This window comes from Bos indicus x Bos taurus, chromosome 29, assembly GCF_003369695.1.
Source record: "Bos indicus x Bos taurus breed Angus x Brahman F1 hybrid chromosome 29, Bos_hybrid_MaternalHap_v2.0, whole genome shotgun sequence".
NCBI lineage: Eukaryota > Metazoa > Chordata > Mammalia > Artiodactyla > Bovidae > Bos > Bos indicus x Bos taurus.
The window spans coordinates 7,485,869-7,547,673 of record NC_040104.1 but is presented as its reverse complement, the minus strand read 5'-3'; the positions used below and the strand labels follow the sequence as shown (position 1 = coordinate 7,547,673).

The window sequence follows — 61,805 nt, the reverse complement described above, 5'->3', positions numbered from 1 at the left end:
CAGACTGGACACCCTGGGAACTGTGGAAATGGCCTGTGTTACAGAAGGGGTTCCTCACCCCCACTTCACTCTCTTGGCTGCCCCTGGTTTGTCTTACTGGTTGTGGCCATGAAGGGACTCCTTGAACCTCTTATGCCAGGGCTAACCTCTTGTGTACTTAAGTTTCTGGAGGAAATGTTAACCTCTGGCCTTGAGCAGTACTTGCTATTGTGCAGTGCTGATGTTAAATGAAACGGCAAGACAGCTTTGGATATTTGTGGTAAGTTTTAAATGGTTAACATGCAAAAATACACAGATGCAGTCTGGAAATGACAAGAGGGAGATAGAAAAATAACCAGAAATAAGAAAGCTGTATTTGGGGAGGGTGGCCTTGACCTTTGGGTGAAGGCAGCTGCTTCTACCCTTGGTCTCCCAAGTAGGATGCCTTCTGCTGAAGGCTCCACCTTCCAGGGCCCCTCAGCGTTGCACCAAGTAAGTGTTAGTTCTCATGTTGTAAAGGGCTTTATTGTAAAGTTTACAAATAAGAAAATTGATAAAAAAAAAAACTCAGTAATCTTACTGACAATTGTTATTGGCCTCTTTGCTTCTAGAGGTTTGGTTTTTTTTCCTATGCATAGGATATTTATACCTTTTTACACAAAATTGGAATTATACTGTAGATTCTGTTGTGCAACTCTTTTCACTTAGGCATCTTTGTGGTGACATAATGTGCATTGTGTGACTTTATCAATTTAAAATATCTTCATTTAGACAACATGTAAGTTATTTTCCACTTTTTTTTAGTAAGTAATGCTGTGATAACCCTCCTTCTAGCTCAAACTTTATCATACCTGATAGTATTTCTTTGGGGTACATGAATGTATTTCAGCACATGAATTGCCTTTGTCAGACTTCTTACGTCTGAGTTCATGTTGCTAAGTTGCCCTCCTGGGAGGGGTTTTGTAAATAGCATCCTCAATCTTAAGGTAAACCTTGTTGGCCCCGCTTTTTCTCGAACGAGGTAGTTTCACACTAAAAACCTTTGCTTCCGTTTTGGATCCAGCAGCGTTTTTTGTGTGTGAGCCCTGCTAGTGACGCTGAAATCCATGTGTTTCGACATCTGCAGTGTTGTATGTGCGTCCATGTGTGACTTCGTACTTCGAAATGGCTCATTTTTCTATTTTGTAAAAGCACTTATGTATTAATAATGCTTCATTCTGTTTGATGCAAATATTTTCCCAGTTTGTAGATTGCCTTTTCATTTTTCAGTCATACAAAAGTTAGTGTTTCTGAGTCCGTCATTCTTCATGTGGTTTCTGTACTTGTGTTATGTCTAGATCTCTCCCAACCCCAAAGTATGTATCAATCTCTTATTTTGTGACAATTGTATGGTTTCATTTTTTTACATTTAAACGTTCAATCCAACTGGGTTTTATTAGCAGTCGGGGCTGGGGGTGTGTGTGTATGTATACAAGAGGAGGCCTGGTGCCCGCCCAGAGCCCCCGGGCTTGCTCCTTCCCTGTGGCTGGATGATGGAGTGGCAGAGAGTGCTGTCAGCTGGGAGACTTGTCACAACTGGACAGTTCACTGAAGACGTGGGGGCAGGTGGCTATTGTGTTAACTGAGCCCACCTGGCACCCCTGGGTGGGGCGGTTCTGGTGCAGACAGACGTGCGGATCTACTCCTGACTGGGAGCAGTTTCTGAGCCTCACGGGGCTGGTTTTCCTCCAGTGTGAGGTGGGAGAATGGATGTCTGTATTTGGCACGTGGCCGCTCCCCACTGAGTGGTGATGGTGATTCCTTCGCCTCCTTTGTGGCCAGCCTAGGTCCAGCCTCTTCCTTCTGGTTCCCACTAGTTCCCCGCCTTCTCTGGGCCTTTCATGTCGTGTAATCCATGTGCGTGTTCTGGGCTGTTCTGGTTTTCCACCTTAAGTTTGTTTCCATGCAGATTTCCCTGTATCAGCAGAGTCCACAAATAAATGTGTTGGAAGTGCTTTTTCTCAGGAATATTAATAATTCTCCCACAGAAATCCCATGGAGGACTCTTCTAGAAGCCTGTGAGTGCTCTGAAACTGTTTTTCCACGGAAGGCATAAGCTTGCTGAAGGGGTTCATGACCTCAAGAAAATACCATAATGAACAGTTGCAGTACTTTATCCTATTGTGCGTATGCTATAAGACATTGAGCCGGTTTCTTAAGTTGTAAACAGCGTTTTAACTGTTTTCAGTTGTGCTAGTATGAGCATCTCTTAAGTTTTGTGAAAATATGTAAATATGTATTGGTAGAAATATATGTATATCCATATCTGTTTTCTAGGGTGGCACAGCCTGGGCACTGAGCATGCATGGTTTTCTAGCTTTTGTCACAGACTCTCAGATACTCTCCAGATACCTTACACTTCCTCTTGTGAGAATATCCATTTCCCTTCATAATTGCTAGCATCAGGTTTTTCTGTTTTATTTATTGCTACTTTCTAAAAAACGAGTGGTAAAATATGCATAACATGAATTTCACCATCTTAACCATTCTACTGTACAGTTCAGTAGCGTTCAGATAATCTCCAGAACTTTCTCATTTAGTAAAATTGAAACTCTGTACCCATTAAACTCATCCTCTTCTCCCTAACCCTGGGCAACCACCATTCTGCTTCTCTGTTTCTATGAGTTTGAGAACTCTGGGTACCTCGTATTAAGTGGAATCATGTGATATTTGTGTTTTGTGACTGGCTTATTTTATGTAGCATAATGTCCCCTAGGTTCATGCATATTGTACCATGAGTCAAGGTTTTTTTCCTTTTTAGAAGAAGATTCCATTGTACGTATACATCACAACTTGTTTATATTGGACATAGCTATTGACCAGCTCATCCTTGAACATTGGGTTGCTTCTACTTGTAAGTTGTGAACGATCCTGTTATGAACATGGGTGTACAATGTCTTCTTGAGACATTGCTTTCGATTCTTTTGGATATAGAGAACAGTACTCAGAAGGGTATTGTTGCCTCATAGGATATTGCTATTTTAAATTTGGGGCGAACTTTCATGCTATCTTCTGTAGCAGCTGCACCATTTTATACTCCTGTGGACAATTTACAAGGTCTCGTATCCTCAGCAACACTTGTTTTTAGTATAGCCATCTTAACGGGTGTGAAGAGATATTTCGTTGTGATCTGATTTACACTTCCCTAGTAGTGGTGTTGCATCTTTTCGTATGCTGTCTGCCCAATTCTGTATCTTTGGAGAAATGTCCTTTCACCTTTGCCCATTGAAAAAATGGTTTATTTTTTGTTGTTGATTTATGGGAGTTATTTACATATTCTGAATATTGACCTCTTATCAGATACATGGTTTCAAACATGTTTTTCCATTCCATAGGTTGCCTTTTCACTGTTGATTGTGTCTGTTGATGCACAGAAGGTTCTAATTTTGATGTAATTCAATTTATCTGTTTTTACTTTTGTTTCCCCTGCTTTTGGTGTCATGTCCAAGAAACTGTTGCCATGTTGAATGTTATAAAGTATTTATTGTTACTTTATTTTAAAACTACTTACATGGTCAGCCTGTATTTATGTAATAACTTTTTAGTCTATTTTACCACTTGATTTACCATTTGTATTTTTTCTTTGACCATTTACCATTTAAAATTTCTATATTGATTTTTATAAAGATCATGAATTCCTTCTATAGTTGGGAAGGGAAGCTTTTGCCAGTGATTATCAAACTTACTCTCATTTTTTCCTTTTATTGTTGTGCTTAGAAAGTATTATACAAAGACATTTTAAAGATTGATGTAACAAGACTAATAATAACAATGAATTAAGACTGTTGGGTTTGCTTCTGATTACTTTTTCTTTAGCAGCTAAACATGTGTGTACTCCCACCTTACAGTAAATGCTGTCCTCCATTTAAGGAGTTATGTATCCAGCCTACTTGATGTCTCTAAACTAATTACACTGATAAAGTTGAATTATCAGAGTTGAATTATCAGACTTCAAGTAAATACTGTCATCACTCTTTTGTTCCAGGTCTGTCAGTATTAGCTTCTTGTCATTATCTGCCTGAATCTGCTTCTCAAATTTTTAGTCTCTAGTTTTTGTTGTTTCTAATCAAATGCTTTGGATTGTAATGACTTAGTGTTCATTATAAAATCTAGTAAGTGGAAGATATGATACCCCTTAAGACAAGACTATTCCTTCTCTTTGTTGGAACTTGAGCAGACAGAACTGGGCTAATCTTTGGTTCGAGACATAAAACATGGCTGTCGTTTTTTTGGTTCCATGATGTTTTAATGCTGTGGCAAACATTTCTGAATCTTCTAGTATATAACTAGGACTTGTAGACACTGACTTTGGCCACCTGTGTGGTTCTGCTCGTTCCCCTTCCTGCCTCCCTCTAAGCCAAAGTGGTTATGATCCTGAATACTAAGTTTTTCTTTTACTTATTCTTTTCTCATCTAAGTTTGGAAAAAGGAAAAAACTTACCTAAATGAACTATAATTTTCATTTTAGTAGTTTTTAACTTTATAGAAAAAGTATATAAGTTTCTGGAATTTTCTCATTTAATGATGTTACCATTCATCCTTTACCTTAGTGTGTAGTTGTTTTGGAGCCTCTCATGTGACTATATGGACATAGTTAATGATTCCATTTTTCCCATTGTTTTTTATTATGGTCAGTGTCATTGGATAAGTGGTAGGTGGATGCTCTCTTATACAGAATTAAAGTTTGACTAGGTTGTCATTTCCAAACACCACCCCCTGACCCCAGCCCCTACCACCTTGAGTGCTGTTTCCTGCTAGACGTTTTTCTGTACACTTTTATCCACATCTAATATTAAAAAATCTATGTAAGTGGTAAAATACTGTTTTATAGCATATATCATTACTGACTTGCTTTTTTCACTTGGCAGTAGGGAGATTCCCATGAGTACGTGTTGAACTGCCAGCCTTGTATTAAGCTGCTGGGCACTAGTCCTTCACTTGGACGTTCCGTGGGTTATTTAGAGCTTCTGCTGCTGATGGATATTTACACTCTTTCCAGTCCTTTTGGATGCTGTGTGATCATTGTCAGACACACCCTGTGTGCATACACATGAATGTTTCTCAGAGTCGGTACCAAAATGTCAGACGTTGTATACTCAATTCTGCCCCATTCTCCAGAGTGGGCGTACAAATGTGCTTGCCAGAGTGTAGTGCGTATGTCCATGTCCTCTTAGACAGTCTGAAGAGCAAGCTCTGAAATTCCTGCCAGATGCTGTCTTTGATCTGTCGTGTTCACAGTGACCCACTGAGACTCTAATGGGTACAGTGGACTCCTGTCATCTGTGGGTTTACATTTGTGGGCTTGAAGCTGATGGAGGTGCCAGATCCAAGGCATATCATCATTGGTAATCTTCTTGAGGTATAATTTTGTAAATTATTCATGTCATGAGGCTGCTGAGAGTACCCAGCCAAACACTCTCCATCCACGTCACCCTGTGGCTTTGTTCTCCACTTGTCTGCATTGCAGCAACTCTCGAAGGGACCAAAACCTGGAAGATTTAGGTAAGTTCGTGGCTAATGTCACTATACTGTGTACTGTATAATGGATGGGACTGTGGAATGTATGTTTGTGGCAGAATTTATATTAATCCCTTTATAAATCACTGGTTTTGCATTTAAATTTTAAACACTGTGTAAAAAAACATAGAAGATGTTTCTCTGTAGTTCTTCTCCCAAGAATAGTTACTAATAGAAACTTCATTTATTGTCCTTCAGAGATTTCCCCTCTGTGGACATACAACAGTTTTATCCTATTATCTGCTCAATCGCAAACATGTGGTGTGACTGTTCTGCAACATCTTTATTATTTTCATGATTCTATAATATTTACTTAATCTTTAGTCATCTTAACCATTTTCCTGTTGATGAGTTTTTAAGGTGGTTTCCAGGGTTTTCTGGCCTACAAACAGTGCTGCAGTGAGCGTCTGACAAATACTTTTCTGTGCATGTGCTATGCCAGCCCTCGGGTCATGATGCTGCAGGAAGCGTGAGTTCCAGGCACACCTGCTCCAAACGCCCTGCGCCCAGCTCGCCTGCCCTGGTGCTGTCCAGGTCTGGGGCTCACAGTCTTGTGCGGTGGGTTGAGAGTTTCTGCTGCCCAAGTAGAATAATGCTGGTCTTCTCCTAATGTGCTGTGGAGTTCAGTTGAAACTGCTTGTTCATACCAGATTTTAACTGAAGATGGTATCCGACTTTTTAGCACAAAACAAGGACAGGCCTAACAAACCTCAGTCTTTTCCAGTGTTCTTCCCCTAAGGTTGAAAAACAAACTTCTAGAAAAGCAGTTGTGACATTTGCAAAATTACCTTATGCGTTTGGTCTGTTGAAACCTGACTGGCCGCTGTCTGTAGGCATTTCTCTCCTCATGGGAAAGAGGTGTGTCCAGGTGAGGCACAGTGTGCTCCCTGTCTTCTCAGCGCTGCCTTGGCTGCTTTCTGGTTTAGGTGCATGCTCGCTCTCCTCTGAGAGGCCACCCGATGGCGGGAACACAGGTGTGAATCCCTCTGTCTCTCACTCTCCTTGTAGGGTCACGAGGAGTTCGGGATCTGTCCCCCAGCCTTGTTCTCTCCTCGCAGCTTCTGGGGTGATTGCTGCAATGTCCCCCTTACTCTTCTTTCGATGTGACAACTGTGTGACCCGCCGTCTGGGTGTCAGATCCAGGCTCTGCCTCTGCCCTGAGCTGACCCTAAGGGCAAAGACTCCTCTAATTCAACTTAAAGGTGTAAAAAATGTTCAAAGTAAAACCTGCACATGTTAAAATCCAAACCCATGAGAGTTACTGTGATGTGTTTTCCTCTAACCCCGGCCTCCCGTCCCGTAGAGACTGCTATTGTGGCCAGGTAGTTGCTGGAGTTTTCTGGAGAGCTCTTGTATGCACTTTGCTGTGAGGCCCTGATAAACCACAGGCCCTGTGTTACTCCGCGTGGTTCAGATAACGGTGCACTGAGCTCACTGCGCACCTGTGCTCTTGTCTGCCTTGGGCACTCCAGTGTCTGCGTGCAGGTCCGTGTTTGAATTGCCCATTCCCCTTTTGAGGAACAACTAAGGTTGTTTCCAGCAACTTTTACTGTATGTAAATCTATGCTAAGTGTCAGTTTCTGTGTGTTTCTATGTACATGGCAGCTATATCTGTGTCGTATGCTTCTTTTGAGGGAAATTCTGGCCCGTAGTTCTTCCTTTCCAAACATGAGGGAGCCATCAGCTTACACTCCAGGAAGGCTGTTCTGGTTGACCATTTCCTACACCTTTACTGACACTGTTCTTGAACTTGGTTATTTGTCTATGTGAAAAGTAAAAACAGTTATTTCATTGCAGTTTTGATTTGCATTTCTATTGGGGTGTGTACTTAGGGAATTTTAAGAGCTCTTAGGGCTCCCCTTGTGGCTCAGCTGGTAAAGAAGAGCTCTTAACATATTAGTTAATAACCCTTTGTGATTTGTTTGTCATTTACCTTTAGATTTTATGCTTCTAGATTTTTTGGTGTTCAAGAGTTTTAAATATATTTAAGCTTTTTTATGAGTGTTTTCTTTTATGACTTCTGGATTTTATGAGAGGAAATGGCAACCCACTCCAGTACTCTTGCCTGAAAAATCCCAAGGATGGAGGATCCTGGTAGGCTACAGTCCATGGGATCGCAAAGAGGTGGACACGACTGAGCGGCTTCACTTTCTTTCTTTCAGAAAGACTAATCCAGCTCAAGATTATTTTTTGTTAAACCTTGTGTTTTACCCAGTTCTTTTAAGATTTTATTTTTATTTGAATCTTAGCTCCATCTGGACTTAATCTTGTCATAATGAGTGACTGGTAATCAGCCTATCATCCCTCCATGACTTACTGGTTTATGTACCTGTTCACCATTTATCTGTCCATGTTCCAGTTCCAGTTTTCAATACTGTAGTTCTGTGCCTCATTATACGGTGAAGATAGGCCCGCCTCATTATTTCACTCCCAGATTTTCCTGGGGGTTCTTGCCTGTTTCCTTTTCCTTCCGTATGATGTCTTCATGCTGTTGTCTCCCTGTGCGAGGATAAGGCATGTCCTCCTGTTTACCCCCGTTATTTTGATTTGGGTCCATAGGATGTGGAAAGCTGTGGTCCCTTAGACTGATCTTAATCTGTCTGTTATTAATATTTTCATGACTCTGTAATGGTTACTCTCACACATTTGTATGACTATTTTAGCCATTTTCTTCCTGTGTGTCTGGGCGTCCTAACCTGCTTCGAGAGAGCCCCCAGCAGCCACCCTCATGACCACCCCCATCACAGTACTTACATGTTTTTCTGCTGAGCCTAATGGGTACTTGTCACTATTGAACTGACGATGTCCTGTTCAGTGGACTTTACAGGTGAAATGCTCCAAAACATACTGCCAACAATGCCAATAGCTTTCTGCAGACCCAGCGTGAAGAATGAATTGGGCATATTCTAGGAGGTGACCTCCTAGGAAGGGAGTTCAGCGGGAGGGTTTGCATTCTGAACCTCTGTCCCTGTGTGGCTGACTCCTGTCAGCTAGGATGATCTGTGTACCCAGAATGTCAAGGGGAATCCTGTCCTGGAAAGCAGCGCCTGACCCTGAACTGCCTTTTTCTCCTGTCAACGCCTGACAGACTGTTTACAGAATGTCTTGCATGCTTTCCTGCCTTATCAGAGTGGTTATGCAAACTAGAATTTACCATTGCTTTAGCGTCTCAAGGCCGCCATCCACAGCCATGTTGTCCTGTCTGGCACACGGCAGTTGATTTGGGGTCTGCTTCAGTGGCCTGTTTGTCCCCTCGCTGACCACCCTCCCCAGCGCAGCCCTTCCTCAGGGTTGGCCCACCCCTCCTGTACCAGACTTGCGGTGTCTGTACTAGGGGCAGACTGGAGGTGAGACAGCCAGGCCTTCCCTTCAGTTATTTTACTGTTTCACCTGTGCGTCAGTGGTGGCCTGCGTCTCTTCAGAGGTAATGTGTATGGGTTTGTTTTTCAACCCAACACAATTCTGTTTTCTGATTATGATTTTTTTCTCATTTACTGTTGAAATACACCAGGATGCTTTTCTTTGTCTTGGAAGATGTCATTGTGCAGAAACCTGATTGTTTCCTTAGGGGAATTTCTTACTGGTGACATTACTGGCTCAGTGGGCATGGCCAGTGTGAAGGCTTTGGTCTCACGTTTCTGAGTGCCTTCTTGAAAGGCCAGCACACTTCAGCCCGGCCCTGCCCTTTTCTTGGCAGTTTAAGCCAAACTGATAGGCAGTTTAAGCAGTGTCTTAGTGTTTTAATTTGCACATATGACTCTGTAGGGCTGAATATACACTATCTGTGTTTGTTAGTTGGTCTCTGCATCTGCTTTGTGCTTCACTTTTATTTTCATCGCTTCCTGAGAATCCTTTTTTATGTTGAGGACATTTACTGTAGATAACTACAAAATGTTTTTCAAGTTTGTAATTTGCTTTTTAAGTTTACATCTTGGATCTTGCTGTTGGTTTTAAATTTTGTAACCAAATCTGATTTTATCATTAGGGTTATGTACTTCGGTGTCACTGCACAGCCTGTGAGATCTTAGTTCGAATCCAGACCCCTGCAGTGGAAACGCAGAGTCGTAACCACTGACCTACCAGGGAAGTCCTTTTTCTGGTTCTTTTTTGGTTTCATTTTTGACATTTAACGTTTTACTCCATCTAGAAGTTTTGGTGTACCGTATGAGGTAAGAATCTAATTTAGATCTTTTGAAATGGTTAACAAATTTTCCCACACCTTTACTAAATAATTGCTCTCTCTACTGATTTGTTAATTATGGGCTAAATACTCTGAATCTGTTCATGAACTCTTCAGTCTGCTCCACTGATGTCTTTCCTTGTGCCAACCCAATGTTTTAAGTATTTAGCTTTATAATATCTGCTTTAATATAAGTAATACAGGCCCCCACCATTCTTTTTTCAAGTATTTGGATTTTATTGGAGTTGAATTGCATTTATATATATATGTTACTGAAACTTCCCGTTTAGGAACTGGCCTCCCTGTTAATTCAGGATAGGATGATTTTCACCTCTCTTGGGAATTTTAGACTTCATTCAAATTAAGCACGTTTATAAAGTATGTTCCTAGAAGTATTCTGTATTGTGGTTGGATACATTTTCCTATTAAACTTTCTGACTATGGTAGCATATGGTAAGACTGGTTTTATGTATTTTATAAACAAACACATTGAACTTTATTACTAGAGCCGGTTGAGATGCAATATAGCATCTTGGCTAAAAGTGTGGACTTTTGAGTTGGGTGACCCTACTTTCATGCTGGGCCTGCCTCATTTCTGTGTGACCATCTCTCTGCCTCGGTTTTCCCATCTGTACAGGGAGGGGAGTGCTAATCGTATTATCTGTGAAGAAGTGGGATGAGGACTAACGGAGCAATGTAAGCTTTGTGCTTGGTGCTGGCCTGCCATGGCATGAGCACTGTTCAAAGTGGTTTCCAAGTAACTAACGTCATCTTTAATCATATTATCCATATGATTTATTCCGTTTTCATGCTTCTCTCCTGTCTTGTTTGCATTGGCTGTAATTACATTGTGATCCTGTTCCCTTCTGAGCCACCCATTAGCAAATGGAGGAGGCCACGCAGGCAGCCCACACCAGGTTGCCCAAGGGAGTGATTGTTCTGCTGGTGGTCCTCAAGGCGAGTTGGGGTGATCTGCTGATATACATTTTAAATTTCAATATTTATGTATTTTTTTAACATGTACTTGGAAATTCCTTGTTTTCCACTTGTGGTAATACAAAGTTTCCTTTTAACTAGATTTATTTTTCCTTTTTTAACTGAAATATTCACAGTACCGTAAAATTCATGCTTTCAAAGTGTATGATTAAGTGGGTTTTAGTATGTTCAGTGGAGAAGGCAGTGGCACCCCACTCCAGTACTTTTGCCTAGAAAATCCCATGGACGGAGGAGCCTGGTAGGCTGCAGTCCATGGGGTCAATAGAGTTGGACACGACTGAGCGGCTTCACTTTCACTTTTCACTTTCATGCATTGGAGAAGGAAATGGCAACCCACTCCACTGTTCTTGCCTGGAGAATCCCAGGGATGGGAAGCCTGGTGGGCTGCCGTCTATGGGGTTGCACAGTTGGACACGACTGAAGTGACGCAGCAGCAGTATGTTCAGTATGTTGTGAATGTGCTGTGTGTTCACATTAGTTCACATGCACTAATGTTCCATTTCCATTATCCATTTCCAGAACGTTTCATTATTTCAAACAGAAGTTCTCTACCCTTGCAGTTTCCCATCTTCCAACCCTACCCCCCCCCCCATCCCTGGTTCCTTTATTACACTCTCTGGCTCTGTGAATTTGCCTTTTCTTGATACCTTGTATAAGTGGAACCATACGATGTTTGTCCTTTTGTGTCTGTCTTATTTAGTGTGGTGTTTTCAAGGTTCATTCATGTTGTGGCAGGCAATAATATTTCTTTTTGTGACTGAGTAATATTTCATGGTATGGATATACCATATTTGTTTATCCATTCATCAGTTGGACATTTGAATTGTCCCACCATTTGTGCAATTAGAAGTAATTCTTCTGTGAACATTTGTCTACAAGTTCTTGTGAAAACACAAGTTTTAAGTTCTCGTGTATACCTAGGCGTGGAACTGCTGGTTCATACAACAACTCTGTTTAACTTTAACCAGAGTGTTTCTCAGTGGAGCTATGCTGTTTTACATTCCCATCAGTAATTTACGAGGGTTCCAGTTTTCCCACATTCTTGCCAACACTTGTTCTTACCTTTTGGTTGTAGCCATCTGAGTGAAAATGATGGTGGCATCTCATAATTTTGATTTGCCTTTCTGTGATGACTGATAACGTCAAGCACATTTTTAACGTGTTTGTTAGCCACGTGTGTATCTTCTTTAAGGAAGTGTCTATACTGATCCTTTGCCATCTTTTCAATTGGGTGTTTGTCTTCTCATCATTGAGCTGTGAGTTCTTTCTATATTCTGGATGCTATACCCTTATCTGATATATGATCTCCTCATGTTTTCTCCCATTCTGTAGGTTGCAACTCTACTTTCTTGATACTGTCTTTTGAAATAAGTTAATTTATATTTTAAAAGTTGATTTAAGTGGGGGAAATAGGACTGCTGTATTCAGATGTGGCAAAAAGATGTGTGAATTACGGTTTGGGAAAGTGTCTTCTGTGAAACCACAAGCGTTTGGGGAAAAAAAGAGTGTGAACCTTAAATGAGAAGTAAGTGAATGAGGAGCACCGTCCCTCCATACTGATGTCAGCGGGTTCACTGCTAGATGCACTGGGATCATTTGTTAGTAGATTATGAGGAAGCTTCTATTGTATTTTTTAAATCAGTGATAGGGATTTATTAATGTCTTTTCTGCATCTTTTGAGATGGAGCATCAGGGTTTTCTCCTTGCATTTTCTAATGATTAAGAATTAATGGGATGGTAAGCCCTCCTTTGACTTCTGAAACAAACTTTTCCAGGCCTGGAGCTCTATTTTGTTGACAGAAATGAACCAGAGGGTCGACTTTGACTTGGGGCCTTGCCAGGCAGGCAGGTGTGGGGATCTCAGGAAAGGCAGACATAACTTCAGGGCATTGGTTTGAGCTCAGCTCTGATAGCTGGTCCCTGTTCCCTGCTTTGGTGCTTATGGGCACATGCTTTTGGCCAAATTCCTTAAATTCTTAAAGCCAATTTCCTGAGAATGGGGGTAAAAACAGTGCATCGCTCTCCAAAGGTGTGAAGCTGAAGTGAGGGGTGCATGTGTGAAGCTGAAGTGAGGGGGCGGCGCCACCCTTCCTGTCCGTTATGACAGAAACACCTAAGGATGGAAAGTTCCCAGCCTTCTCTTCCCAGATCGCACACAGTGGGGTGTTTGCCACTTCTTTGTGGAGGTTGAGTGATTCTTTGAAAACTCAGTCCTGGACTAGTCAATATTTCTATCTGATCATACACTTTTTAAGTTTATTTTCTAAGAAAATCACGTCGTTCATATGTATTAGTGTGCAATATCCTTTTACATTTTATTTACATTTTAATATCCTTATGAGTAGTTTTCTTCACTTTGTTCTTTGTTTTAAATGAACTTATTGCTGACTGTGCTGAGTCCTCGTTGTCGTGCACGGGCTGTCTCTAGCTGCGGTAAGCTTGGGCTGCTCTCTAGTTGCCCGCGCAGAACCCTCACTGTCAGTGGTTTCCCCCGCTGTGGAGCCCCAGCTCCAGGGCAGGTGAGCTCAGCAGTTGTGGAGCACGGGCTTAGCTGTCCGGTGGCATGTGGAACCTTCCTGGACCAGGGATCACACCTGTGTCCCCTGCAGGTGGACTCCGAACCACTGGACCACCACCAAGTCCTTCACTATGTTCTTCCGACTGGTTTTTCTTTTTCTTGAATAGTCTTTTAAGAACTCTATTTTATTGACCTTTTCAAAGAAGCAGCTTTAGATAAAATAATCAGTTCTACTGCTTTCATTTTGTAATTCATAAATTTCTGCTTTTATTTCATTCTTCTCTCTGGCTTTCCTTGGACTTTGTTCTGTTACTCTCTTTCTAGAGTCTTGCATACCTCATTCACTCATGTTCAGACTCACACACTTTCAACAACGGAAGGAGGTGGAGAATGGCACAGGGTGGCTGTGGCCTGAGGTCCTGCTCCAGCCCTGTGGCTCTGTCATCCCTGTGACCTTGGACAGGGCCCTCAACTACTGGGCTGTGGGGCCTAAGAGAGGCTACTGATGCCACCCAGGAGGATGTACCAATGCCAGCTGGTGGCTGGGGCCTGGCAGACACACAGGGAATTCAGCAAAGAGAAGCAGTGAGCTGCTGTCGCCTCCTTCAAGCTTTGACTTCTAACGTTCATCTCCATGGCCAGACCCTGAGCTGGTCCCCAGGAACACAGGTAAACGTGACGACTGGCCCTGCCTTCATGGTACACGTTGTTTTTTAACTATGGTAATCAGGCTGTGGTTTACTGAATGGTTACTTGAAGAAGTGACGAGAAGTAGTTCTAAACACTACTGCTTTTTTGAATCTATGGCTCCCTTTGTTCATTGCTTAAAGTATTACTTTTATAAATGTTCCACGGCACTCAAGAAGGTATTCTCTGATACGTTCCACATTCTGGATCAGTCCTTCTGTGTGTTTTTTGGTCTGGTTCAAATCCAGTCTTTTTGTATGAGGAGTGTGGTTACACTCTCAGCACCTCTTCTGGTTCTCCCCACGTCCCCCAAGATGGTTCAGCAGCTCTGTTCTCTGTGTTTTGCTGCAGCATCATTGGAACAAGATCTGCCTGTTTGACTGCTGCCTGCTTGGAATTCCCTTTGTCTGATGTAGACAGGGCAGACCTTCACCCCACCCCACCCCCGGCCTGGCCATGTCTCATTTGCATTTGACTGAAGTACCTGTGGAGAGTATTTTCAACTGGAATTTGAAACTATTTTTACGCCTTTCTGCCTATGTATGTGTGTTCACTTTACATTGTTAAATTGGTGCTATTTTGCTTTTTCCACTTGAGGTCACGTTGTGAGCACAGTTACCCTCTGAAAGCATGCACCTGCTCTAGTTGAGGCCCCTGGGCATCCCAGGTGGGAGACTGTTACTGGTGCCTTGTGAGCCACAGCAGCTGGGGCCCAGCATTTTGTGATGACAGATGACTGTCACAGACGCCTTTGGGCAAATCCCTCATGGCCTTGCATTCCCCACTGGAACCCCAAAGGGAAGCAGCAGTTGCCTAGTGCTCCTTGCTCACTGCCCTGTGCCCCCCAGATGGCTCTCAGTGGCCAGTGATGCGCTTACATTTGCTCACTGACTATGAGTGTGTGGTGGTTTCTTGACACCACCTTAATTTCAACCCTTTAGTCGGTGGCATGTTTCCCTGTGTAGATCACCCCCTGGGTTTCCCAAAGTACAAACAGTGAGGGCCTTGTCACTAACGTGTCAAATTAACTCTTTGCTCATCTTGCAGAGTGTGTTTTGACTACCCCCATTTCTGGGGCCTTTTAAGGTCAGAGCTTTGTTGCTTCTTCATCAGGTTGGGACTTAGATGGCCATGCACGTCTCTCTCTCTCCTGCTGCAATAAGTAAGTGCTGCCTTTTGTTGTGTGTTTGGGGGGGGTGAGTTGAAGGAAGGCTGTGAGGGGAGATGGGCTAGAGAGAGGGAAAGGGACACAAGGGATGTGGGTGAGGGGATGGAGGCTCGGGTCACAGGCCTGGCTCTGAGCCCGCCTGGTGGGCCCCAGGCCTTGGGGTGTGGGGTGTGTGTGAACGGGGTCAGCTCCGCTCACACCTCTCAGCCTGATGTTTGTGGCCCCGAGCAGGTCTGGGTCCTCTCTGAGCCTCTCAGCCTTTCATCTGGACTTTGCAAAGGAAGGGGCTTCTGAGCTTCTCGGGGCTGACAGCAGGGGGCCAGGAGCCCTCTCCCTTTGAGAGGCCGGGGCAGAACTTCTGGATGAAGATTACGGAGCTGGGAGGGGTGCACCCACTGGACCAGTCGTGGGCCCAGGGGAGGCAGAGCCTGGCCTGGGAGCAGTGGGTGCTGCGGGCAGGGGGCTGAGAGGGAGAGCTGCGGGAGGTGCTGGCCAGGGTCCACAGTGAGCCCCTTGTACCTCTGGACCCTGGAACGCAGGCCCCACTGAGTCGGTGAGAGGAGAGACTGGTGGGGACCCTGTGCTTCCGACTTCGTCTTCCAGTCAAGGCAGTTCCCAGGAGGGATTCCACAGATGACGATGGCTGAGACGGAGGACAGCAGGCGAGGCAGGTGGGCATGTCTCTGACCCCAGGCAGCCGGGGCACAGCAGACCTGCAGGACCGTTGGCATTGGTGCTAGGCCTGAGTGCTCAAGTTTCCCTTGGCTCTTAGATTTCCTGTTGTGATGAAAGACTTAAGATTTTTGTCTTTCATCCTAAAAGTAATCTGCATAGAGTTAAAAAATCAAGCCATGGAAAAGCTAGAAAACAAAAGTAAAATTCCTTTCCCTCACCCATCCCAGCCCTACTACGCAGAAGTGACTTCTCAAGTGTCTCAGGGTCTCGGAGGTTTCTGCACCCATACACATCCTGTCACCGCTGGCCCTGTCCTAGAAGCATCAGGATTGTAACTCGTGGGTGGGTTTGCCCGTCGGATGTCACGTGCTCCCGGACGCTGTGCAGCGCAACACGACAGCAGACACATCTCTGTGAAGCTGAGGGGACGCGTGTCCCCTGGCTATGCCTGTGAAAGGGGTGTCCGGGGAGGACTGAGCCTGGGGGACGGGGAGCACGGAGCCGCCGCAGGTGTTTCTTTTCCTAGATGCGGCTCATGGCCGCATCCAGGTTTTGCTTTTCACCTTTGAGTCTGTGAGAAAATGAGCAGGAAAAAGCAAAAGGCGCTGGTGGTGGCACGCCTGGCACTGCTGGGCTGGGGTTCGAGTCCCTGCAGCGTCCCTGCTTCCTTCCGGCTCCCCACTCCAGGCCCTTCCCGCCTCATCAGGCATCATGGTCCCCAAGGAGAGAGGTGTGGGGGTGGGGCACCCAGGGCCTCTCCCAGGAGCCCTCCAGCCCCGCTCGGCCCCTCAACCCCTGGAGGGGCCTGGCCGAGACAGCAGACATGGAAGGTGGCTGGAGCTCAAGGGCTCTACAGGTTGCAGCCCCCCTCCCCCAGGCCACGTGTGGTGGGCGGACGTGGAAAGGGGAGGACAGCCAGGGTGTGCTCCCCACCTGGCCTTATCCACCCAGGGCTCCTGGGATCAACTCACCACTGCCCTCCTCTCTGCTTCTGAGGGCCAGGAAGGGCTGGGTGGACAAGGTAGGCCTGGCCGAAGTGGGCAGGTCGTGGAGTGGCCCTGGGGAGCGGGGCCTCAACAATAAGCAGGCCTCGGTGCAGAAAACGCAAGAGGGGCCTGAGTGGCCCTGAGCCTGCACTCTCCTGGCACCTGGGACTGGACGCAGGACCCCAGGAGACCCCAGCTCAGGACCCAACAGGGGTGGCTATGATCCTAGGCAAGCCCCAACACAAGCTGACATTGGGTGCCTCGTCTCTCAGCCTCAGAGTTTCCCTCTGCCCGTCCCCTAACTTTGACCAGCTTCCCTCATTCCCACCTTGCAAGAGGTCAAGAAGATCACAGCCCATTTTGCTGGACCTGATGCTGACAGTCTGCACCTCGGAGCAGGGCTGCCTGGGCTCCAGTCAAACCCTGCGATTCCCGAGGGAGCCCCTGCCCATCATTGCAATAATCTCTCCCTTTAACAACACGCATCCCATAAAGAACAGCTGGAAGCAGGAGGGGAGGTATGCCAAGTTGGCCTGGGACACAGGGCTCTCGGAGCCCAGTTTGAACACCAGGCCTCTGTAGGTCTTCTCAGCTCAAACTCCAGTCACATGATGGGACAGGTTCTCCCAGGAAGCCGGGCTCCCATACCTGGACAAGCCTGAGGCAGACACAGGCTGCAAGCCTGGAGTGGGGTCGGGGGAGGGATGGGGGGCAGAACTAGGAAAGAGAAGGGTGCGGGCCAGCCAGCCTTGGTTAAAGAATTCCTTAATAAGGGGCCTTGGCTTGGGCCTCCTGAATGAGAACAGTGGCTGCTTTGCCATCATCTGCAATGCCTCAGCCCCTTGGCAAGTTCTGGTGACAGAATCCCTCTTTGGAGATGGTGTTTCTTGAGGGTGGTAAGAGGAGACAGAGGAGGCTATGATCCCAACGAGCAGACTGTCCAGGCCTGGGTGGTGAGATCACCATGTCCACCAAGGTGCCCATCTATCTGAAGCTTGGCAGGCGCAAGGGCAAAAAGAAGCCGTGGGACCTGGCTGACAGGCTTATGCGCATGCATGAGCAAAGGCACAGAGGCACCAGAGTTAATGCCAGAGGGGAGCCAACACATGGCAAAAAGAACCTAGGTCTCTGAGTCCAACCTAGCCTGTGAGAGTCAGTTTCCCCATTTCCAAAATAGAGTCAGTGATACCTGCCTTGCAGGGTTGTTGAGAAAATCAGGGCTAACATTGCTTAATTTGCATGTGTGCGTGCATGGTCAGTCATGTCCGACCCTCTGTGACCCTATGGACTGTAGGCTGCCAAGCTCCTCTGTCCAGGGAATTCTCCAGGCAAGAATACTGCAGTGGGTTGCCATGCTCTTCTCCAGCAGATCTTCCCGACCCAGGGATCAAACCCATGTCTCCAGCATCTCCTGCAATGGCACATTTACCACTGAGCCACCAGGGAAAGTGTAGTGGGATTTAAACTCAGGTCTGTGAGAACCCAAAGCTGCCATGTCTGAGTGAAGAGAGGTTCTGAAGTGGAAGAGACTGGTGGGGGCATCACAGCTGGTCTACCACCCTAGAGTCCTACCACCCAAGGGCACTGTCCTTCAGGCCCATCTCTGGGCCAGCTCTGTAGGGCCCAACACCACCTGGCAGGGCACGGGGCAGGGGCTCAACCATTTTCACAGGGGACTGTAGGGACAGTTGGCCTAGGAGGAAAGCCCACCCCGTCTTGAGTACCACACCCACTTCCAGAGTTTAAGTTGCCTCCTGCTGGAGCTGGGTTAGGATACATGCTCCCACCAAGCAGAAGAGCCAGTGGCCCCACAAGTGAAGCGAGAAGGAAGTGGACACCAGCAGCTTTCCCACACACTGCCTGCCTACTCCTGGTGGGTCTCTATAAATACCCTTCCCTGAAGGTACTCAGAGCCTGTCTTCTGCTGCTGATCCCTCCGTGGGTTCCCACCTCCACCCCTTTCAGGGCAGAGCCTGGTTCCACGGATCCAGTCACTGTGCTCTCTCAGTCACAATTCCAGCATCTCTCCCCAGCTTAGAGGCCCCTTGAGCTTGTCTGTAATACAGGGGACACGAATGCTGGCTGCTTGGCCGAACTTCAGAAGCCCTTCCCTAGGGGCCAGGAGGGAGCCGCCCTTGGCCAGCATGGTCCCCTTTACCTCACTGATGTGGGTGATGGGCATCAAACCCAGCGGGGGAAGCCCTCCACGTCCTGCTGTGGGCCAGGGGTAAGGTCAGGCAGGCCTCGCCAGGGGCACCCTCCAGACAGCAGTCTAGCCTTCTCGGTTCCTAATCCCCTATCCCTGAAAAGGCGGAGACCAAGAAGTCTGACCCACCCACTGGCCGAATGTCTCTCCCTCTCCTCATCTAGAGCTGCTGTGGGAGGCTGCTGGGGGCAGCAGGAGCTCCATAAACTAGCCCTCAACCACAGATCACACCATGACAGCATGATTAGGCAGGCCTTGGGTCTGTGTCTGAAGCAAAGAAACAACCACCTTTCTCTCAGCCACTGGCCTCCAAGGATGGGAAGAAACCCAACATGTGAAAGGAGAGCATTCCAAGTAGGAAGCAAGGCGGCAGGGGCCTGGAGGTAGAAAAGCATTGGGTTCAATTTGCCAGGAGTCGGGGAGACTAGTGGGCTACAAACAAGGTTGGAAAAAGGGTTGGGCTCCGATGTGTCTGCTCCTCCGACCTGTGGGACTCGAGTAAGGAGATGCATTTGAAGAATTCTGAGGCAAGTTTTAATTACAGGTCTAACTCAAGAGGCTACTTATCTAGTCTGTGCCAAACACTGTTCTGAATATTTTATAAATACGTGAACTTGGGGACTTCCCTGGTGGTCCAGTGGTTAAGATTCCAGCATCTGCGACGTTCCACAGCCCGGCAGGGTGCCAATTTTCCAGCTCCTCAAGGCCGGACGAGAACTGAGGACGCCATCTTGGGCACGCCCTCCGAAAGCCGTTGTGCGCCCAGGAGGATGCCTGCGCCCCGCTGTGGATCGCAGGGGGCGTGGCGAAGAGGATGGGGGTGTGGCCTCAGTGGAAGGCGTGAGGCAGTGATGCAATGCGCCTCTAGTGGCGGCTGGGTTCGTGCTCCTGCTCTGCCTCCGTTGGATTCCGTTTCCACGGTTACGGCGGCCTTGCGAGACAGTGTCCCAGGTAAGATCTAGGTAGAACTGAAACATGAAACCTGAGAGACTGAAGTCTTCAGGGCTCCGAGGAATGGGAAAGCAGTGCCTCACCCTGGGTCTCAGGAGGCCTGGCTTGCCCGGCACATGCCCCTTCTGTGGCTCTCTAGGATGCTATCTGGTCCACAAACACCCATAAGAGCCACGAACTGTCCTGGATTCCCATACTCCTTCCCCTACCTTGCCCAGGTCCTGACTTCACTATTCTCTATCCTCCAGTCGCCAAGATGCAGCTGTTTGTCTGTGGCCGGGAGCTGCACACTCTTGAAGTGACCGGCCTGGAGACCGTTGTCCAGATCTAGACAAAGATAACAGAGTATCACCGAGCCATCCGCCCTTTGCCAATCCTGTGGCTCCCTAAGAGAATACTCTTGGCTCTCCCTTTCCTTCCTCGTCCCATGTAGCCTCCCTGGAGGGGCTCACTCCTGAGGCTAAGGGTGTGCTTCCGGCAGATTTCCCCTCAGAATGAAGCCCCCCTGGGCCAGTGTGGGTAGAAGCCCTGACTACCCTGGAAGTGGTGGGCCGCATGCTAGGAGGTGAGTGGAGCTACAGAGGCCCCAGACTGGTGCCCAGAGGGTGTTTTTGACCCTTAGGTTTATTTTGTTTGCCCTGCACAGCGTCTAACATTTTTTGTTTTAATTTACAATATCTTAATGAGCCAGCTCATTTTGTGATCAAATGCAGTGCTGCTGCTGCTAAGTCGCTTCAGTCATGTCTGACCCTGTGCGACCCCATAGACAGCAGCCCACCAGGCTCCCCCGTCCCCAGGATTCTCAAGGCAAGAACACTGGAGTGGGTTGCCATTTCCTCCTCCAATGCATGAAAGTGGAAAGTGAAAGTGAAGTCGCTCAGTCGTGTCCGGCTCTTAGCGACCCCATGGACTGCAGCCTACCAGGCTCCTCCGTCCATGGGATTTTCTAGGCAAAAGTACTGGAGTGGGGTGCCATTGCCTTCTCTGGATAAAATGCAATATCTGGCTTCAAAAATTGGGAAGATCTAGTGACAATAACCTGTGTTATCAAATACCAAGAGTCTGCCCTACCTGACTAAGGGCTGCTCCCCTTGGAAGGCTCTCCAGTTTGCTACAGTCCCTCCTCCTCCCTGTTACTCCTCAAAACGGTGTCAGTTACCATTTTTCAGCAGGTTTGTGCTGCTGCTTCTCTCAGAGAAAAGAAAAATGAGCTCTCTTTTTGTATCTCTATCAAAAGTGGGACAATGAAAGATGGATCCAGGGCATTGCATGTTTCAAGAAAAGCGGGAAGGAGCCTATTTTTTTTTTTTGGAAGTAAAGAATAGCCCCGTGTGTTTAATATGCAACCAAACCTTGTGTCAAAAGAATCCAACTTAAGACACCATCATGAAACAAACCATAGTAAGAATTTTGACTGGTACACAGAAAAGATACATGATGAAAACCTTCATGAGCTCAAAAAAAAGACTAAACTTTCTACAGCATTTATCATCAAATACAAATAAAACAAGTGATGCTGCTATGAAGTGCAGTTACATAAGCGAAAAAATTGCCCAGGCATCAAAACCTTTCACAGATGGTGAGTTTATAAAAGCTTGTCTATCCAGTGCAGCTGAAATCATGTGACCTGAACAGAAGCATTTGCAAACGTAAGTTCTACATGGAAACACTGTTGCTCAGCAAGTAAAAGATATGGCTGAGAACTTACAGGATAAGTTGTGAGAAAAAGTTAAATAAATCATTTGTGACATTTTCTATTGCAGTTGATGACAGCACATACATAAATAATATGAGCCAGTTAATTATATTTATCTGCAGCGTTGAGAATTTTGACATCACTGAAGAACTTTTGGACATGGTACTTTATGACTTACTCAGCATCTGAAGATGACTTATTTTTGCATGTTTAGAAAAGTCTCAAAAAGTTTGATGTTGACTAGTCAAAATTAGTAAGTGTGATCACAATGGTCCCCGTGTGATGGTCTGTAATAACATCGGGCTTGCTGTAAAACTTTAATGCAAGTCAAAATGTTTTTGCAAGGATGCAGAACTTAAATCCATTCACTGCATTATTCCCCAGGAATTGTTTTATACTAAGAAGTTAAAACTAGAACATGTCATGGATGTAGTCATTAACACAGTGAACTGGATACACTCTCATGGCTCCAGTCATAGATAATTCAGTGTTTTGCTTGAGGAATTGAATATACAATATGATAATCTCCTTTACTATACAAAGGTAAGGTGGCTTAGTCTGTCATGGTATTGAAGAGATTTTTTGAATTGATAAAGGAGATAGATTTGTTCATGTCATCCAAGGGCAAATCCCTTCCCCAGCTCACCAGTGAAGATTGGATCAGAGGTCTGGCCTTTTTGGGTGACATTACAAACCATCTAAGCATTTTGAATACTTTTCTGCAAAGACGTTCACCAAATAGTTACACAAATGTATGATAGTTTGCTCTTTCCTAGTAAAACTGAAACCTTGGGCTACTCATTTGGAGTAAACAATCTGGCTCACATTGAGATTAGTTTACAGAAATGAAAGTTATGGTTTAATCTACATCTCCAAAATTGTAGAGTTGAGCATTGCATCCCAAAAAAGATTCTTTTGATTTCAAACATTATGAAAATCAGCTCACATTGTTTAGCTCACCTTTCTTAACTAACGTTGATAGCTTTAACGAAGAATTACAAATGGAAGTTATTGAACTGCGGTGTGATACAGTACTGAAGACTAAATATGATGGCATTGGGGTACCAGAATTCTACAGATACTTGAGCAAGAGTTCCCCTAGATATAGAAACCATTGTGCAAAGATTCTGTCCATGTTTGGAAGCACCTATGTCTGTGAACAGCTATTTTCTGTCATGAAATTGAGTATAACTAAATTTTGCTCCCAGTTAAAGGATATAAGATTGAATTCAGTCCTACACACCGAACTTCAAAATATGAGACCAGACCTTGATATCTTGGTGCAGAAAAAAAAGGTGTCAGGTTTCTGGTTCCAAGTCAAAGGAATAACAGATAATGAAAGAAATGTTTAATAATTATAAGATCTCTATTTTTAAATGTGTATTTCTAAATTTTATCTTTGAAATATCTAGTATTATAAATTTTGTATGTTATGTGCTTATACTGTGTTTAATAAAAAAATTAAGTTACCACACTTATTTTTTGTGTTTTTCTACTGGTCTCACACCTTGAGCAAAATGTACCTGAGTTGTAGAATTTCTGTGGCTGTTTGAATGAAATTGTGGCTGTTATTAATTTTTGCCTCTTAGCCCCAGATTTATCCTTCATTGTCTGCTCTCCAAAAACAGATCTGGGCCTTTAAATATCTTTCCTTTGACACCTGGCATGATGTTAAGCTTTGTCGGTAGAGGGCACTGGACACGTATTGCCAAAGAAAGGAGTTTTCCTTTCTGGTCTGCTCACTTGGCAGGTTCCTGCAGTATGGGTGACGGATGGCAGGTACCAGGCTCCTGCAGTGCCCAGCAGTCAGCAGCCCCCAGGAACCAGCGGCCTCCCCTGCTTCCAGCAGTTACATAATTGAATCCTTCTGCTGAGACATTTCCCCATGAACAGCTTTCCCTAGTACCCTAGAGGGCAGATTTCCAGCAAATTCTTTCACTGTGACATAGAAGCTATTTCTCTGTTATTCCATAAGCCTGAACCATACCCTATCCAACCAGGTGTGAATTTTAGCCCTGCAGTGGGAAACTTCTTCCTTGGGCACCTATTTCAGCCCCGGGGGTAGTGGCTGCTTCTTGGACCTGCTCTTTCTTTAGAGTTTTCCTTATGCCCATTGTAGTTAATTCTTTATATTAAATTGTCCCTGTTCAAGTTACTGTGTGTTTTCTTTCTCCTGATTGCACCCTGACAGACTCAGACCCTATTTTTTCTTATCTGTCTTGGGATTCCCCCCAAATAAGACTGGGTTCTGGGCAACAAAGAGGCCTTTGCCTTTGTCTTTGCCTTTACTTGAGTCAGCAAGTCACCTAACAAAAAGCAGATGTCCCTGGGACCTGTAACACTTAATTAGGCAGACTCTTAATTATGTTTATAATAGTTGGTTTTATCTGATAACTATTGTACCTCAACTTTAAGCTGATTTTTTTTTGGGGGGGGGCGCTATGCCACATATCTTTCAGGATTCTAGTTCTCTAATTAGGGAATGAACCCAAGCCATGCCAGTGAAAGCATGAAGTCCTAACCATTGGGCTGCCGGGGAATTCCCTAAACTAATTTGATAACAAGAAAAAAAAAATGATTGAGCCAATTCAACAAATATTTGTTGGCAATATACTATATGCAAGGCCCTACTCTGAGTGCAAGTCAGTTCTGTCTTTTGTTCATTCCTTGACCTTGATCTGGTTACCTTGTCCCTTTGAGCTTTACCTTTATTCATAAAATGAGGCTATTACTGCACATATTAGTTTTCTGTTACTGCATTCAAGTTATATCAGTGTGAAATGGCTTAAAACAACAAATATTATCATACTGGTATTTCTAGGTCAGGAATCTGGGAGTGGCTTAGCAGGGTGGTTTCAGCAAGGGTCTCTTAAGAGTTTGCAATCAAATTGTCAGCTGGGCCTGCAGTTCTCTGAAGGCTTCAGCAGGATGAGAGGATCTGCATCCAAGATGGCACACACATGGCTGTTGGCAAGAGGCCTCAGTCCTTGGCCACCTGGGCCTATCTGTAGGGCTGCTCACAGCATGGTGGCTGACTTTCCTGAAGCAAATGGTGTGAAAGAGAAAGACACAGTATCTTTATAACCTGATCTTGAAAGCGACACACCATCGCTTCTGTCTTATTCTGTTAGTCACTGTATTTATCATGTATTTTATTTTCTGTGTTCTGATGCTCTAACATCTGGGGCCGTGCTGACCCTAAGATTAGCCAATCCCAAGGGATATAAACTAACCAATCAGAGCTTATACCCACAACCACCTCCTTTGTCAGGCTCTAACACTCTAGGCCACTGTCCGTATATCCTAATCACTTCAAGGCCAGGCATCAGACAGTCCCTGTGACTCAGAGCCTGATGAAATTATTCAGAGTTACCAATACTAAACCCAGCCGTTCTGCCTTGCCCATTCCTTCCTGCAGAAAATACAGTGAAGGCTCTCCCTGTGGTTGCAGTCAGCTATCAGCTGGGGCTGCAGTCAGTCTGAAGGCTTAGCTGGGCTGGATGTTCATGATGGCAAACCAGCTGTGGTCCTGGTTTAAGCTGGGAGCTCCAGTTGGCTATACATGAGCTCTCCAGCATGGCAGTCTTGGGGGGGTTAATAACGGAATCTGACACAGTTGATGTCTCCCTCCTCCAAAAACATATCCAAGTTGCTTCCCTTTCACCACACTGGCAACTGTTTCTCAGCCTCCTTTCTGATTCTTTGTCACTTCCCAAATTCTAAATGTTATAGCTCCTCAGGCTCTGTTGTTTTTCATTTACACTCCCTCCCCTGACGCACATTCCTCTTGTTCTCCTGGTTTTAAATGGGTGTTAATGTGCTCCTAACTCCCAAAGTTGTACCTCCTCCTAGACCTCTCTTTCCTAACTCCAAAACAGAGCTGCTGATTTTTCTCTTCAAAATCTCCTGCTGTGGTTGATGGCGGTTCTGGTATTCCTACTGCTCAGACTGAAGACCCTGGCCTTCTCCTTTGTTCCCTTCTTCTCCATAGCCCACAGCCATTGAAACTTGTTCCCTGGGTTTAGAGACTAGAATCCCTAGTGACCTTGGAGAGAGCCCTTTGGTGGTGTTATTAGGGGCAACATCAAAGCTGACACTTTCTCAGAACTTTTAGACTATTTATTCAGTAGGCATTGACTGGTCCACTGCTGTTGTAAGATTGTGCTTGGATCAGGCAGGCGGGCAGGGTACTACATACCCAGTAGGGGGCTTCCTGCATCCCAAAAGGGAGTCTTGAAGGCCGCTGAGCAGTTAAAATTAATAGGGAATTCCCTGGTGGTCCAGAAGTTAGCATATTAAAAAGCAGACATGACTTTGCTGACAAAGGTCTATATAGTCAAAGTTATGGTTTTTCCAGTAGTCACGTAAGGATATGAGAGTTGGACCATAAAGAAGGCTGAGCGTCAAAGAATTGATGCTTTCGAATTATAGTGCTGGAGAAGACTCCTGAGAGTCCCTTGGAGAGCAAGGAGGTCAAACCAGTCGATCCTAAAGGAAATCAACCCTGAATATTCATTGGAAGGACTGATGCTGACGCTGAAACTCCAATCCTTTGGCCACCTGATGCGAAGAGCCCACTTATTGGAAAAGACCCTGATGCTGGGAAAGATTGAGGGCAGGAGGAGAAGAGGATGACAAGGATGAGATGGTTGGATGGCATTACCGACTCAATGGACATGAGTTTGAGCAAACTCCAGCAGATGCTGAAGGACAGGGAAGCCTGGCGTGCTGCGGTCCATAGGGTCACAAAGAATTGGATATGACTGAGTGACTAAGCGATAACAAAAACCAGAAGTTAGGACTCACTGCTTTCACTGCTGTAGCCTGGGTTCAGCCTCTGGTCGGGAACTAAGATCCTGCAAGCTGCATGGTATGGCCAAATAAAGTAAAAATAAAATAAGCAAGAACATAGCTCTTGGAATCCCCACCTCACAGCTTCCTGATTTCTATTTTACGTATATTTGTATCATGTGGGGTCTGATTTCCTCCAAAGCCAGTGCGTGTGTGTGTGTGTGTGCATGCGCTTAGTCACTCAGTCGTGTCTGACTCTTTGCAACCCCATGGACTGTAGCCTGCCAGGTACCTCTGTCCATAGGGATTCTCCAGGCAGGAATACTGGAGTGGCTTGCCATGCTTTCTCCAGGGGTTCTTCTGAACCCAGGAATCAAACCAGGGTCTCCTGCATTTTGCAGGCAGATTCTTTACCAGCAGAGCTACCAAGGAAGCCTGCCAGAGCCACTAAGAAACAACAAATTACCATGAGTAGCAGGATTGCTGCAGGTGGGCAACAGGCTGCCAGACTCAAAACAGGGAGAAATTAAAAAGAAGAATTCCAAAGGTCCAACTGCAGAGGCCGCTTAGTGAAGGACAAGCAGCCTGGCACACGTCACCAGGGGCTGATGAGGTCAAGACTGGGGAATCCACAGACCACCACCGGAGGGCCTGGCCTGTCTACTGTCACAGTCTCGCTGTGTGACCTTCAGTGAGTCACTGAACTTGTCCTCAGTCTTGTAGTTTTTGATTAGAAATATTAACCTTTGTCCTGCCTTTTAATTAGAAAAAAATTCACTGTATATATACAGTTAAAATGCAGCATAAATACAGGGGTTATTATAAGACACTGGACAAGGTACATGAGAAAACAGAAAGAGTCTAATGTTTATTGACCACCTACTTTGTGCCAAGTACTGATGCTTTGCTTCTGTGCTTTCACTCACCCCCAAAAAATACCCCTTAGTGTAGCTATTATTGGTATTGTTGTTGTTCAGTTACTAAGTCGTGTCTGACTCTTTGCAAACCTATGAACTGCAGCACACCAGGCTTCCCTGTCCTTCACTATCTCCCAGAGGTTGCTCATCCATTGAGTCGATGATGCCATCCAACCATCTCATCCTCTGTCATCCCCTTCTCCTCCTGCCTGCAATCTTTGCAGCACTGGGGTCTTTTCCAGTGAGTCGGCTCTTGAGAGTCCTCTGGACAGCAAGGAGATCAAACCAGTCAACCCTAAAGGAAATCAACCCTGAATATTCACTAGAAGGACTGATGCTGGAGCTGAAGCTCCAATACTTTGGCCACCTGATGCAAAGAGCCATCTCATTTTTGGTATAGTTTTATTTATTAAAGAAAAAAAGAATACAGAGGAAATAACTAGCTTTTTAAAAGTACACTGCCAGAAAAGGGCAGCAACTAGGCCTTCATAAAAGACGAAAGGCAACCTCCATCTTCAGGTTCAGCTGGATCTAGCAACAAATGACAGAATCAGTAGGTCAGGAGTTCCTTGGTGGCCTAGTGGTTAAGCTTCCTGCTTTTACTACCTTGGCCCAGGTAGAATCCCTGATGGGGAAATGAGATCCCACAAGCTGCATTTTGCAGCCAAAAAAAAAATAAATTGGAACGATACCAAGCACAGGCAAACATGTGAAGCCACAAAAATTCTCATGCTCTGCTGGTGAGACTGTAAAATAACACAATGGAGAATGATTTTGCCATTTCTTATAGTTAAACATATAATTACCATATGACTTAGCAATGAAAACATATATCCTCACAAAGAGTTTTACACACAAAGAATGTTCAGAGTGGTCTTATTCATAAAAACCCCCAAATGGACATCCTAAATATCCATCACAGATGAATACATAAACAAATTTCCGTATGTCCATACAATGGAATATTACTCGGCAACAAAAAGGAGAGAACTACTGACACATGTAACAACATGGCTGAATCTCAAAAATATTGAAAACAAGCCAGACACAAAAGACTTGCCTACTTTTTATGATCTTATTTATAGAAATTCTAGAAAGCCGCAGCTAAAGTAACAGAAAGCAGACCTGTGGTTGCCTGGCTGGGTGGTAGTGGGTAGACTGACAGCAAAGGGACACAGGGAACCTCAGGGTACAACAGAAATTTCTCTTTTTAAAATGTTTATTTAAAAAAAATAAAAAAAATAAAAAATAAATAAATAATAAAATGTTTATTTTATTTATTTATTTGGCTGTACCAGCTCTTAGTTTTGTCCCTTGGGATCTTTGATCTTCATCTTTTTGTTGTGGCATGGGAACTCTTAATTGCCGCATGGGAGATCTAGTTCCCTGACCAGGCATCACATCCAGGCCCCTTGCATTGGGAGCACAGAGTGTCAGCCCCTGGGCCACCAGGGAACTCCCTACATTTATATTTCAGCAGGGCTCAGCAGGAAAATGAACACGCTAGAACCAGGCACACTATACAAACACGAGGCAAATGAACAGAGCCAGCTGCAGAAAAGCCCCCTGCTACCCACACACTGGGTCTGTGTGCTGCCAGCCCTCCTGTTACAGAGCTTGGAAAACAAGTCAAGGTCACTCTGTCCCCATTTCTAGCGACGGCTGAAGGCTGGGCTGGGCCGAGCGCCTGCTTGCTGTTTCCTCCCACTCCAGCCTTCATCTCCTAAACTCACACTGAACTTCAACACCCAGATTCCTGGGGCCTCTCTCCTTGTCCTCTGATCCCCCTCTGCATTTCTTCTGGCCTGGTCTGACTCTGTTTTGCTTTGACCCTGACACCAGCTTTTCATGTATTGATTTATTGACTGCTCTGGATCTCTGCTGCTCCTCGCGGGCTTTCTCTAGCTGTGGTGAGCAGAGGCTACTCTCTAGTCACACTGTGAGAGCTTCTCATTGTGGTTTCTCTTGCTGCCAAGCACGCGCGCTCTGAGCTCAGGCTCAGTAGTGCTGCACGGCCTTAGTTGCCCCGAAGCATGGGGAATCTTCCTGGACCAGGGATTAAACTCGTGTTCTCTGCATTGGCAGGCAGATTCTTAACCCCTCAACCACCAAAGAAGTCCGACATCAGCTTCTCCCTTTCACTGTCCTGGGGTCTGATGAATCCAGTACTTGGAGAGCTTTAAAATACCTCCTTTAGCGTCCTTCCAGGTATAGTATTCCACAGCAGGAGGAAATCACAGTGAACATCCTTGTTCAGCCAGTTTAACAAGCATTTTCTGTTCCTTCTGTACAATACAAACCACTGCTAAGTGACGTGAGAAGGCTGGTCTGAGAAGGAAGTCTCCTAGAGGACAGCAGAGCCTCACAGTGGGGAGCCTTGGAGAGCCCTGGGGCCAGCTCTGCCCCAGGCGGAGACCACCTGTGCATTTTTCAATAACCTAATACAATAAATACCCTTTTTTGCTTAGCGCCTCTTAAGCTGGTGTGGAAGTTTCAGGTGAAACTCAAGGAGGTCTGGGAGACCTTGACGTGGGCCCAGTGCGCTAGTGCTGACATGCCTCAGGTATGCGATGTCAGGCAAGTAATAACGGGATGAGGGCATGTCTCTTGAGGGGAGAAAAAAGACCAGTCCTAGACCTGACCTCAGAGAAGGCAATGGCACCCCACTCCAGTACTCTTGCCTGGAAAATCCCATGGACGGAGGAGTCTGGTAGGCTGCAGTCCATGGGGTCGTGAAGAGTTGGATACGACTGAGCGACTTCACTTTCACTTTTCACTTTCATGCATTGGAGAAGGAAATGGCAACCCACTCCAGTGTTCTTGCCTGGAGAATCCCAGGGACGGGGGAGCCTGGTGGGCTGCCATCTATGGGGTCGCACAGAGTTGGACCCGACTGAAGCGACTTAGCAGCAGCAGCAGCAGCAGACCTGACCTGCTGTGGGGCAGGAAATGTGAACTCTAGACTGGCTTCTACTTCCTCACTGAGCTGTCTCTGGGCCTGTGTTTCCCAAGGCTGTGGAGAGGCTGAGGGAGTGAAGGCTCGGCCTCCATGTCCCCTGCCCAGGCTGCCAGCTGCACCACAGCCACCCGCTCCTCAGAGGGCAGTGTGCACTCCCCCAGGGGACTCTTGGGGTCAGAACTCGGACTCGTGACTCAGAACAGATACATCCACTGCCAACTGACGCGATGGGAGAGGCAGGGGAGGCCAGGCTGCCTTGCCTGCTAGCTCCCACTCATCTCTGTGACTGCCTGTTCCCAGCGCCAGCACACTGGGAAGCCCCTTCAGGGTTCAGACTTTTCCTCTGGGCAGCAAAGAGGGGCTCCTCCGTGGCCCCCGCTCTGAGGAGCACAGGAGATTCACAAACTGGACCTTGCTGGTTCCTTGGGGCTAGAACTTGAGCCACAGTCTGGTGGTTCTGACCATGGCTCCCCGCACCCCCACCCCCCACTCCCCCCAGCCTCCGTGGGCCTCAGTTCTGCTATTTAGACATTATTTTCCCACCTGCAAACCAAGTTCCCTGCCTGCAGTGTCCTGCCCAACTTATCCACCAGCTCATCCTTCCTGGCCTAATTAAAGCACCACCCACTCTCGGAAGCCTCTTCCAAACTCGTGACCATGACTATCTCCCTGACGCAGGTTCCCAATGCGCTGGGTGCCTCAGTTACAGCGTTGGCAGGCCCACGCGCATCACAACTATTTATAGATGTCTTCAACTCCCTGGAAGGAAAGCGACTCAACCCCCAAAAGCAAGTTCTAGAAATATGCTTAGGAAGGTAAAGAAACCTGGGAAAAAACAACGTTGTGGCCTTCGGTAGGGGGTGTGTGTGTACTTTTACTTCTTGCTTCATACATTTCATCGTTTATAAAATTATCAATATTACAAGGCTGTAAATATTACAACCCTTGAATTTGTTAGAAAACAACATCTTTAATAACATTCTACATGAAATGTCACATACTTCTTACATGTATTCCTAGGTATTTTATGGTTTGTGTTGCCATGTTAGCACTTAAAAAGAATAAGGTAGGTCTTATGTGCCAAAAGAGATTTTCAATTCTAGTTTTGAGAAAAAGCAGGCTGCAAAATAATTTCTTCAGAATAATACCTTTTATAGAAGAAAATCTCCAGCCATTAAAATGATATTACATTTGTATATATGTATATGTGATATACACATGTATCAATTAGGGTGTAAACATATTTGTATAGCTATATATACATATATGTGTGTGTGTATATATATACACACAGTACATTAATATATGTATGTCTGTATATATACCCAAACAAGAGTGTATATATATTCTTCACACTGATATATTTGTGTTATATATATGATATCTATGTATCATATATATAAACAGTTGTCAACTTTAGGACAGGTTGAGGGGGACACAATGGTTCAAGGGGTTTTGACAGCACTATTTAAATTTTGTAACAATAAAGTGGTGGATATTTCTAAATAAACAATAATATAAATACATCACAGGATGCAATCAGGAAGCCTGAGGTGGGAGAGGCGTCATTTCAGCTAAGCCCATGAGACACTTCAACAAAGTTTAATTGGCCCTGGCAGCTGAGTCCGGTTGGACATCTTGGTTAGACAGTTTCTGGAAGAGTCACAGTATATAATTTTCAAAGTTAAAAGCATGACTCTTAATATAGGGTATGTGTCAAAGATTACTTAACGCCTTAAGGAAGGTACCCGTATGGGGGAAGAGCTAGTTCAAAGAGAACTGGCGAGACGGAAGTATCGAGAGGCACCAAAAGCGAAAGTGCTGGAGTAAGGCTCTGGGTTACACACAGACTGGCTGATGACCTACAGGGGTCACTGTTACCTTGGGGGTCATCTTCTCTACCTGCCAGAGTTATTCACAGCTTCGCAGTCTGCTTAACACCGAGTTGGAGCTGACAGTCATCCTTTTGCCTTTTCAAATTCTGACTTTTTTTCTTAACTGCAGTGTTGCTGCGAACCTCTGTGGATCGCAAGTTTTCTCAGAGCGACTGGTCTGTGCTGGGTGGAGAGTGAAGTGGCCACACTCGGTGGCAGCACTCTAGGCTACTCTAGGTCTGGGCCACTGGAGCTCCTGTCTTGAGAGAGCAGGAACCAGGCAGCCCTCTGCCTAAGGTCAGGGAGCCCTGCAGCAGGACTCTCACACTCATGTCTTCAAGGAGGCTGCAGGGCTGAGCTGAGACTCAAGGACAAACTAGAATTCACCAGGACTGGGGCAGGGGACAACTGGGTGAGCCAGGAACACAAGGAGAATAAACCGAGAGAAGCCAGGGTTTACTCAGGAAGGCTGGGGTGGGACAGGACCAAAGACTGGTTCATCAAGTTTCCTGAAGGCAGATGACCTGGGGCTCTGGGGAGGAGGTATGCGGCACAAGGGAGAGGCCCTGGCCTGGGGAGGAGGCCGCTTGTGGGTGCGGGGAAGGGGACTGTGGAGGAGGCCGACTCAGCAGGTGAGGCTCAAGTGAGGAAGCAGGGGACCTCAGGCTGACAGAGGGCAGCCCTGCCTCACCCTGGGGCCTTCCTGTACCGCCCAGAAAGAGGCCCAGCTCTAGGGTCCTTCGAGAACCCTTTGGCCCCTGTGCTCCTGCCCCAATCACGTTACCGCGCCTTTGGATCAAGGACCACAGTACCTGCCCGACACTGTGCAGACACCAAGATGGGCCAAGCCGATAGGAAAAGCAGTTCTCAAAGGCCCAGGCCCACCGGGACCCAGGAGTTCCCGCCCCATAAGCCCCTCCTTCCCAGCCAACTCAGACACTGGCCAGGCTTCAGACATGGGGCCACCAGCAAGTGGCAGACCAGGGAACAGAGGCGAGGGGACCATGCAGTTCAGAGGGGGCCCGCCCCGCTGGTGCCTGTCTCAGCCCCAGCTTGCACGGAGGCAGGTTAGACACGACAATAGATTTTCCGGAGGCTCAGAGGTAAAGAATCCGCCTGCAATGCAGGAGATGTGGGTCTGTGGGTTCCATCCCTGGGAAAGATCTCTTGGAGAAGATCCCCTGGCAACCCACTCCAATATTCTTGCCTGGGAAATCCCAGGGACAGGAGCCTGGAAGGCTACAGTCCAAAGGGTCGCAAAGAGTCAGACACGACTTAGCGACTAAACCACCACCACCACCACCACCACCACCACCAGGGACTCCTAGAAGCCGTCCGGTGGATATTTACTGGGACAGTCAAGGGAGGAGCCACTCTGACTGAACCACCGGAGGATCTGGTGGGGTAGGGGCCTGGCTAATCTGCGGACATTGTGTCTCTCCCCGCCCAGAGATCCCCAGGCTGGGTGGGTGAGAGGAGCCCAGGCCCCTTCTCTGCCCAGGGTCTCTGCCTGGGCCTTACCGATTGGGAAACCTGGTGCCTTTGCACGTGCACTGCCCTCCCCCAAACCCCTCTTCTCGCCTTGGTGAACGCTGGAGCCAGCGCTACACCCAGCTACAAAGCAGCACACCCTCTGGAATGCCTTCTCTGCGAGCCTCTACCACCAGCTCCACTCTCAGCCTCACTTTCAGACCTCCCTCAGACGGGGGACCCAAGCGCGTGCTCGGGGCCTGTCACTTGTGCGAAAAGGCTTTGGGGCTGGGGAACCGCACAGGGCTCCGGGTGAATGGGCGGGTCACTCGGCCTCTGGAAATCGGGTGTCAAGGGCCTCTGGGCAGCGTGGAGGGGGGACAGTGATGGAAGGAAGGAGGGGTGTGGTGCTCTGGGGCTCTGCCCGCCCCAGGTTGGGGTGGGGGGGGGTGGTGGTATGCAGAACTGCAAACCAGGCTGGTGCCTGCGCTCCCTCTTCCCCTCCCCTCCTCCTCCCCCTCCTCTTTCCCCCTTCTCTCCCCTCCTCCTCTCCCCTCCTCCCCTCTCCGGTCCTCCTTCCCCTCCTCTTCCCCCCTTCTCTCCTCTCTCCCCTCCTCCTCTCTCCGGTCTTCCTCCCCCTCCTCTTCCCCCCTTCTCCCCTCCTCCCCTCTCCTCTCCTCCTCCCCTCCTCCCCCTCCACCCTTTCTCCCCTCGGGGCTCGGGTGGCAGCCGTGGGCTGAGCTCACTCGGCTGCAGTGACGCGCGTGCTCCAACTGTGGCCCCCGCGGCCCCGCCTCGGAACCGAGCGGGCGAGGGCGCCCGCAGCTGCGTCAGCTCCGCCGCCCTGCAGACGCGGGTCTTCAGCCTGAGCTCCGCGCCGGGGAGGCGCAGGGGTGGGCGCTTCTCAAGTCTGGGGGCCTGGGAGGCATGACTGCGTGAACGACTCTGGCGGCTGCGGGGACGCAGAGGGGTCTAGGGGACTGAGCCAGCAGTCTCCGTGTGTATTGCTTTGCTGGACTTGACTTCCCACCCCAGGTTATTCAAAGTTAACCTCACACCGCCCTGGGATAGAAGGCTCTCCTAGGTCCTCACCAGTCCCCAAGGTGGGACCCCAGACCAGTGGCCATCCAACAGGGCCAGCAGGTTCCTCCCAGTAATAAGGAGCTCACTAACTATTACTGCTAAGAAAGATCTTAACAACCCCTGCCCATTCATTCACGCCACAGATATTTACCAAGCACCTACTGTGTGGCAGAGGCTGGGCACTGGTTTAGATAATGAGGATTAATTTAGCGCTGATAAAATAGAGCCTTGTGGTTGATGTTCCAGGATTCTTCTGTGTGGATTGCTTCCCCCTGGAAGCCCTCCTAGCTCTGCCCTCTGAGTTAAGCCCCTCTTCTTTGCTCTAGTAGCCCCCAGCCTCCCCCTTCATCAGCACCCACCATACCTCCACCTCATTAATCCGGAGAAGGCAGAGCCTCTTCTGGTTTGGACTTGACCAAGGTGTTTAGTGATGACTGATGCACCAACGCCTGGTGAGAGCTGAATCCTGAGCTTTGAGAAATCCCCACAGCTTCCAGCTTTGTGCTCTGGAGTAGGCTGTCCAGGGGAAACCGGGTCTTGCCTTGAAGCACAGACCCTAGAGCAGGTATCCTGACAAACGTGTGGTACAGGAAGCCAGGATTGCAGGGGTTGCCTGTCTGAGGTGAAGCCCACAGGTCAAAAAGCCTGGGGCCCCTACCCACAAACAAGGAGGTAAGCATGTGTTTTCACACAGGTGGTGGTTGGAATCTAGGAGCAGGGAGGGTGGCTGCATATTTCACATTCATTGGCCAAGGGCAGATAGCTATGTCGTTGTTCAGTCGCTCAGCCATGTCTGACTCTTTGTGACCCCGTGGACCGCAGTATGCCAGGCTTCCCTGTCCTTCACCATCTCCTGCAGTTTGCTCAAATTCATATGCATTGAGTCCGTGGAATCATTCAACCATCTCATCCTCTCTCATCCCCTTCTCTTCCTGCCTTCAATCTTTCCCAGCATCAGGGTCAGGGTCTTGTCCAATGAGTCTGCTGTTGGCATCAGGTGGCCAAAGTACTGGAGCTTCAGATGGCCATGCTGGGAGACTTCCCCAGGGGTGAGGGGAAGGAACCCCCTCTCCCCATTGCGGAACAGCCCATCTCCCAGAGCTACATCTCTGTGAGCCTGACTTCCTCTGTCCACCCTTGTTCTTCCTTATGGCTGAAATTCCTCTCTCTCTCCTCAAGGCTAGTTCATTCTCATCCTTTGACTTGCTGCTCAGATGTCACCTTCCTGGTCTACCCTATCTAAAATTGGTTCCCTCCTCTGGTTCCCTTTATCCCATCACTTTACCTTTTTCAGAACACTTACACTGCTGCTACTTACTGGGATTGTTGCCTCACTCCTCCGCTAGAAAATAAGCTCCCTAAAGGTAGAAACCTTGCCTTTCATCTGCCTTATTCCCATTAGATGTGCCTTGCATAGAGGGTATTTGTTGAACGAATGAAGTTCTGTTCTAGAATCATAAAAAGAATGAAGCTAGAAGTAGGGAAAACCAAATCCTGTTCTGATACTAATTTTTAAATTTATCTTGGGGACTTCCCTGGTGATCCAGTGGCTAAGATTCTGCACTCCCATTCCGCATACTGCACAATGCAGGAGGCCTGGGTTCGATCCCTGGTCAGGGAACCAGATCCCACATGCCGCAACTAAGAGCGCAGATGCCACAGCTAAAGACCCCTCAGACCACAATAAGGACCGTAGATCCTGAGTGTCACAACTGAGACCCAGCACAGCCAAACAAGGAAATATTTAAAATTTTCTCTTTATACCTACTTTTTACACAAAGGACTGGAGTCAGCTTTTAAATATACAGTGAGCCTGAGATAGGTAGGTAGCTAGATTGAAAAGTCAGGCAGAGAAAGTTCAGGCAGGTTTAAAAGACCAGGGTAAAGGCCTTAGAGTCCTTTATCATTGCCAACTTTGTGCCTCACTTATAGCTTTGAGCTTCCTGAGAGCTAAAGGAAAAGGGAACAGTATTTATTACATGATTTATCTTGTCTATTAAGAGTTTCCCAGTTCCTCAGGGAAAGCAAACTTTTTGTGGGTAGTTAATATCTAAGAAGTTTCTCACATAGGCCTTCAGATGGGGATGCTCTCGACAGCAGCGTTTCGAGCTGAAGGCCTTGTTCGCAGAGCATTGCAGCATCAGCAGTGAGCTGGGTGCCAAGAACGACTCAGCACATGCAGTGCTGCAGTGTGGACAAAGGGGTTTTCTGGGGCTCTGGCTAGACCCGGGCGTTGGGTGGGGGGAGGGGTGTGAGGCCTCGCATCAAAGAGGGATGGAGGGACACAATTCCTTTCTAAACAGTGTGGCTCTCATTTTTGGGCTTACACGGTCAATAATTTTATTTTCAAATTGGATGTTTTCAACACCAATATTGCTACTGATATCAATAAAATATTCCTGTTTAAAAAAAAAGAACCCAAATCGGATCAAGATCTAATCCCCTCTTTACAAAAACTGCAGAAGAGACAGAAGAATATGTCTCACCATACCACAGGGGTATAATCAGCAAAATCTACAACGTGGAAAATTCCAAGGGCCAACAACCTAGATTCCTCACCAAATAAACTACAAGGGGGAAAAAAAAAAGTGGGGAAGGGAAACCTATAGAATATAAAGAGAATCTTAAGAGACATAATCAAAGGAAATGTTTGGACTCTGTTAAGATCTTAATTGAACTCAGTTCAATTCAGTTCAGTCACTCACTCAGTCATGTCTGACTCTTTGTGAACCCATGGACCGCAGCACACCAGGCCTCCCTGTCCATCACCAACTCCCAGAGCCTACTCAAACTCATGTCCATTGAGTTGGTGATGCCATCCAACCGGCTCATCCTCTGTTGTCCCCTTCTCCTCCCGCCTTCAATCCTTCCCAGTATCAGGGTCTTTTCCAATGAGTCAGTTCTTTGCATCAGGTGGCCAAAGTATTGGAGTTTCAGCTTTAGCATCAGTCCTTCCAATGAATATTCAGGACTGAGTCCCTTTAGGATGAACTGGTTGGATCTCCTTGCAGTCCAAGGGACTCTCAAGAGTCTTGAATACCATAGTTCAAAAGCATCAATTCTTTGGTGCTCAGCTTTCTTTATAGTCCAACTCTCACATCCATACATGACCACTGGAAAAGCCATAGCTTTGACTAGACGGACCTTTGTTGGTAAAGTAATGTCTCTGCTTTTTAATATGCTGTCTAGGTTGGTCATAACTTTTCTTCCAAGGAGCAAGTGTCTCTTAATTTCATGGCTGCAGTCACAATTTGCAGTGATTTTGGAGCCCCCCAAAATAAAGTCTGTCACTGTTTCCATTGTTTCCCCATCTATTCGCCATGAAGTAATGGGACCAGATGCCATGATCTTAGTTTTCTGAATGTTGAGCTTTAAGCCAACTTTTTCACTTTCCTCAAGAGGCTCTTTAGTTCTTCGCTTTCTGCCATAAGTGTGGTGTCATCTGCATATCTGAGGTTATTGATATTTCTCCCAGCAATCTTGATTCCAGCTTGTGCTTCTTCCAGCCCAGTGTTTCTCATGATGTACTCTGCATATAAGTTAAATAAGCAGGGTGACAATACACAGCCTCGACGTACTCCTTTCCCAATTTGGAACCAGTCTGTTGTTCCATGTCCGGTTCTAACCTGCTTCTTGACCTGCATACAGATTTCTCAGGGGGCAGGTAAGGTGGTCTGGTATTTCCATCTCTTTAAGAATTTCCCACAGTTTCTGTGTGTGATCCACACAGTCAAAGGCTTTGGCATAGTCAATAAAGAAGAAATAGATGTTTTTCTGGAACTCTCTTACTTTTTCAATGATCCAACAGATGTTGGCAATTTGATCTCTGGTTCCTCTGCCTTTTCTAAATCCAGCTTGAACATCTGGAAATTCACAGTTCACATACTGTTGAAGCCTGGCTTGGAGAATTTTGAGCATTACTTTGCTAGTATGTGAGATGAGTGCAATTATGTGGTAGCTTGAACATTCCTTGGCATTGTCTTTCTTAGGGATTGGAATGAAAACTGACCTTTTCCAGACCTGTGGCCACTGCTGAGTTTTCCAAATTTGCTGCCATATTGAGTATAGCACTTTCAGAGCATCATCTTTCAGGATTTGGAATAGGTCAACTGGAATTCCATCACCTCCACTAGCTTTGTTTGTAGTGATGCTTCCTAAGGCCCACTTGACTTCTCATTCCAGGATGTCTGGCTCTAGGTTGGTGATCACACCATCGTGATTATCTGGTGATGATAATCATCAGATAATCTTTTTTGTATAGTTCTTCTGTGTATTCTAATCATCTCTTCTTAATATCTTCTGCTTCTGTTAGGTCCATGCCATTTCTGTCCTTTATTGTGCCCATCTTTGCATGAAATTTCCCTTGGTATCTCTAATTTTCTTGAAGAGACCTCTAGTCTTTCCCACTCTATTGTTTTCCTCTATTTCTTTGCATTGATCACTGAGGAAGGCTTTCTTATCTCTCCTTGCTATTCTTTGGAACTCTTCATTCAGATGCTTATATCTTTCCTTTTCTCCTTTGCCTCTCGCTTCTCTTCTTTTCACAGCTATTTGTAAGGCCTCCTCAGACAACCATTTTGTCTTTTTGCATTTCTTTTTCTTGGGGATGGTCTTGAATCACTGCCTCCTGTACAATGTGTAACTGAACTAACAAACTGCAAAACAGAGAGAGAGAAATTATATATCTGAAGACTAATATTTAAAAAGCACATTATTTTTTAAAGTGTGGAAATGCTCATCTGGTTATATTAAAAGATCTTTTTTTATTTTTTACATATGAATTTATTTGATGTCTGTGATTTGTTCTAGAATAACCCAGGGTACATGTTTTTGGGAGACAAAAGTGGCAAGCAGTTAGTAATATTGAACCTGCCTAACCCAGGAATTCTTCAAACTATTCATATTAGTTTTTTGCATGTTTGAAATTTTCCATAATGAGACATGTTTAGGGAGTCCCCTGGTGGTCTAGTGGTTTAAATTCTGGGCTTTCACGGCCATGGCCCACCCAGGTTCGATCTCTGGTCAGGGAACTGAGCTCCTGCAAGCTGTGTGGGGCAGCAAAAAAACAAAAAGCTGAAAAACATTTTTAAAAATTGGATATGTTGGGCTTCCCTGGCGGTCCAGTGGTTAAGATTCTGCCTTGCATTGCAGGGGACACCAGTTCAATCCCTGGCCCAGGAAGACCCCACATGCTGTGGGGCAATTAATCTTGGGCGCCACAGCTACTGAGCCGCCTTGCTAACAACCGAAGCCCGAGAGCCCTAGAGCTTGTGCTCAGCAATAAGAGAAGCCCAAGCACTGCGACTAGAGAGTAGCCCCTGCTGCCACAGTTAGAGAAAGCCTGAGCACAGCAACAAAGACCAGAGGAGCCAAAAATTCGGATATGTTGACAAAAGGTTAGCCTTTTGTCAGTTAGCCAACTTTTACCAAATAAGAACATGACAAGGAAATAGCTCCCATCTGCTATCATCATCGTTTCATAAGAAGAAGGACTTTATCAAATCAAAGATGCAGGAAAGGCTGGATCTCTGATAAAGGCCAGTCAAGACGGAATGTATTTTGCTTTCTGCAAAAATCACAGCACACTACCATGGGCCAGTGCTGGGCAGTGGGCTCCAGCTCAACCATCCCTCCCAGACCTTGTGTTTTTCAAAAGTTGAGGTCTAAGCCAGTGGCCAGTCCATTGGCGCTGGACTTGTCTGCTCTGTGTCTTGGGAAGGCTGTCACCTGTCTCCTCTTGGTCAATTTCTCAAAGAATCTGTGTATTTAACCTAGAAAGGCCCTCAGAGATCTGGTTTAACCTCTTATTTTTACAGATGGGAAAACTGAGGCCAAGAGAGCAAAAGTGACTTGCTAGAGGTTACACAAGACAGAATGACCTAATAGCAGAGCCCACAGTTGAACCCAGGACTTTTGATTCCTGTGCCAGTGTCCCCTCCACCCACTGTTTTACCTTCTTTGATTGACTCACGTTGTCTTTGTCTTCATTGCAGCTGGTGCCTGGGAAGATAGCTACATGGACTTGCTACCAAACCACCAGGCTTTAAATCTTGCCACCTGCTACTGTGTGACCTTGGGTCTACCTGTCTTCTCAGGGCCTCAGTTTCTTCATCTGAAAATGAGTGGGAACTGTAATAATGATCCTCCCTTCTAAGGCTGCAGTGAGGATGGAACTGGGCATGAGCAGTGCCTGCCACAGAGAACAGTGCTCGGTGTACGGCAGTTGCCTATGTTTTTACTTCCTGCGGGGATGATGAGGTCCACAGATTTAGTGTGGAGAACATGTTGCTGGCCAAAATCTTGGCTTTCTCTACCCACTGAAGCCGAATAAAAAATAGAATTTGGAGGAAATAGAAGGTGGCTTTAATTCTCAGCTGCCAGAGAGAGGAACACAGAAGGGTTCATGCCTCAAGAACTGTGCCCCCCCCCCCCCATAAGGAGTCTGCTGCTGCTGCTGCTAAGTCGCTTCAGTCGTGTCCGACTCTGTGCGACCCCATAGATGGCTGCCCACCAGGCTCCCCCGTCCCTGGGATTCTCCAGGCAAGAACACTGGAGTGGGTTGCCATTTCCTTCTCCAGCGCATGAAAGTGAAAAGTGAAAGTGAAGTTGCTCAGTCGTGTCTGACTCTTAACGACCCCATGGACTGCAGCCCACCAGGCTCCTCCCATGGGATTTTTCCAGGCAAGAGTACTGGAGTGGGGTGCCATTGCCTTCTCCGTATAAGGAGTCTAGGGGCTTATATAAGGCAAGGGCTCGAAGTCAGGGTTCGGTGATGAGGAACAAAGGTGATAAGACCTTGATTTCTTCCCCTTGCATTCTTTCTAAGACAGTCATGGTTTGGCGTCAGTAACCTAGTGATTGAGTCTGGTAGTTCAGTGGCTCTACAGCCTCCTTTCTACAAGGGGAAAGCTGTTTTAAGGGTAAACACCAGATACAGGATGTATTTAGCATGGAGTCAAAGGAAAAACTGAATTATAGCTCCTGCAGAGTTAGGGAGCAGAAAAGCAAACTTAGTTATAGACATGTAGAGTTAGGAGCAGTTAAAGTTAAAAAAAAACAAACAAAAACAACTAGGAATGTTCAGGCCTGCTCACCCTTTTCTTTATCTATTTTGTTCTTGGGAAAGAGAAAGAGAAAAACCCATTCCTCTTTTTTCCTTTTCACTGCAACAAGCAGGCAGGCTTTTAACTTAGATTCGTAAGATGTCAGAGCTAGAATGGGCCTTCCAAGGTCCTCTACAGAATTCTTTTACAGAAAGAGAAAGGGAGTCCCTGGGAAGCTATGTGAACTGCTGATCGTCCCAGTGGCAGAACAGTAAGTGGACTTCCAAGGGGCCCCTGGGTCCAAAGCCCCTGGCCCAAGGCTCTGGGCTTTGCTAAACAAGTCAGTAGGGCCCCCAACTCCACTTCATAGGGTTGTTCCACCCTACACTAATGTCAACGCTCGTCAATTAAAGACACACGGTGAGTGCACAGAGCTTTACAGTTTACAGTGAGCATTTGCAAACTTAAAAAAAAAAGAATCACTAAGTTGTGTCTGACTCTTTGTGACCCCATGGACTGTAGCCTACCAGGCTCCTCTGACCATGGGATGTCCCAGGCAAGAACACAGGAGTGGGTTGCCATTTCAGTCTCCAAGGGATCTTCCTGGACCAAGAATCAAACCCGCATCTCCTGCATTAGCAGGTGGATTCTTTAGCACTGAGCTACCAGGGAAGCCCATTTGCAAACTTACTCCAGCCCTAGAAGATAGGGTGTCCTGAATGAATACTCCATTTCACAAAAAGAAAGCAGGGTGGACTGGTAACCAAAGCCATAAGTAGAGGCTCAGAAATTCCTTGACTACTGGGGATGATGAGAGTATTCCCCTTCAAAGAAGATGCGTAAGTCAGTGTAAAATGGCCGCCACTCCTTCTGCCTTTGGAAAAGTACTTCAACTACAAAGAAGTCAAGTGTCAACTCCTAAGAGAGCAGAAAGGAAAGCAGTTGCTATGGCAATATCTCTGGCAGCCTATTTTCCATCTTCCTCTGGTTCAAAACAACAGCTTCCAGCAGGTTCCAGCAGTGGCGTGGGGAAGGTCTAACTCCAGCCCAGTAACTGCACTTGGCCAATCTCCTGCTAGATTTTGGTGGCAAGAGAATGTGGCAGCCAATGAAAAGGCCTGGAGCTTGTGTCATAGGCCTTGAGCCAGGTTGGAATAATCAGAAAGCAGGCACACGTGACCGTTTCCATGGTGACCACAGTTAGCAACCCAGATGGCCCTGTTTGTGAACACTGGAAAATTCCACCCAGTCTCTGGCCTGATTTTGTTATTTTCTCTGCCTCCTTCCTCCTCCAAGGCAAGGATGAAGTCATTGCAGTGTTTAACCCCTTCCTGAGATGTGCCTGGCTCTAGTCAGACCTGGGAGTCTGGGAGGGGGCTACCTACTTAGTACAGGAGTGGGGGGAAGGAAGGTGGTGACGGCCACCATTTACAGGGTGGATCATTTGAGCCAGGCACTATACTAAGCTCTGGACATCCTCACAACTCTGAGAAGGGGGTACTACACAGATCACCCCTATTTCACTGAGGAATAAACTTGATTCAGAGAGGTTAACTTACTTGCCAAATAACAGGGCATAGCCAGCAATGGGGGAGCCAGGCTGAGACCAAGTGTGTGGGACTCTCAAGGCCACTCTCTCCATGACCCCTCTATAAAGGCCAACGAGTTTTAGAACCAGATGGGGTGCAGAGGGGGAGAGATTCATGATCTTCTAGGGGACTGAGGGAAGGTGACTTTCGACTGAATGGAAGAACAGGGAGGAGACACCTGCTTGGCTCCAGGACACCCATGTTGCTGGGTTGGGGCTGAGGGCTGGTGGGCATGGCTGCACAGGCCCCAGGGAAGGCTGTGGCCAGGACCCCGGGCTGAGTCCCCATCATTCATCCTCTCTGGGATTCAGATCGGGGTGGGGGTGGAGTGGGGAAAGAGGTCAAGTCTGTAAATATTCGTGCTGGACTCCTGCTGGGGAAGTGCAGGCTTGGGCTGGGGGTGGATCCTGGGGACCAGCAGTTGGAACCTGGGGTGAGCCTCTCAGAGTCTCACCAGCTGGAGGACACACAGGATGGTCTGTGTGGATGCTGTACAAGCTGTGTGCACCACTATTTTGAGCTGAGGCAGGGCTATAGGAAGACTTGGACTGTGCTTTCAAGGACAAGTGATAAACAGCAATAAAAGTCATAGACCATGGCTGAGGGTAACAGATGAGTCACTAAGCAAAGGGCATGATCACAAGAGTGCTGGGGAGGTCACTGGACAATGATGGCCATGGGTGACCGAAGGACGGATGGGCCATTCAGCAGGAAAGGCTTCCCGCAGGAGGCAAGGGGCCTTGATGTGGCTCCTAAAGCAGGGGCTTCCACTGGCCGGGAGGTTGGCCCGTGTCCTTGAGGGAGAGGTGGTAGGATGTCTCATGAAACTAGGAGACTGATATCAAGTGGGGCTGGAATAGAGGGGACACAACTGATTTAGTTTTATGGCCCAGGTTCAGGGTGGGGCAGCTGCTGACAAAGATCTGGGAGAATGAGGAAGGGTGACCCTTTGTGACCTTGATGGTTTCTAGCTCCCAGGTTTGTCTCTGTCTTGGGCCTCAGCTGAAGTCTTTGCTTTGGCAGAAGAGTCATGGAAATTTCCACCCATATACTTTTCCCAGTACTGTTCTTGGCTCCACCTTCTTCCCAAGCTCTGCTGTGTCTAAAGTTCTTGGGTTTTTGCAGGCTGCAGGCTGAAGAGGCCTGAGGCAGCCTGAGACTTGGTGACACCAAGGCCCGTCTGGTGTGGACGTGTCAGAACTGCAGTCATGCTGGGCACTGTGCTGCCATGGGTCGCCAGGGCTGGCCCCCAACCAATGTTCCCAGGAGCCCCAGGATTCCTGCCTTGGGGGAAGGCAAAAGGAGAGAAATGGCAGCTTCTATAACCATTTTATGGTTCTTGAGCCAAGTCACTCTGTCGGGCATGCCCCGCCCCACCCCCGCCCCGCCCCTGTACACCTCCGCCACGCCCCTGGATTACAGGGCAGCGGGGCTGAAACAAGCCCAGGGGCACCTAAGTAGTGGGGGTGCACCACTTCCGCTCCCCAGAAATTATCTGGATGCTCTGATTTCTTAGGGGGAGTATTTTGTTTGTCCATTTGTGGAACTCACAAACAGAAGTGACGACGACGTCTGTGGAGAGTGGGGAAGACACGGGAAGTTCTCTCTTCCTTCTCCCCTCCTCCACTTCCCTCCTCTGGATTCTAAGCTGCGCCCCATCTCAGGTTAGCTGCACCCCAGCAGCAGCAGCTGGGAATGCAGGGGCCAGAATGAGCTCTGGCCTTACAGAAACAAGTTTTCAAAAGAAGCCAAGGGACATCTCTGTGGAGTTCCTGCCCTTTGTCCACAGCCAGGACTTGTAGGAGGGATGGCACAGACCCATCTCTCCTGTATCTATGAAGAATGAGCCTCCAGCAGTGACATTCCATCCTCCCTGCCAACCAGGCTGCAAACCCTGGAGGCCCTTTGACCCTCTGAAGAGAGGGGGACGTGTTACCAAACACATACTCAAGCAGGAAAATATAGGCTGTGTTGTGACAGAGTTACTGCGGGGTGGTGATACAGGATGACTTCAGATGTGCTGGTCAGAGAGGCCCTTTCCCAGGAGTGACGTCTGGGCAGGGTGATGAGAATGTCATCTGAAGAGAGAGGGAGGGGCATCCCAGGCAGATGTGTCACTGAGAGTAGGGAACAGGCGTCTGGACTCACAGATATAGAAACAAACTAGTGGTTACCCGTGGGGAGAGGGAAGGGAGAGGGGCAATACAAAGGTGGAGGGAAAGGGTTATTATGGGATTATATGAAGTCACGTGTGTGAAATTGTTAAAAAATTATTTATTTAGCTGTGTCAGGTCTTAGTTGTGGCTTGTGAGAGCTGTTAGTTGCAGCGTGTGGGATCTAGTTCTCTGACTAGAGATCAAACCTAGGCCCCCTGCATCAGGAACTCGAGTCTTAGCCACTGGACCACCAGGAAAAACCCCATGTGAAACTTGAAAATTGTAAAGCACTATAGAATTTACAGAATCTTTCTTTTAATAAACATCTATTGAGTGCCTGGGCTTCCCTGATAGCTCAGCTGGTAAAGAATCTGCCTGCAATGCAGAAGACCCTGGTTTGATTCCCGGGTCAAGAAGATCCCCTGGAAAGTGGGTACTCCAGTATTCTTGGTGGCTCGGCTGGTAAAGAATCTGCTTGCAATGCGGGAGACCTGGGTTCAGTCCCCCACAAAAATAAATAAGGATGAACATGAATGCTTAAAAAAGTGGGGGGACTTCCCTGGAGGTCCAATGGTTACTGCATTTCCACCATAGGGAGCACAGATTCCATTCCTGGATGGAAAACTAAGATCCCATATGCCACACAGTGTGGCCAAAAAAAGGAGGAAAGAACATGAGTCTGGAAAGGGTGCTGAGGAGGAGGCCAGGGTGGGGAGCCCAGAGAGCCTCTGCAGACCTATACCTGTCTTGTTTCTCTTGTCCCATGCCACCATCCACCCCAATCCAAGCCTCCATGACGTCTGGCCCAGGCTGGGACGATGGACTCTGGTGCCCTCCCCTCTGTGGCCTCTCCCAGCTCAGCCACCTTGCAAAGAGCAGCTACACAATACCACCCAAAGCGAGGGCCTCTCCCAGCTCAAAAGCCATCCTTCTGTGCAAAGAGTCGAGTCTCAACTCCCTCTCCAGGTAACTCAAGTCCTCCCAGACCTCGCTTCTGTCTCCCCGCCTGCTCCTCTTGCTTTCTAGTGAGCTCCCATCACCTAAAGGGCTTTAAGGTCCATTCCGCCTCAATTGCTGCAAGCCTCTACTATTACATCAGCCCTGGATAAAGACCCATGGTGCCGTGGCTTCAGTTTTTATCTGGCATGTGCTGAGGAATACATGACTGAGCATGCACACAGGCACGCAGGCAAGGTTCCTAGAGCTTCGTGACCTCTACCCCTATTTCATGAGACTGGTCTCTGCTGGATGTGGGCCACAGCTGTGTGGAGAAAGAATGGACACCTGTGTGTGTGTGTGAGTGTGAGTGTGTGTGTGTGTGTGTGTGTAGGAGGGGAGGAGTGTTTTCTAGCCTTGTGCTGGGTGTGTGATGCTAACACAGCATCTGTCTGGACCTCAGCGGGTGATTGAACACATGCATGCTGCCCACTGGGAAGCTTCACAGTCCCTCCAGGCTATTTTGGAAGGTCTGCTCTCAGGCCTCAGAGGATGAGTAACCAGAGTGCCCCCAGCACAGGTCAGAGCTAGACACAGCGACTCCTACAGTGAGTCCTCCAGTGAAGCGATAGTGAGACCTGCCCTCCGCTCTGGAGGCCAGAGCTCCATGGACACTGAAGACAGCCTTCCGGTGCCGCCCTCCCCCCACCGCTGTGGATCACTCTGTCTAGAAGTTCTGCAGTTTCTTGCCCAGGACAGCTCAGTGCCATTTTACTCCAGCCTGCTGGGCGATCATGTTTGCGTCACATCTGAAAGCATTTTGTTCCTATCAAAGCACATCAAGCTTTTGTCTAATCACTGCCTTCTTCCTCACCACCACCCTCCAATACTTACACAGTGCAACAAAGTGCTGGAAACTTCAGAGAACCACTGAGCTCACTTTATAAAAGTGTCCCTGGACTGGACATTCCTGGATGGGGGCCAAGTTATCCTTTCACAGCCCCTCCCTGGCTGGGTTACCCATCCCTCTGCACTTACTGGGCATCTACTGTGTTAAAAAAAACTATTCTGTTTTTTTAATTTAAGGATTCCCTGGTGGCTCAGGGGGTAAAGAGTCTGCCTGCAATGTGGGAGACCTGAATTCGATCCCTGGGTCAGGAAGATCCCCTGGAGAAGGAAATGGCAACCCACTACAGTATTCTTGCCTGGAAAATCCCATGGACAGAAGGGCCTGACGGGCTACAGTCCATAGGGTTGCAAAGAGTCAAGACACGACTGAGCGACTTCACTTTCACTTTCAAAAGAGATACTATTCCAATGTATTCATTTAATTATTATTTAATAGACACATTTTGAGCTTCTAGTCTGTGCCAGGCACTAGTGATGCCAAGAGAGACAGCCTTGGCCTCAGTTTTCTCATCCATCCAAGGGGTTAACAACAGCATCTCCCTCACAGGGTGATCGTGAGAACTGAAAAGAGAGGTCCACGGAATGCGTATGGCACAGTGCTCAATAAATATTACAGAAAATAAAGCTGCCACTGGATTTCCTGTCCTGCAGGTGCACCAGGCACAACAAAGGGACTGAAGAAAGCTGGGAGACCCTGTTCTCTGCCTAGGGAGGGGGTCAGTAGACCGTCTCCACTCAAGGCTAGCCAGGACAAGAGCAGAGGCCACAGGGAGGGTGCACAGCCTAGGAAAGGAAGGTCTGGAAGTTCTGGGTGAAGCCGGTGAAGGGCCCTTAAACTGGGGAGAAACAGGGTGAAACAGAGCTGCCTTCTGCCTCTTGTTGTCATTCTGTCCTCCTACACCCCATGATGCTACAGATTGGCCTTCCGGAAAGATCCACAAATAGGCTGCAGGGCCCAGGGCCAAGAACATTATGTGGCAAATAAAGAGGGAACTAGCAGCATGTTCTTGGACTGGAGATGAGAAACCTCTTTTTCAAGATACTTTCGCCTATATTCTCCCCCAGAAAGAGGATTCTATCTACACAGAACTCTTCCACTATGTCCTACACTTAAAGATGGATTCTTTTCTTTTCTTGTTTTAATTATTTATTCGGCTGTGCTGGGCCTGAGTTGCAGCATGTGGGATCTAGTTCCCTGACCAGAGATCAAACTTGAGCCCTCTGTGTTGGGAGCAGAGTCCTAGCCACTGGACCACCCGGGGAGTCCCTGGATTCTTTTTACTAACTTTTATTGAAGTATAATTGCTTTACAACGTGTGTTAGTTTCTGCTGTACAGCAAAGTGAATCAGCTACGTGTTTACATATACATGCCTTCTTTTTTGGATTTCCTTCCCATGTAGTTAGTTCACCACTGAGCACTGAGGAGTTTCCTATGTCATACAATAGTTTATTAGTTATCCATTTTGCACATAGTGTTAACAGTGTATATATGTCAATCCAAACTCCCAGTTTATCCCACTCTCTCGCCCCTCTTTTTCCCTTGGTATCCATACGTTTGTTCTCTACATTTGTGTCTCTATTTCTGCTTTGCAAAAAAGATCATCTGTACCATTTTTCTAGGTTCCACTATATTTCTCTTTTTTACTTCACCCTGTATGACAGTCTGTATGTCCGGTCACATTTCTGCAAATGTCACAATTTTGTTCCTTTAAGATGGCTGCTTTTCTGAGGAAGATAAGAGGAGAATGTTTCCCTTACTCTTCAGCCTAGTTATGTTCAGTGCCTGAGAGAGAGAGGCTCAGGCTGTCTCTTCCCAACAATAGTTTGGGGAAGGCCGATGACACAGCCATTTTTAGTTTCTGTAACTTGTTTTTGCTAGAATTGCCCACAGTTCCCTGTGAGGTAAACTATGTGTCTGGTGGATTTCAGTGGTTGATTTTAGATTTTCTCTGGGTACGTTTTTAGCTGCCCAAAATCCCCTAGAAAACAATGACCTCTCTTTTGCATAATGGAGCTCTGAGCTGCATCCATCTCTGTGGGATTTTCCTACAGTGTGAGTAGTCTGCTGTGCAGAGAGGAGGGAGCTAACTTTTGTGCAGTCATCATTCCAGAGATCAGCTTGGGGAAGGTGGGCAGCAGAATGGCGCTGGGAACTGCAAATTTCTTGAGTCTTTAGAAAACAAGAAAGTTGTTCTCCGGGATGGGGGTTGGGTGGGGATTCCCCTTGCCTTTTATTGCTGACCGCACTTCCCTGGTGGCTCAGATGGTAAAGCGTCTGCCTACAATGCAGGAGACCCAGGTTCAGTCCCTCAGTCGGGAAGATCCCATGGAGAAGGAAATGACAACCCACTCCAGTACTCTTGCCTGGAAAATTCCGTGGACGGAGGAGCCTGGTAGGTTACAGTCCATGGGGTTGCAAAGAGTCGGACACGACGAGCGACTTCACTCTTTACTTTATTGCTGACCAGCATTTCCAAAACTGTCTCTGGCAACAAAGGATTAGCTAAATAGCACGAGCTTAGAGGAAATACAAGAAAAGAGGTGTGGGGGGCTCCCAGATATCCCTGAAGACCCACTCAGACTGGCCTCTGAACCTTAAACCCAGAAAGGAAAGGCCTCAGAAACTTCTCTTGACTAAGCCCCACTGGCCTTATTAAAAAGAGGAGGTGGAGCAGATTCTAGCATTCTTTGGAGGTTTCTGGCCTGACGTGACTCTGGAGGATCAGGTGACAGATGCTGTAGAGGCCTGATTCTAACTTTTCGCTACTTTAGTCCTTTTCAGTGCCCCACCTCCTTGGAGCTACAGCCAGGAGGTCTAAAACCTTCCATGCTCCCGTCTCATCTCTTTGTTTACTGCACTTTATAGACTCCGCATCATCATTCCTTCCTCTCATCTCCTCATTTTACACGTAAGAAAATTGCCACTGAGAAGCTATTTGGGGTAGTACCCAAGGTCACATGCTGCCAGGAGAGTAATGGCCAGAAACCAGAACCAGGAGCCTCCTATTTTTAGCCTGGGCATTTTGAGGGTGCGGTGGGAGCACAAGGTGACCCATCAGCTGAGATGGATTAGCCCTCTTATACCTGTGCCCTTAGGCCCAAATAAAGACCAGGTTTCAGCCTGAGGTAGAGGCGAATAAACAGGGTTTTGAGACCAGCTGCCTTAGAATGTTATGAAGTAAAAGGAACATGAACGAGGGCCAGACAAAAGATGCCTTGAAGAAAATTTAGTTTTGTGTTAAAGAGAGCCTTGGTTCAAAAGAATTGAGAGAAAGGCTCATAATCAAATGTATTATCTATCTCCTCACCAAAGAAAATGGCAAATTTAGGCCATCTTGTTTAAATTATCTTATAGAAAAAGAGACTCACCATATCAAGAAGAAGAAGAAGGAATTAGTATTTTGCTAAGGAGTATTTTGGAGACCACTAATTTTGTGAAGCAAAAGCTAGGAGAGATGAGGGCAGTAAACCTTCAGGCCTAAATAGTAAAAAAGAGGGTCAGAGTTCATAACCTCTAAAATATTTTTTACTTACCAACTGGGGAAAAAAAGGTAAGAATTGTCTCTTTGGCAAGCCATACCTCTCACCGAAGTTTCCTTCATTCAAATCTCTTTCCCCAAATTCAGGGGGAATTAGCCAAATACAACACAGCCATTCTCACAGTATAAGCAAAATGCTACACCTGTGTGTAAGGAGAATGGAAATGACTAGTTAGCTATGTCCAGTTCAGTTCAGTTGCTCAGTCGTGTCCGACTCTTTGCGACCCCATGAATTGCATCAGGCCAGGCCTCCCTGTCCATCACCAACTCTCGGGAGTTCACCCAAACTCATGTCCATCAAGTCGGTGATGTTAGCTATGTTAACAGCTACTTAAAGCACTTCAGGGCTCTTATTTCAGTGGCTCCTGAAGAGAAAGAGTGGGCGAGAGATCGCAGACAAGACGGGGGGCCTAGGTCTCCCATTCCCACCAAGCTCTAGAGAAGGGCAGTCAAGGAGACTGACAGGAGCCCTGGGAGAAGGGGGGTTAGTAGTAAGAGGGAGTGGGAGAGAAAGGCAAGTGCCATGAGATTGGAATTCTTAGATTCAAGAATAACTTCTGATACTAATTAGCTGTGTCTGATTTTAAGCAAATCCCAAACTCCCCAGGCCCCCAAATCCCCATTTGTAAAATGAGGTGACCCAACTCAGTTTTTCCTCCTTCTAGTCCTAAAAATCTACTAAAAATTTTCCAGTCCCTGAGCAAATATCAAAACTGCATCTGAGGGGAACCATCGGCTTCTCTGTAATATTCCACTCTTACAGGGAAAAAGATTGATTTAAAAAGTACAGCTTCACGAACATCATTTTAATTAGCTGCTTAAGCTAGCCCTGCTTTATCGGGGGGGAGGGGGGGCGGGTTAGTAAAGTTATGAGGTTAGCACAGGGTACAGAACTCTCACTTGCTAAAGGCCCCCAAGCTTGCTCCCTCACCCTTTCACAACCAGTGCCGTTTGTAAGAACCAAAGGGGTTTTAAAAATACAGATTAGAGACGTTAAGAGGCCATCCTAAGCTATACCGTGCCAATGGACTCCGTTTACCCCTTTTGGAATGTACTGCGTAAACATCTGCACACGTTCTGGAATTAAAAACTCTGGAGTTAAGAGAGGGTCAAAGAGTGGGGTCACCCTGTCCTGGGGTCTAGGTTTTAAATCACCATGTGCCCTGCAGCGTTCCACTTTATCTCACCACTGCTCTCCTCAAAAACAACCAACACCCTCTTCCAAAAAAAAACAAACAAAAACAGGCAGCTGTTAGGTCAATCTCTGAGACCCCTTCTGTTTCAAGCAACCCAGATTAACAAAATCTGGTGACAAACACTCAAGGGCTGTTACAATAAACAATTAAAGAGGAAGGATGATGTGCCAAAATTTTTAGTTAATGGATGACTTTGCGATAATGGAATGACAAAAGACGGAGGACGTGAAAGATAGGCCATCTGGGCTGAAAAGGAAGGCAGGATCTCCTGGAACAGAAGAGGAGCCCACGCGTGGTGAAAAGTTGGAGCGGCGGCCAATAAACCCCCAACCAGGGACAGCTGCCACCCTCCCCCACGCATTTCTCTAGGCTAGGCATTGGCCTTGGGGGTGGGGCGCGCGTGCGCAGTGGCGCGCTGCGTCAACAGCCACCGCCACCGCCACCGCCCCGGGAGGCGGCCGGGACCGGTTGGAGCCGGTTAGAACCGGCAACACCGCCCGCGAGTCGACGCCTCACAAAGGGAGGCGGCTCACGGCCAGCATATCCCTGCGCCGTGCCGGCGTGGGGTGTGGGGATCGAGCCCCACCCCTGGACTCACTGGCCGAGGGTTTTGGAGGTTATACTTATCCCGCTTGGCCTCTCCCTGGTTTCTTGTCGCCGCAGTCGCTTTAGCTGCGTGGAAGGCGTGTCTGGAAACCACCGGCGCCATTGTCTTTTCTAAATCCTCAGCCCTCGCCCGCGAGACAGGTCCCCCTTGCAGTCGGGAGAACTGAGGCATGTCTTCAAACGTCGGAGACGCAGCAGTTCTCCTTTCCCGGTGCTTCCCTCGGATTTCCCTTTTGGTAGGACAGAGAACGTGTTTTTAAAATGGACTACTGATTAACCTGGACAAAGAAAAGGCTTTGGGTTTGGGAAAAAGTTATTTCTCTTTGTGCTCTACTTTTAAAAGTCTTAAGGGAATCAAAATGGAGATAATACAAAATTTGGGGAGGGGGGAAAACCACAAAAACCTAGTAAACCCTTAACTAAAGGTTCACAAACATTTTAGAACACGTTCCTTCCGCGAGTGGCAGCCGAAGGTCTGTCTTTGACAGTGAAACCATTGGCTTTTCCGGATACTTGAAACAGCACACGTTTGGAAAGAACAGAAAGTCCAGGCCATGTCTAAACAGGCTACCAAAAGTGTAGGAGTCTAGCTGGTATTTAGTAAATACAAAATCAACAACAAAAGCCAAATAACAAGCCCACCATTGTGTTAAGCCCTTCAGATGGGTCCAGCTCTATTGCAGGGGACAACAGTAAACGGTAACTGTTGAGAGATTTTCCGGAAGTGGATTTCTACAATTAGTAGAATTCTTAAGTGGATAACCCGGAGTAGCTGTATTTTACGAATAAAAGGCCAAATGAGCCGGGTGAGGTATAAACATCAAAACCACCTCGCAGGACCTGAGACCGCTTTTTTTTTTTTTTTTTTGGGGGGGGGGGTGCCTCCCAAAACTTTACGGCTTCTAAAATGGCTGCGGTCTGTAGTTGTGAGGCTGAAGTTCGGTTGCATAATGGAAAGGAAGGCCGTCAGGAAACTTAACCTTCTTTCCAAAACCACTGACTTGTACCCAATGTACTCCAAGGAAACACGAAAAGTATTTTAAAACCTACTAGAAACATTCCCACGTAACGGCGCTTAGTTTTTATGAGCTATTCGATGTTTATTTAGATGTGCTTTTCATTGTTTTTGCCCAAATTTTCAGCTCAAATCTATTTGCTAATAAGTACAAGGTACAGGGCTTGCAAGCAAGTTGGATAAACTGTTAGGAAAAGTCCAGAAAGTTTTGTAAATGAGATTCTATTTTTACCTCTTCAGAGGAACTATTTTTGCTTTCCTCACAAAGGCGGCGGAGGAGTATTGAATACCGGAGGTGTGAGCTGTACTTGTTCTATAAATACTCCGCTGCGGACTGTGCGACAGGCATTGAGGCAGCGAGCGCAGAGATGGCTTTAGGATGGAGATGCTGCTTGAGGAGCCCGCAGATAAGTTTTTCTATTAAAAAAGATAGGCGTTAGTGTATTTCTTTAGGGATTATAAGTAGTGAAAATACGGAGATACTGCTTTGCATTAAGTTCTTAGATAAATTTTAGGGAAAATATGAAGACTTAAAGAGTAGTTGGAGAAAGGAAGAGGGAAGAAAAAAGATAATTTTAGAACCTGATGGAGGTTAAGAGCTGAAATTTTTTCATGGAGTGAAAAATTTAAAAGAATTGATGAGCTAGGACTGCAATGTCTGGATTTTTTTTTTAAAGCCTTAACTTGAAGGGCAACCTTTTACCTTAACATTAAAACGTTGGGTTACGTAAATCGAACCTAAACGTTTTAAAAGGTTGAGTTGTAGGTGATTAAAATACTACAAAGGCCATCTTAAGATTTAACTGAAGGTGGTTTCAGAAATAATGCCTTCAAATTCACGGCGCAGTAAAAATGGCGTCATTTGAAGCCTGCTTGATACTAAGGCTTTGTTTGGCTAAAGTTGACGGAAATATTAGGAATGGTAGGAAAGAAAATTGGAAGTTTGAAGTGGAAAATTCGGAAGACAGAAGTACAGGAAGGTGAAGAAAAAACTAGAGAAGATAAGAGATACACGTTTTAGAAGACAAAACCTGAGCCTAGTAAGTAGGCAGAAAAAGACAAATCTAGGAGAAAATTGAAAATACGGTCGAGTGCTTAAGATAGAATGAAAAGAAAGCTATTGGACGCAAACATACAAGATAGACGTCCAAAAATTTAGATAGTTCAAAATCAATAATGTTGGATAAATTACAGGAACAAAAACTAAGGAAATTTTTATAGCCAATAAGAATTTATTGTAAAAGCCCATCAACTTATCTCTGGTGGTGCAAAAGTTAGATCTCAGAAGATGAGGGTTTTTTTTTTTAAAACTACTGTAGACCAGGACCAACTTAGAAGAAAATCCGGAAACTAGGAGAGTCAATTTAAAATCTCAGCAAAAAGTTACTGAAGGGGACTGAAGTAACTTAAAAGTTAAGAATGTATTTGGGAGAGTTAAAAATCTGAAAGGCCTTAAATGCGGTAGCGTAGTTTCCTTTGGAAAATGTAAAGGACTTTGTAAGTGAATTAAATTGAAGAGCAAGAATAACCATCGAGTTATTGGACTTTGAGCTAAGATGAATGTTTAAATCCTGAGGACTAGGCGCTAAATAACAGCTGACGCAGGTGCTACGCAGAAGTGGATTCAGTGAAGCTAGGAAGACAGGAGCGGCAGACAGGATTCGGAGCCAGTGTTGGTGAAAACTAGGACTGAGGAGCCAGCGGCAGTTCGTGAAGATAGGAAAGAGAAGCCCGGGAGCCAGTGCGACTTGGTGAAGGAAGCTAGGAAGAAGGAGCGAGTCCTAACGATTTGGAGGTGAAGCTAGGAGAGGATTCCAGGAAGGAGGAAGCCAGTGCGGTGTGGTGAAGCTAGCGTGCGGCTTGGCTTGGCAACCACGCGGAGGCGGCGAGCAGGCGGAGTGGAGGATAGATAGAGGATCCTAGAGCAGCAGACCAGTGTACGAGCCCCGCAGGGAGAGCCAGTGGTGTGGTAAAAATCCGTGAAGTCGGCACTATCGTGGGTTTTTTTTCCTCCTGTAACTCAGTATGGTAATATCTCTTATTAAATTTTCCTAATAGTAATGGGGGAGTTGTGTACTTAAGCATAAAGGGGATTTTATTACGGGGATGTAGGCCGGTTTTCGGGTGTCGTAGGTTTCTCTTTTTCAGGCCTATTTTCTCATGCATCTTGTCTGGAGCTTTTGAGGGCAGACTTCAAGGCCCGGAGGAATGGTAGATGGCAAGTGTTCTTGTTTTTAACCAATATGAGGGATGTCCTGAATTTGGTAGAACAACTGTGAGACAACTTCAGCAAGCTTTGTAAACAGGTTTTATATTCAGTTTGGGGGTAATGAAGCATTTCAGTTTCGTGAGTAGAGGGCCTACTTTTCTTTCCTCACCCTGTATTTTAAAAGTCTTCTAAATATGTAGTTTCGGTGTATAATTCTGGGCGGGGGGAGTTTTTTTGGGGGGGGGAGCAAAATATGTTTTGAGTTCTTTTCCCTTTAGGTCTGTCTAGAATTCCAAAGGCAAATGACTCGAGGTAACAGGCGAAAAGAAAATCCAATATCAGGATAATCAGAACACTGCAGGTTTACAGTTATAGAAACTCTAGCACAAGCAGCTTTCACTTTGAGGTCTGTGGCGCAGCTGTCCATTGGAGTAATGGCTGGTAGTTTATTCTTTTTTTCCCCACCCCTTTATTAAATATTTTTATAAAGTACGTAACTGGTTATTTTTACTTAAATATTTTGGGGTGGTGTGAACAGGGAAGAGGGTGGGGGAGAAACTTTTTTTTTCTAAGATTTTCCACAGATTCTATAGTACTATTGACAATCTGAGTTAGAGAAGGATTGTACTGCTACGCTGTTTGGCACCAACACCTTCAGGGATTGGAGCAGCTTTTTTCCTTGGAAGAGTATTCCCAGTGAAGCTGAAATGTACAGCCCAGTGCAGCTTTGGTTCATATTCAGTCATCTCAGGAGAACTTCAGAAGAGCTTGACTAGGCCAAATGTTGAAGTTAAGTTTTCAAATAACGACTTTTAAGATACCTTTATTAAAGGGGAGGGGCAAATTTTGGCGATTTGTAGTTGGCAGTGGCTTGTGATGATTGGGATGGGGGGGCGTGGGTTTAGGTAATTGTTTAGTTTTTGATTACAGATAAACTCATGCCAGAGAACTTAAATACTTAAGGTGGAAAAACTAAAGAAATCTCAACTTCCAAGTTGGCAAGTAACTCGAAATCCTCTGGTTCTGTTTTGCCCCAATTTTTGAATTTAACAGATGGGGAAGTTGATGAAGATTCACTGGATTTAAAAGAGTAGGGCTTGGGAAAGGAAAATGACTGGGGGTTGGTCTGGCCCTCTGCGCTGACTTAGATAAAAACTTGGGGAATTTTTTTTAAATGGTAAAGTTCGGATATAGTGTGTGGTTCTCTCTTGGAATATTTTTCAGGTGATTTAATAAAACTTAATACTACTATAGGAGCTTCAGAGCAAAGGAGGTGGCTTAATGATCCTGAAGGGATTTCTTCTGGTGGTAGCTTTTGTATTATCAAGTAAGATTCTTTTTTCGGCTGTATATAAGCAAGATTGTTTGGTTTATTCTTTTCTTTTTTAGCGTAGGAAAAGTTTGTTGTTAAGGTATGCTTCAAAATTGTTAATTGTATTTTGAATTTACATCTAAGCCTTGTAAATCATAACTGATAAGAGGGGGTGGGCTTTTGTTGATGAGGGAGGGGAAACCTTTTTTTTTTTTGTAGACTTTTTTCAGATAACATCTTCTGAGTCATAACCAGCCTGGCAATCTGATGGCCTAGATGGAGAGGGGAACAGCTCCTTGGTGAATGATAAGTAAAGGCAGAAAAGATTGTATTTCATACCTACATTGGGGAAAAAAGCATAACCCTGAGATTTTCTTCTGATGAACACATTGTCTGCACATGCAAAAAAAAAAAGCAAATGAAAACTACCAATTTAAAGTTAATGGAATCTACTACTATAAAGTTAATGGCTTATCAAGCTGTATCCACAAAAATAATGAATTGATGAAAAATAAAAATAACGATACAATGAAGATCAAAATGTCAATCTCAATACTGCTTTTACAAAAGCAGAATTAAAAAAGCGAAATGAAAATAGCGCTACATATTAATCCTGGAAAAAAAAGAAGCTGAAATAATTGAAATGAGTGGGATCAAGTGAATTGAGAGGAGGAAGAGGCTGTGCTGTTTGCCAATCTTTCGTTTGCCTCAGACAGGTTTTTCTTCATTATCAGAAGAGTTGCTTCATTTCATCTGGGAGCAGAAAACAGCAGGCAGCTGTTAACAGATAAGTTTAACTTGCATCTGCAGTATTGCATGTTAGGAATAAGTGCTTACCTTTGTGAAGAGCTGTGGAAGTCCTAGGTCCCTTACCTAAGGGATTCCAGGATTGTGAGGCATCGTCCCATCCAGCCTTTTAAAATTAGACAGGACAGCGTTCCTGTGGGCTTTGATGATGGGACAGCACATTTCATTCAAGAGGCAAGTAATTCCTTAAAGCCTCTTGAGATTAGCAAAGATAATGTTTATAAAACTAAGAACATTTGTTTAGCCTTGAATCTGACAGCCCTATTTAAGGGATAGTATTGTACTGTTAAGAATTCAGATTTTGTTAATCTTGCTAAAATTCAAATGTTACGTGTATTGTGCAGAAAACCATTAAATCATTCAAAATAAAATACTTTTATTTTTAGAGAATGTATGCTTTTAGGAAGCTGTCTCCTTATTTAAATAAAACATTGTTTGTCTGTAGTTAGTGTTGGGGCAATCTGGGGGGGGTTTCTTCTCATCTTTCAGAAACTTTGTCTGCGAACACTCTTTAATGGACAAGATCAGGAAATTGAGCAGAAGAACGAATTTAATTTAAGGCAGGAAAAAATTTTGTCCTTCGTAAAAGTGATGAGCATTTAATAATTCCAGGCACATGGCAATAGAGGCCCTCTAAATAAGGAGTAAATACCTCTTAGACAGGTGGGAGATTATGATCAGAAGAACAGGTAACTTAACTCCTACAATGTTTGCAGAAAGTCAGGAGTCTGTCTAGTGGTTAAACTAGAGTAATGGAATGTACTGTCCACATTTCCAGTTTGCATGTTAACTTTGCTTAGTCATCTCATCTGGTGTTAGCCAGTGTTCACACTGTTGGCCTACTTTTTAGATACCTGGTGGGGGGGTGGTTGGTTTTTTTTTTTTTTTTTTAAAGAATTTTCCTTTGCAGAGGCTTCATTTCATCCTTCGTGAAGCTTTTCAGGATTTTGGCTTTCATGTAAACGCTTGGCTCTGCCTTCTGTTCTCCTAGGGAGTGTGTCAGACCTTGCAGTGAGTTTATCGGCATATTTAAGTATAAACATTTTTCCCCTTGAATTTGGAGGGAAGGGAGGAGAGGGTGGGGCTTACTTGTTTTAGCTTTTTTTTTTACAGACTACACAGAATGCAGTTGTCTTGACCTCAGGTCTGTGTGTTCTCTTGGCAAGTAATACAGTACTGTTCTGATCCGCTGCTATTAGAATGCATTTTGAAACGACTGGAGTATGAGTCAAAGTTGTGTTTCCCCCAATGCTTGGAGTGGAGTAGTGATTGTTAAAAGAAAATCCAGCTGAGTGATAAAAGGCTGAGTGTTGAGGAAATTTCTGCAGCTTTTTAAGCATTCATGTTTGTGATTGGAGCGGAGTCCCTTTTGCTGTGCTTTTTTTTAGGTAAAATGCTTTTTGTTCACTTCTGGTAAGGGGGTGGGGAGGGCACTGAAGCCTTTAGTCTTTTCCAGATGCAACTTTAAAATCAGTGACAAGAAATAATTCCAAACGAGCAGCACTCTTGAAGAAATTTAACTGGCAAGTGGAAATGTTTACCAACAGTTCAGTGGTCTTAGTGCATTTGTTTTTGTTTGGGTGTCTCTCTCTCCTCCCCTGGTCTTAATTTCATATACAGGAACATTCAAAACAACAGACGTATGCGAAAGGCCAGAGAAGCCAGACCCAGTAAGGAAAAATAGCTTACTTACTTTTAAAATAATAAACCAAAAAACACTGCATTTTAAATGTGGGGATTGGGAACCACTAGTTCTTTCAGATGGTATTCTTCAGACTATAGAAGGAGCTTCCAGTTGAATTCACCAGTGGACAAAATGAGGACAACAGGTGAACAAGTTTTTTCTATGTCTACATACCAAGTCAGATCTGTATGAGTAAACAACAATTCAGTGTTAAATGACCTTTCAGCTTTACGCTGGAGTCAACAGCATGAGCAAGTTGTTTGTTGGCCTGGGGGTGGAGGGGTGAGGTGGGCGCTAAGCCTTTTTTTTAAGATTTTTCAGGTACCCCTCACTAAAGGCACCAAAGGCTTAAAGTAGGACAACCATGGAGTCTTCCTGTGGCAAGAGAGACAACAAAGCGCTATTAACTAAGGTCAATCAAAATGGTGTCGGCCTCACAGCCCCATCTTCTGTTAGAAATGAGGACTTGACTCAACCCCCTTGACAATGTGCATTGAGGCTCTCTGGGGGAGCGAGCATTTAAAGGAATGCTTGAGTACCTTGTATATATATCCCTGTGCTTGTCCTAATATTTAATTTGGCTGTTTTCATAGCAGCTGTTAATGAAGCCTGAACTTCAAGTGATGCTTGAAGGGGAGGGAAAGGGGGAAAGCGGGCAACCACTTTTCCCTAGCTTTTCCAGAAGCCTGTTAAAAAGCAAGGTCTCCCCACAAGTGACTTCTCTGCCACATCGCCACCCTGTGCCTTTGGCCTAGCGCAGACCCTTCACCCCTCACCTCGATGCTGCTGGTAGCTTGGATCCTTGTGGGCATGATCCATAATCGCTTTTAAGGTAATTGCCAAGGTCTTCCGGTGGGTTGCACTACTAGAAAAGACCATTAATTTACCTGTCAACAGGTAATATTTAGACCACAACTAAAAAGCTCTTAAAGTGTTGTAAATGTGTGGCATTATCCAATGACTTTAAAAAAACATTTCAAACCAGTAAGTGGAGAAATAGCATCTAAGAACTGTCATATTGGGTGGGAGAGTACATTTATGAACTGAAAAGTGTTTTGGCAGTTGAGAGGGCTGTTGGGTGGGATTGCAAAAATTCTCTGCTAAGACTTTTTCAGGTGAACATAACAGACTTGACCAAGCTAGCACCTTAGCTGAAGCAGATTCTCCAGTGCTCTTCAATAGGGTTATTGATAAAGGTTTTTCTTTTCCTGAGAAAACAAAATCTTTTTTGTTTTCTCAGGTTTTGCTTTTTTGCCTTTTCTTATCTTAAAAAAAAAAGCAAAAGATGCTGGTGGTTGGCACTCCTGGTTTCCAGGACGGGGTTCAAATCCCTGTGGCGTCTTTGCTTGACTTTTACTCTCCAGACTCTACTTCCTGTCTCTCAGGTGCTAGGCCTTAGAATTAGGGGAGGTGGAAGATAATAGTGTGAAACTCTGCATTTGTGTTTACATGACAACGTAATGGAACTACCATGCATCTAATTTGCAGATATTCCTCATGCAACTAGTGATTGGAGAAGCCTGTTTTGAAAAATTGATTACACATATCAATAAAAATTGAAAAAACTTCACTGGTGTGATTCATTTATGTATATACCAAACTTCTGTTCGTGAATAGAAAATGGATGTTTTGTGAGTGTTCTGCCTGGTTCCTGTATAAGTATATGGTTCTGTCATGCAGCCCCATCTCCAGGAAGAGCAGGGATCTACAGAGGAAAGGGGTGAAATGGGTGAGTGACCTGAAAGACACTTGTTTAAAGAAACCTACTTTCTGCTGCTTAGCAGTTGCCTGTAAGCTGGATTGGGATAAAGAGAAACAACTGGGGAACATGGGGAGGAGAGGTGTTACATTGATTCTATCTAAGTAAGGCCAGTCTAAGAGCTCTGACAGTAGGTGACACGCACACAATCTTTTAAAGTTGTCAATTCCCAAGCTACAAGTTGAGTATGTGGTCACGTGTCCTGTGGAATTCCTGTATGTTCAATTGCCAAGTCGTCCCCAACTCTTAGCAACGCCATGGACTGCAGCACGCCAGGCTTCTCTGTTACTGTTTCCCAGAGTTTGCTCAAAAACTCCATCGAGTCAGTGATGCCATCCAACCATCTCGTCCT

The 61,805-nt window shown here is 46.1% G+C and overlaps 2 long non-coding RNA genes across 2 annotated transcripts; one reads left to right on the top strand and one right to left on the bottom strand.

Annotated features, from left to right (window-relative positions):
- Nucleotides 1–19,462: 19,462 nt before the first annotated feature.
- On the bottom strand, nucleotides 19,463–35,506 carry LOC113886309. Its single transcript, XR_003509409.1, has 2 exons — nucleotides 35,057–35,506; nucleotides 19,463–20,229 (listed from the first exon to the last, which is right to left on the bottom strand). It is a non-coding gene; the product is annotated as an uncharacterized LOC113886309 (long non-coding RNA).
- An 18,513-nt stretch (nucleotides 35,507–54,019) lies between these two features.
- LOC113886462 lies at nucleotides 54,020–61,264 on the top strand. The gene is made up of 2 exons (XR_003509445.1): nucleotides 54,020–57,218; nucleotides 57,423–61,264. It is a non-coding gene; the product is annotated as an uncharacterized LOC113886462 (long non-coding RNA).
- Nucleotides 61,265–61,805: the final 541 nt, after the last annotated feature.